The sequence below is a fragment of the Odocoileus virginianus genome, chromosome 28, assembly GCF_023699985.2.
Source record: "Odocoileus virginianus isolate 20LAN1187 ecotype Illinois chromosome 28, Ovbor_1.2, whole genome shotgun sequence".
In the NCBI taxonomy this organism is placed as follows: domain Eukaryota; kingdom Metazoa; phylum Chordata; class Mammalia; order Artiodactyla; family Cervidae; genus Odocoileus; species Odocoileus virginianus.
Genome location: NC_069701.1, coordinates 1145048 through 1217136, shown reverse-complemented (window position 1 = coordinate 1217136; position 72089 = coordinate 1145048). Strand labels below are relative to the sequence as shown.

Here is a 72089-nt window from a genome sequence, read left to right as displayed (position 1 = left end):
TATGATAAATATGATAAAAATCTTTGTTCATTTGATATCTCTCATCAGTTTTTGAAAATTATCCTTTGACATCACATTTAATTTTCACAAAATTTTAGTTAATTAGTAACTGTACTGAATTGTGGAATAGAAATGTGAACTTTTGCCATTTTGGTCAACACAGCAAGATGTCACAAAATATTTAAAACTTGGAAAACAATGAGATGCAGCCTAAAATTCAAGTAGAAACAAGTTCCTTTCATCCAAACGTCCAATTCATTTAGCAGTAATTCACATGGTCATTACTAAGACATTGGTTACAACAGTGATTGTTGCCGTATAGTCATTCAGTCATGTCCAACTCTGTGACTCCATGGACTATAGCCTGTCAGGCTCCTCTGTCCATGGGATTTCCCAGGCAAGAATATTGGAGTTAGTTGCCATTTCCTTCTCCATACAACAGTGATGGTAACAGCCAAAGCAGGCAGCAATTGTCATGGGGAACTAGAAAGTAGTTTCCAGGACAAAAAGATCCATTCAGAATGAGATTGGAATTTTGGTGAATAGCTAAATAAGTAGGACTTTGTGACAACCAAAACCAAAAACCAACTATAAAGTAAGATTTTTTACGGAACATTTAACAACAAATTTCAAGATGGCTTTCTAATACAGGAAGATTTATAGAACTTCAAAAAACAAAACTGAAAAAGACCAACTCGGTCCTCATCAGATTTGCAGGCTACACTCTGATAAGATGATGCTGGCCTGTGACAAGAAGAGATATTTCCTAGAGTGGAAAATGCTGGGCCAGCTGTCAAACAGGAATGTCCAGTGAAGAAATCTCTCCATAACGCAGCACTTCCCAGTATGTGAACCAGAGAAAAGGAACAGTAACACATTTCCTAGTATGTGGGCCAGAGAAAGGGAACAGTATTTGTTGAATGAATGAACAAATGAATGAACAAGTGACCCTCCTTAGAAGTCAGAGAGTTATGTCATGAGATCTGCAAACCATGGTATAAAACAAGTGTTGTTTGGAAGGTTGAAGAAATATTTCACACATATACCTGTGCTTATTAATGTCTAAGGTAATTGTGATAACACAATACAGATTTACTTTAAAAGCACCACTAAATTCACTGCAGCTTTTTGCTATTCATATTTTCTTATGGATACACATGAAAAGTATGATGACTATGATGGAAAATTTTCAGCAGTGGCCACAGGACTGGAAAAGGTCAGTTTTCACTCCAATCTCAAAGAAAGGCAATGCCAAAGAATGTTCAAGCTAAAGTACAATTGCTCTCATTTCACAAGCTAGCAAGGTAATGCTGAAAATCCTTCAAGCTAGACTTCAACAGTACATGAACTGACAACTTCCAGATGTACAAACTGGATTTAGAAAAGGCAGAGGAACCAGAGGTCAAATTGTCAACATCCACTGGATGATGGAGCAAGGGAATTTCAGAAAAATATCTACTTCTGCTTTATTGACTACACTAATGCCTTTGACTGTGTGAATCACAATAAAACTGTGGAAAAGTTTTAAAGAGATGAGAATACCAGACAACCTTACCTGCCTCCTGAGAAACCTGTATGCAGGCCAAGAAGCAACAGTTAGAAATGGACATGGAACAACAGGCTGGTTCCAAATTGAGAAAGGGGTATGTTAAGGCTGTATATTGTCATCCTGCTTATTTAACTTACATGCAGAGTACATCATGTGACATCCTGGGTGGGATGAATCACAAGCTGAAACCAAGATTTCTGGGGGAAATATCAATAACCTCAGATATGCAGATGATACCACTCTGATGGCAGAAAGTAAAGAGGAACTAAAGAACTTGATGGGGATGAAAGAGGAGAGTAAAGAAACTGACTTAGAACTCAGCATTCAGAAAACTACAATCATGGCATCCAGTCCCATCACTCCATGCAAATAGAAGGGGAAAAAGTGAAAACAGTAACATTTTATTTTCTTGGGCTCCAAAATCACTACAGATGGTGACTGCAGCCACAAAATTAAAAGACATTTTCTCCTTGGAAGAAAAACAATGACAATTCTAGACCGTGAATTAGAAAGCACAGACATCATTTTGCTGACAAAGGTCTGTATAGTCAAAGCTATGATTTTTCTGGTAGTCATCTATGAATGTGAGAGTTGGCCCATAAAGAAGGCTGAGAACCAAAGAACTGATGCTTTCAAATTGTGCTGGAAAAGACTCTTGAGAGTCTCTTGGACAGCAAGGAGATCAAACCAGTTCATCCTAAAGGAAATCAACTCTGAATGTTCATTGGAAGGACTGATGCTGAAGCTGAAGCAACAATACTTTGACCACCTGATGCAAAGAGTCGATTCATTGGAAAAGACCCTGATGCTGGGAAAGACTGAGGGCAGGAGGAGAAGAGGGTGACTTAGAATGATATGGTTGGATGATATCACCAACTATGGACATGAATTTGAGGACACTCGGAGATGGTAAAGGATAGGGAAGTCTGGTGTGCTGCAGTCCATGGGGTCTCAAATAGTCAGACATGACTTAGCGGCTCAACAACAACTCTGATAGGGAGGACTCTGAAAATTTTTACTGCTTTAACTCTACTCAAGAAACTTTAGTAACATATAGGAAAAGAATACGAAAAAGAATAGATATATGTATGTGTATAACTGAATTACTTTGCTGTACATCTGAAACTAACACAATATTATAATTCAACTAAACCCAATATAAAATGAAATTTTAAAAACCAAATATAAAAGAGGAATGTCTTGCTCAAAAAAGTCTGAATTATTATTATCTCCTTCAAATATTCTGAGTCCGACTCTTCCTCCTTTCCTTCTGGGTCTCTGATTATACAAATGTTAGATCTATTGCTACCGATTCATAGGTCCTTGGGGTTCTGTTCATACTGTTCATACTGTTAATGGGGTTCATTTTCTCTCTGTTTTTCAGACTGAGCCATTTTTCTTTCCTGTTTTCATGTTCACTGACTCTTTCCTCTGTCATATTCATTTTCTTATTGAGTCTGTCCAGTGAGTACTCATTTTTCATGTTTATTTATGGAGGACTTTAAAAAATGTCCATTATTATATATTTTTTTCCATTCTGAGACTTCCATTTTATTCTCCTCATATGTTTCATTTATTTGCTTAGATTTTCTATTTTATCTTTTGTTTCAAGAATGGTATTAGTTGCCCATTTTATGGTGGCTGCTTTAGAATCCTCGTCAGTTAATGCCAGCATTTGTGTCATCACAGCATCCATGGGTTGTGTTTTCTTATTTATGTTGAGATGATCCTTGTTATAAGTGATTTTTTGGTTGTATTCTATCATTTGAGTATTATGTTGTGAGATCCTGGATCCTATTTCTCTTCTTTTCTGCAGGCAGTCACTCAGTGGAGGTGTAGTGTACAGGTCGATATTAAAGTGGAAGTTCAGGTCCCTTTGGACCACATTGGTGTATCCTGGTAAAACTGGAGCATTTACTAACCGTGCCTCATTGCTGCTTAGTGAGGATATAAGTTCTGTTCACTTCTGGGCTTCCATGATGTGCAGCAAGGCACAACGGATCAAAAGTCCCAACTACATAAATCGCAGCAAGAGCTTTTTTGATCCACCTCCTAGAGTAATATAAAGAAAAAGAAGCAAACAGAACCTAATTAAACTTAAAAGCTTCTGCACAGCAAAGGAAACCATCAACAACAACAACAAAAAAAACAACCTCCAGGATGGGAGAAAATATTTGCAAATGGCATAACTGACAGGGATTAATCTCCAAAATATACAAACAGCTCATGCAGATCTATGCGAAAAAAACAAAAAACCCAATCAAAAAATATGCAGAAGATCTAAATAGTTTTCCAAAGGAGACGTAGAAATGGCCAAGGACACATGAAAAGATGCTGAACATCAGTAATTATTAGAGAAACACAAATCAAAACTGCAATGATGTATCACCACACAAGGGTCAGTATCAGTTCAGTTCTGTTCAGTCACTCAGTCGTGTCTGACTCTTCGTGAACCCATGGACTGCAGCACGCCAGGCCTCCCTGTGCATCACAAACTCCCAGAGTTTACTCAAACTCATGTCCATCGAGTTGGTGCTGCCATCCAACCATCTTATCCTCTGCCATCCCCTTCTTCTCCCGCCTTCAATCTTGCCCAGCATCAGGATTTTTTCAAGTGTGTCAGTTCTTCCAATCAGGTGGCCAAAGTGTTAGAGTTTCAGCTTCAGCATCAGTCCTTCCAATGAATATTCAGGACTGATCTCTTTTAGGATGGACTGAATTGATCTTGCTGTCCAAGGGACTCTCAAGAGTCTTCTCCAACACTACAGTACAAATGCATCAATTCTTCAACACTCAGCTTTCTTTATAGTCGAACTCTCACATCCATACATGACTACTAGAAAAACCATAGCTTTGACTCCATGGACTTTTGTTGGCAAAGTAATGTCTCTGCTTTTTAATATGCTGTCTAGGTTGGTCATAGCTTTTCTTCCAAGGAGCAAGCGTCTTTTAATTTCATGGCAGCAGTCACCATCTGCAGTGATTTTGGAGCCCCCCAAAATAAAGTTTACTATTGTTTCCATTGTTTCTCCATCTATTTGCCATGAAGTGATGGAACCAGATGCCATGATCTTTGCTTTCTGGATGTTAGTTTCAAGTCAGATTTTTCACTCTCCTCTTTCACTTTCATCAAGAGGCTCTTTAGTCTTTTTTTGCTTTCTGCCTTAAGGGTGGTGTCATCTGCATATCTGAGGTTATTGATATTTCTCCTGGCAATCTTGATTCCAGCTTGTGCTTCATCCAGCCCAGAGTTTCTCATGATGTACTCTGCATATAAGTTAAATAAGCAGGGTGACAATATACAGCCTTGACGTACTTCTTTCCCGATTTGGAACCAGTCTGTTGTTCTATGTCCAATACTAACTGGTGCTTTTTAACCTGCATACAGATTTCTCAAGAGGCAGGTCAGGTGGTCTGGTATTCCCATCTCTTGAAGAATTTTCCAGTTTGTTGTGATCCACACAGTCAAAGGCTTTGGCATAGTCAATAAAGCAGATATAAATGTTTTTTTCTGGAACTCTCTTGCTTTTTTGATGATCTAATGGATGTTGGCACTTTGATCTCTTGTTCCTCTGCCTTTTCTAAACCCAGCTTGAACATCTGGAAGTTCAGGTTCCATGTACTTTTGAAGCCTGACTTGAAGAATTTGGGGTATTTCTTTGCTATCAAGTGAAATGAGTGCATTGTTTGGCATTACCTTTCTTTGGGATTGGAATAAAACCTGATCTTTTCCAGTCCTGTGGCCACTGCTGAGTTTTCCAAATTTGCTGGCATGTTGAGTACAGCACTTTCACAGCATCATCTTTCAGGATTTGAAATAGCTCAACTGGAATTCCATCACCTCCACTAGCTTTGTTTGTAGTGATGCTTCCTGAGGCCCACTTGACTTCACATTCCAGGATGTCTGGCTCTAGGTGAGAGATCACAGCATCATGATTATCTGGGTCTTGAAGATCTTTTTTGTATAGTTCTTCTGTGTATTCTTGCCACCTCTTCTTAATATCTTCTGTTTCTGTTAGGTCCATACCACTTCTATCTTTTATTGTGTCCATCTTCGCATGAAAATTTCCCTTGGTATCTCTAATTTTCTTGATGAGATATTTAGTCTTTCCCATTCTATTGTTTTTCTCTAGTTCTTTGCACTTATCACTGAGGAAGACTTTCTTATCTCTCCTTGCTCTTCTTTGGAACTCTGCATTCATATGGGTATATCTTTCCCTTTCTCCTTTGCTTTTCACTTCTCTTCTTTTCACAGCTATTTGTAAGGCCTCCTCATACAGCCATTTTGCCTTTTTGCATTTCTTTTTCTTGGGTATGGGCTTGATCACTGCCTCCTGTACAATGTCAGGAACATCTGTCCTTAGTTCTTCAGGCACTCTGTCTATCAGATCTAATCCTTTGAATCTACTTGTCACTTCCTGTGTATAATTGAAAGGGATTTGATTTAGGTAATACCCAAATGGTCTAGTGGTTTTCCCCACTTTCTTCAATTTAAGTCTGAATTTGACAATAAGGAGTTCATGATCTGAGCCACAGTCAGCTCCTGGTCTTGTTTTTGCTGACTGTATAGAGCTTTCTCCATCTTTGGCTGCAAAGAATATAATCAGTCTGATTTCAGTAATGGTCAGTGTCAAAACATCTATGAAAGATAAATGCTACAGAGGGTGTGGAGAAACAGGAACCCTCTTACACTATTGATGGGAATGTATGGACAGGAGGGAGGTTCCTTAAAAAGCTAAGAACCACCATATGATCCAGCAATCCTACTCTTGGGCATGTATCTGGAGAATACAATAATCCAAAAGGATATATGCACCTCAGTGTTCATTGTAGCACTATTTACAATAGCCAAGACATGGAAGAAACTTAAATGTCCATTGATAGAGGAACAGATAAAGAAGATGTGGTATATATAAATATATATCAGATATGTGTATATTTATATATAGTGGAATAATCCTTAGCCCATATAAAATAATAAAATACCGCCATTTGCAGCAACATAGACGGGCCTTGAGATGATCATACTAAATGAAGTAAGTCACACAGAGAAAGACAAATATCACGTGTGTGTGTGTGTGTGTGTTAGTCACTCAGTCGTGTCTGACTCTTTGTGACCCCATGGACTGTAGCCCACCAGGCTCCTTTGTCCATGGGATTCTCCAGGCAAGAGTACTGGAGTGGGTTGACATTTCCTTCTCCACAAATATCATATAATATCATCCATATGTGGAATCTAATGTTAAAAATATACAAATGGACTTATTTACAAAGCAGAAGCAGGTTTACAAATATCAAAAACAAGCTTATGTTTACAAATGGAAAATATGGAAGGAGGGATAAATCAGGAACTTGGGATAAACACTTGTACACTAGTATATATAGTATAAATACTCAGGAAAGGCTTTCTGTATAGCACAGGGAAATCCATTCAGTATTCTATGATAACCTCTATGAGAAAAGAATCTAAAATAGAATGAATACACGTACATGTGTAACTGAATCACTTTGCTGTATACCTGAAGCTAACACAACATTGTTAATCAGTTATATTTCAACAAAATTAAGTATTTTAACAAACAGTGCCAACTAGCACCACATCACCTGGCTCGTTCAGCTTCCCCTGAGTGCGTGTTGGGTTGGATCCCACAGGCCTGCAAGGCCTGAAGTTGCTCAACTTCACGATCAAAGAAAGGAACCTAGAGTCCGCAACAGACATCAGTGGTTTAAGGATGGGGGATTTTACACATCTGAAGCAAGGTCTTGGAGTTCAAGAATCTTTCATTTGTTGATGACTCTCCTGCAATTCTCTTTACCACAAGCCTTTATTCCCTTTGTATCTCTTAACTGTTATTTCAAAGGGGTCTGATGGCAGAGGGCAGCCCAGTGTATGCTTGGTCCACCATCATGAAACGAAGTTCTTGTGCTTAACATAAGATCAACACTTGGGAGATGCTCCCTCAATGTCTGTGAAATTGAATTCAGTTAAATCCATAGTGTTGGGATTTCGGCAATTATAGCGTGTTGTTTATTGTACAACTTTTGAGGTTTCTTTGTATTTATAGTTGGGTGTCAGATGGTTTGCTTTTATATCTCTAAACATGTAACTTAAATAATACATTTATTCTTTAGAAGTTTTCATTTAATTTTTAAAATGAAATTTATTTAAATAAATTTTTCAGAATAATTTTATGACATGAGTAACACACATTCATCTGCAATCCATGTATGTATGGTGTGTGTGTGTGTGTCCAACATACTTAAGCTATATTAAGTTAACATTGCAATTCTCATTGCAAAGCCAAACTATTCTTTGGAGGTCTTAATCAGCAACATAATTTGAACTGTCAATATTTAAATTAATTTACTAAATTTATACCCAAATCTTAATTTTCTAAATAAACCTCAAATGCAGAGAGATTTGGAATTGTTTGGTCTTGCTTTATTAAAACCAAAGAGATTTTAGACATATGTTTCCAGGGATCTGAATTTTCATTCAGAATTTCCTTAATAATGAAAACTCTTGAAGACTTCCAAAGTAATTTAATCAATTTCTCTTGCTACAGGCTGAAATCTAAACCTTTTTGCAGATGTCTCAAGATAATGCACTCCATCTTTCAGTAAAACATTTCCATGCTTATTACACTCTTGGGAACATCTTTATATCTGACCTGCTCCAATTTGAGCTTGTCTCCTTTCTTGTATCTCTTGACATTTTTAAGAAGAGTGGAACAACCTGGAAGCATTCACATAATCACCTAAAGAAGTTACTGCTTCATTGTCTGACTTTTGAAAAATGCCAAAAGCTATTCCCATTAAAGCTGAATAATGTCATAGGATGATAATTAATTTGATCCCTAACTGTTCAGTGTCATTGCCCTCCACAAAGAAGTGATGGAATATAATACATCTAGTTGTCCCTTCTTATTCGTGAGGAATTGTTTCCAGATCTCCCCTAACTCCAGTACCCAAATTTGAAGATGCTCAAGGCCCTTACAAAAATGAGTTTGGTTAAACTCCGGGAGTTGGTGATGTACAGGGAGGCCTGGCGTTCATGGAGTCTCAAAGAGACTCAGAGTCTCAAAGAGTCAGACACGACTGGGTGACTGAACTGAACTGGAGGGAAGATGTAAGAGGGCGCTTTGTGCTAAGTGTGCAGATTGTGTACTTGTGTGCAGAGATCAGCTCTCTGATGCTGATCACCAAGATGAAAATGAAGAAATGTGGCTAGCTCAGTCTGAGGGCATTGCTACCAGTTTCTCAAACATCTTTACTGAGATAGCTCTTGTGTGTGTGATACATCTGTGTGTGAGTGTGTTTTCTCAGGGGTCCATAGAGACACTTCAGCTCAAAATTTCTTTGGAGTATTGTGCTTTATGTTTAAAATGGATATGCTTTTTGGATCTGAATAGCCTAATTATATTTGGTATAAAAGAGTATTTTTTATTACCATCTCCACCTAAGACTTCCTGTGTGATTGCCAATCCCATTCCCTCTTCCCGGGAGCACAGGACGACTCCTTCCCAGCCCCTTTTGGAACTGGTAACCCAGGCTGTAGGGTGAGGGTCCAGGCCCTGGGAGGCTGGTAGAGGTTTCGTAGTGCTCTTCCAGGTCTGGCCACAGAACGCCACAAAAGGTCTCCCGTGCCAGCTCTTTCTCTTCCATGGCAACCTTGGAGATGAATGTAGAAGTAAAACAAGATGCAGACAGTTGGCTATCACTGAATCCCCGCGTGGAAGAGGCAGCCTCAATGTATAGCATGTCGTGACCTGGTCAAGAAGGAAAATTTTGCTGTGATACATGACTAGTGAGGTAGGAGACAAATGGGCCCCTGGGCTGGACAGCTGGTATTTGTCAAGTTGAGTAAAATTGAAATTTGTTCTCATCCAGACACTCTAAGGACAAAGCTCATAACAAAAGCTGAGCTCAGCTGAGTTGAAGCGATAAAGTGCCCGCTCCAGCGGTCAAGGAAAACTTTCCAATCTGCACATGAGCAGGAAGGTTCCATGGGGGTCAAAAGAGAGAAAGAGAGGGGCTGCCAGCCCATAACACACGTGGGCATACCCCCACGGGCCTCAGGCTGGAAGCCGTCTTAGCAAAAATTGGTGCACACATCTTGAGGACAGTCATAGGACCAGTTGGTGGGAGGAAAGAAGCAAGGCCAAAAATAAACACAGACCTCAAAGAACTGTCCTGTGTGAGTGACTTAAGTCACCTCAGGCGCCCACACTCCTCATGGATGTGTATTTCTGCCTTGTTTCAATTTTAAATAAACAAACTGTTTCTCTGTGTATTCACCCACATGTTATGCTGTGTGTCTCTAAAGTCTAAAACTTTGTAGTTGTTTTCACAAACTTGGCCTCCTTGAAACATTCTTTCATGAATGTTCAGGGCCACTGTGCTTCTAGCCCTTAGCCGTTAACGGTTTAGTGGCTAGGATTCTTGGTTTTCATCCAGGTTCGGTTCAGCTCAGTTCAGTCTCTCAATCGTGTCTGACTCTTTGCGACCTCATGAATTGCAGCACGCCAGGCCTCCCTGTCCATCACCAACTGGAGTTTACTCAAACTCATGTCCATCGAGTCGGTGATGCCATCCAGCCAGCTCATCCTCTGTCGTCCCCTTCTCCTCCTGCCCCCAACCCCTCCCAGCATCAGGGTCTTTTCCAATGAGTCCCACGTTCAATTCCTGTGTAGAGAACTAAAATCTCTCTTCAGGACTGTTCAACTACTGTCTCCACAAGATTGCTAAGACTTTAGGGGTGATTTGTTACAGCAGCTATATTACTTGTCCTGACATCTTTAGAGCAATTTTTTCCTACCAGCTACACCTCTTATGATGTGATTTTATTGAGTTCATAAAATTTGAAAATGGGGCTAAATTGAAGGACGATAATGAGATTTAGGATCTAGGCAATTTCTCTCCTCTTTCTTCTTGCTGTGACAATGTTTCTAAACCTAAGATTAATACAATATGTGGATACCAGAAATATTTGTTCTTTTAACTTTCTTTGCCCCTAAAGCTCAACGAGCTTTATTGCGATAATCACTGAAAGAAGATGTCCAGAATACCACACAAGATGTAAGGGCCTATTCTATATCGCACAGAATACCGTACAAGGGGCTAATTGGGTTGAAATTTTGGCAAATGAATCTTCTTGTCAGGAGGAAAAATTGTTTGCGTCATTTGGTAGATTTAAAGGGTTTCTGATCTACTGTCATTCTATCAATGTATGTCAATTTTTATTGAAAAATGGTGACTAATGATGCAATCAGCTTACACAAATGTGATCATTTCCATCACTTGTATTTTAAGAATTTCAAAAGATTCCATTATCCCCATATTAACTGTCTTCATCAAACGCAAATTTCAGGATTTGCACCAGTTTTCAGCTGTGCTATGCTGTACTAAGTTGCTTCAGTTGTGTCCGACTCTGCGACCCCATGGACCACAGCCTGCCAGGCTCCTCTGTCCATGGGATTTTCTAGGCAAGAATACTGGAGTGGGTTGCCATTTCCTGCTGCACCAGTTTTCAGCACTTATTCTCTCTTTTTTTTTTTTCCATTTATTTTTATTAGTTGGAGGCTAATTACTTTACATCATTGCAGTGGTTTTTGTCATACATTGAAATGAATTAGCCATGGATTCAGCACTTATTCTCAATTTCCCATGGTCACAACCAGGACAAGTCACTTAGGGGTGTAATTTCATTACCGTCAGCTCTTGAGCAGCCTACAGAAATCCCTCAGCCATTCGTTCCATAGCTATCTCTCACCAGCATTTCTCAGGTGTTTGTTATTCCCAAACCACCCTGTGGTTTGCTCTTTGTTCTCAGGGACCATTATTTTAAGTGAATAGAAAGAGACACAATAAGTACTTAAGTTATAAAAAATGGAATAAAATAATGGCAAAAATAATTGTTTCATGTCTGTGGAAGAGACATGATCTCATTGCTAACCTTTTCACGTTTGTCTCAATAATTCAAGCATTAGGTTCTACAAGCATTATGCTTCTTTCCTGTCTCTTACTGTTACTAAATTAGAGGCTAAAATGCCAGTTATAGATGGTTGGGATTGTAAGTGCTTGATGACTCCATCTGATAAACCTGGATATTCAAGTCCAATATTGTTTGTTGTTTAGTCACTCAGTTGTGTCTGACTCTTTTGTGACCGCTAGGCTCCTCTCTCTCTGGGATTTCCCAGGCAAGAATACTGGAGTGGATTGCCATTTCCTTCTCTAGGGGATCTTCCCTACCCAGGGATAGAACCCGTGTCTCCTGAATTGGCAAGCGGATTCTTTACTGCTGAGCTGCTGGGGAAGCCCATTCAAGTCAAACATGGACCCGAAATTAATGGAAAGATTTAATAAGTAGTACCTTGAAAACTCTTAAGTCCACAATTAAATCGAAATGTGGCAGTTTGAATTTACTTGAGGATAGTGATAAATGAATTCTCAATCTACCCTGGCTAAATTTCATTCTGTCAAGCAATTGTTTCCTTTTTATTGCTGCATCTTGATGTGGCTTTTAAGCATAGCCAAGATTTCACTGTCTTGTTTTCTCTAATGAGAAAGAAAATCATCAAATATCGGGACTGAATCAATTTCCTAGTGACTGGAGCATTTTTACCCTAGCTTGTTTTGTTTTGCCTTGTTTTGTTTTAATTCTGACACCTTATCCTCACTGTGGGAAACTGGCAAAAGTTTATTTCTCCCGTGCTGAGTTCAGGATTGTTAAGATAACTGGAGATACTGCTGAGATGCACTGCGCATTTGAAATGATAGAAATGGTGTTATTGACATTATTAATTTCATGAAGGAATGTCAGATCCCTGACTTTACAGCTCCTAGGAGCACATTTCTCTCCGCCAGTCAGCATTCCTCACTGATGAAAAGCAGTGTTTTACATTCACTGCCCATTTCTTGGCAGAATGTGCTCGAAAAGTGGATATTCAATAGCTGCAATTTGATAGTAGTTATCATTTTCACTATTTCCTTGAACATAAAATTGCAATCAGGAGGCTCTGTTACCACAGATTGTTAATTAACCTCTGAAAACCAAGCAGTACATGGGTTTGCATTTAGGGATCAGTATTCTATTTTTGTGAGAATCTGGGCCCTTGTCAGAATTGAGCACAACACATCACCAGTCTCTATTTTGGCTCCAAAATAAACTTTAAATTAAAAGATCTCTTCTCCTGTGCTTTGGATTTTCTGTATTACGGTATCACTAAGTCATCAAGTACTTCCTTCATGTACATACTCCACTGCAGTGCCTGAAAAGTGAAATGCTGAGGCAGACCGTTTGATGAGCATCTTCTACCACTGACACTATGCCATTTCCAGCAGTGATCTTTTTGTAAATTTTTAAATTTGTAATTTTTATTGAAGTATAGTTGATGAACAATATTGTATATGTTAAAGATATACAATATAATGATTCACAATTTTTAGAACTTACACTCCATTTACAGTTGACTACAAAATATTGGCTATATTCCCCCACATTGTACACTATAGCCTTGTAGCGTATTTTATGCCTAATAGTTTGTACCTCTTACTCTCCTATCCCTATATTGCCCCTGACCCCTTCCCTCTCCCCATGGGGAACCACTAGTTTGGTCTCCAGTTGCTGCAAGTGGCAGGATTTCCTTCTTTTTTAAGGCTGAACAACATTCCATTGTATATATATACACCACGTCTTTTTCCATTCATCTGTTGATGGACACTTAGGTTCATAGCAACATTATAAATAATGATGCTATGAACAATGTGATACATGTGTCTTTTTGAATTAGTGTTTTCATTTTTTTCAGATATAGATCCAGGAGTGGAATTCCTGGCTCATAATGGTAGTTCAGTTTTAAGTTTTTGTGGAGAAACCTCAATACTGTTTTCCAGCAGTGTTTTTTGATATAGATTTTGACATTAACATTTGATTATTAACATTGGGTGGCCAGAGTTAGCAGTATATAGGGAAAAGATAACCCAGATCCATTTTTTTCCAAGAGGAGTATAATTTGATGTCTCTTGTATTTTTCCAGTGGCAAAATTCATATGTTTTATGCTGAAAGGTATGACTATGGTCACTCATTGCCACAGAGCACTCTCTGCTTTATGTGCTAATAATACACTTGGGCAAAGCCTCATTAAACAAAATGTACTGGAGCAAGTGATTTTTCAGTTAAACTAATTCCAACTTCCAGGTATAATTTCTATTCTTCTTAATTTCATTTTCATTTCTAGCTATTCTTACACAATAATCATCTAGGCAGTCACTTTTCCCACATGGATAGGTTTTCATTCTTCCCTGCACTGAGGTTCATTTCTGTCATATAGAGTGATGCACTTTGACAAGAGGTAGCTTCTCAGAAAGGACTTCCCAGGAGGTGCTAGTGGTAAAGAATCCACCTGCCAGTGCAGGAGATGCAAGAGCTGCGGGTTCTATCCCTGGATCGGGAAGATCCTCTAGAGTAGGAAGTGGCAATCCTCTCCAGTGTTCTTGCCTGAAAACTTCTATGAACAGAGGAGCCCGGCGGGCTACAATTCACTGGATCGCAAAGAGTCAGGTGTGACCGAGCGCAGAGCACAGACAGAGCTGCTCAGAACAGCCAGAGTATTCACCCCTGCGACAAGATTCCAAACATCTAGATGTGTGACTCTTACCAGCAGGGATCCCCTGAGCATCAAAAGTTCAGGAAAATACCCTCAGACATCATGACTAGACATTACACTTTAGACACATACTTCTTTTTAGGCAGAAACGGACATTTGCATTCTAGGTCATGTATATTTTTTATATGATAAATAAAAAGTATCATCAGTTCTAATGAGATGGATGAAACTGGAGCCCGTTATACGAAGTAAGCCAGAAAGACAAAGAACATTACAGCATACTAACACATGTATATGGAAATTACAAAGATGGTAACGATAACCCTATATGCAAAACAGAGAAAGAGACACAGATGTACAGAACAGACTTTTGGACTCTGTGGGAGAAGGCGAGGGTGGGATGTTTCAAGAGAACAGCATCGAACCATGTATATTATCTATGGTGAAACAGATCACCAGCCCAGGTTGGATGCATGAGACAAGTGCTCGGGCCTGGTGCACTGGGAAGACCCAGAGGGATCAGGTAGAGAGGGAGGTGTGAGGGGGGATCGGGATGGGGAATACATGTAAATCCATGGCTAATTCATGTCAATGTATGACAAAACCCACTACAACATTGTAAAGTAATTAGCCTCCAACAAATAAAAATAAACGAAAAAAAAAAAAAGCATAACCTTTGATTTTTTTTCTACAAAACAATTTGCTTATATAAAGCATGAAAACATAAATGTTTACAAAGGAGGATTTTCAGTCTTTTCCTTCTTAAGGACTTTACATTAATCACCAGAATTTCCTGAATATGTGTTTAAGGCCTGACTCATTCAGAGGATATTCTGTAAGATACCTGCTGAGCTCACATACAAAGTGAAAAAGAGAGTTGGCCACAGTCATTCAATAAATAGACACAGGGCTGGAAGTCAGTACAAAAATATGACTTGGCCCCCCTGCACTCAAAGATTTTATTAAATGCTAGAACTCTAATATGGGCTTTTCCTTTTTATTATGTTAAATGAATGATTTTCCTTATTATTTATTTAACAAATATTTTTTTAGCATCGCTGATGTGCCTGATGACAGGCTTCTAGTACTGAACACAGTTGACAAAATCGCCTACACACACACACACACACACGGCATGCTCATAGAACTCCTGATTTAATGGAGAGCCAGACCCAGAAGCTGAATTACCCCAGTGTGCCAAGTGGGATAGTAAACCTAAGATCGATTTCTAGTGTGAAGGAAAGAGTGCACAGCTCGTTCGGGGTGGAGGAGAGGATAAACGGGAAGCCTTCCTGGTAGAAGACACGCTTAAATTGAATCTTAAGAATAACCAGGTCTTGGCCAGCAAACAGTGGAGGAGGAAGAAGAAAGTATTTCAGCATGAAGACATGATGGTCATGCCGATGAAAACCAGCTGGTGTGTGACGTGGTGCTGGTGCTGCTGGAACCTGGAGGCTGAGATAGGGAGGGAGGCCTTGGTCTTCGCACAGCTGAGGTTGGGGAAGGAGAAAAGATTTACGACAGGGGAGTCACAAGCTCAGTGTTTCGAGCACCTACTCTGTGCCCGAGAGGAGTATTATGAGCTGCTGAAGCTATAAAAATATGTAAGGCGCCGTAGGCCTGTGATCCGAAGAAGCTTGCTTCTGCACTGCTCACTTTTTCCAGCACTTTCTTGTTCTACTCAAGACCTGCTCAGCCTTGACCCACACCCAGCACACTGTTCCTCTCCACACAGTTCTGGTTGGTTGGTCAGCATCCAGTCCTCGTCCTGTAGGCCAGATCTAGATCCAGGACGGAGGATGGGGAAGTTACTCCCAAATTCCTTGGCAAGATTAATACGTTAGGTCTCATTTGAGAAGCATTGTATTGTCTCCTGCCGTGTCAACCTGTACTTCACGGCTTCAGGAAATGGTGAAAGACCAAAGACCTCCATACCATTGCAAACAAATCCACCACCATGGGGAAACTTTGAACCAAACCCATACTTCAAAAACCAATGCACCTCTTCCAAGAATTCTTTCCCCTTGGGTCTGTGGACCCCTTGAAGTGCGAGCTCCATCCATCTGGACGTAAAATTTTGAGAGAATGTGCTTATCTGTTAAGAACAAACACTAAACTTTTATATTTAAAAAAAAAACCCTAGGATGGTTGCTATCCAAAAGTCTACAAGCAATAAATGCTGGAGAGGGTGTGGAGAAAAGGGAACCCTCTTACACTGTTGGTGGGAATGCAAATTAGTACAGCCACTATGGAAAACAGTGTGGAGATTTCTTAAAAAGCTGGAAATAGAACTGCCATATGACCCAGCAATCCCACTTCTGGGCATACACACCAAGGAAACCACATCTGAAAGAGACACGTGCACCCCAATGTTCATCGCAGCACTGTTTATAATAGCCAGGACATGGAAGCAACCCAGATGCCCATCAGCAGACGAATGGATGAGGAAGCTGTGGTACATATACACCATGGAATATTACTCAGCCATTAAAAAGAATTCATTTGAATCAGTTCTAATGAGATGGATGAAATTGGAGCCCATTATACAGAGAGAAGTAAGCCAGAAAGATAAAGACCATTACAGTATACTAACATATATATATATGGAATATAGAAAGATGGTAATGATAACCCTATATGCAAAACAGAAAAAGAGACTCAGATGTATAGAACAGTCTTGTGGACTCTGGGAGAAGGCGAGGGTGGGATGTTTCAAGAGAACAGCATTGAAACATGTATATTATCTAGGGTGAAACAGATCACCAGCCCAGGTTGGGTGCATGAGACAAGTACTCGGGCCTGGTGCACTGGGAAGACCCAGAGGGATCGGGTGGAGAGGGAGGTGGGAGGGGGGACCGGGATGGGGAATACATGTAAATCCATGGCTAATTCATTTCAATGTATGACAAAAACTACTGTAATGATGTAAAGTAATTAGCCTCCAACTAATAAAAATAAATGGAAAAAAAAAACCCTAAAGTTAATTTTACAAAGTGATCATAGCTTTTTTCCTTCAATAAGTATTCCATAGGGCTTTTCATTGAATTTAGATTTCTTTTATGTACTCACTCCTATCCACATCCTGTAATTTTTGTTTGGTTCATTTTTTTTCTTTTTTGGTCTTTATGTTCTGCCTATTTTCTTTTTTAACAAAAGCATATACTATCACTAAAGCTTATAAATTCCCTGTTCCTCTCTCAAAATCCTATTTCTCTCACTGCCTTCTTTTAACTACTCACTTAAAAGCAGTAAAATGTAAAACCCATCTCTTTCTCAGCACCATGGTTTACGTCCTGCTCATCTTCCTGTCTTGGTCCTAAAGCATGTTTTTATAGAGCTGCAGCTAAAAAATTAACTCTTTGTATTTATTCTTTACCAAATTACTAATCTTCAGTACAACGTTAGTAGAATAATGGGATCTCTATCGTACTGTAGGCTAAAACATCACAATTTATGATTTCCTTAGTGTTGAATACTTAGGTTGCTTTCAGCTGTTCACTATTATACATGAGGTTCCCAATGCACCTTTAGGTATAGAGTCTTTCTCATCTGATGAACTATGAGATGCCCTTTTCTTAAGTTCACAAGAGCAGAATTACTGCTGTCAAGGTATAAATACCTTTACGGTCTTTGATTTGAGATTGGCATACTGCAAGGAAAACATGTGACTGGTACAGCCTTGACCTTAAGAGAATGGTAAATGATGGCATGGCTGCAGCATTGGCAGACTGCCCTCCCAGCATTTACTCTGTAGGAAGTTCAGGTCACTGTTTTGAGCATGACCTTTCATTTTCAGTCAACTTCGGTTTTTATATCTCAGAGGGGCATAACAGCAACTCCCACTGTGGAAGGTCACATGACAAGGAATTAACCTCAAAGACTGATTAAAATGTTACAGTAGAATACACTAGTGCCCTTTGTAGTTTATGACATTTGTGTCATTTAACCTTCTAAAAGACAAATTTATTTTAAAAAGGCAATATTTTGCAAGCAAAATAATATTTTATTGAAAATTCAGAAGTTACAGTACTTTTTAAGACATTTTTTCATACTATAAAGAAAAATAAGTTAAAAGAAATAGAATTGACTCAAGTGCACTGATAGGTAGTTTTCACTCAAACAAACAACATCATTTTGAGAAACAAAACTCCACAGCTTAATTGATTCATGGTACAAGCGTGTGTTTTCCTATTTGTTATCAAGAAAACTCTAAAGGAATCATTTTCAGGGTGATCTTTCAACACACATCTTTCTGGATCCAATTTAAATGGCAAATTTATATTAGTATAAAACACAGACAACTGGAATGTATATATGTGGATACATCAGAACTAGGTAACCTTGATATATAATTTTAAGGATGAGAGTGATTTGTCATTTCATTTTATAACAGGGCAATAATAACATTTCTAAAGCATGTTTTCTTATCTCCTAGGTCAGAACCAACAACTTTGAGAACTGTGTTTAGCCTAGTGAGCACCAGTTGCGTGAATAAGATTAATTATGGTTAACCATACTGCCAAAGTGTTAATTATTACAGTCAGCCATTTAATGTAAGGAAGTATCTTGTTATACCTTTTAGATCAAAGTCTCTCAAACTGTTTTATGAAGGGGAGCTAACTGAGGCAAAAAGTTTAAAATACTCATTCTAAAAAACTCATTTTATAGCATTGCCTTTGTTTTTACCAAGTTATTTTCTCAACAGAAAATATTCATTGAGCCACTGGTATCAGTTAAATAATTTTACTTATTACTTCTATTAGCTCTGTCATGTATCTTCTCCCTTTCAAATGAAGAAATGAGTGGATACATATTATCAGTAAACAAATGCACTTCTCAGCTGCTGTTCTGACCTCTTTGGCATGCCAGCCCCAGAGGAGATGAACAGGTAAGCTAGAGTAAAGCATGCCCAACAGCTGGACATGTCACTGATGTAGAACTTCAATTAATATCCCAATTAGTATCTGTATAGCACTTTATAGTTGGAGAGCTTTTCTACGACTACTACAAAAATACTGAATGAAATCAGGCCACGTTAGGACATTTATAACATGCATATTGCATAAAACACTTTCAAAAATGTTAAGTGCATCACACAGGTAAGAGGCAGAAATCATTTCAACAGGAGAATCCAGAGGACAGAATTAAAACATAATGTGGCATTTGCTAACATAGTACATTTTTCATTTGGTAACACTATACAAACTGGTCTTTAAGAAAAACTAGGTCTTATTTCTTCACTTGTGGAGAAACCATGCCATTCGGGGAAAAGCAGATCCTTTGATAAAAAAGAAAGGTCTCAGAGCCAGTGTTTTGGTAAGCTGACTCTGAAACTGGAGAAACCCTTTTGGCTGGAAAGGAACAGAGGTGACTGGCTTAGCTCTGAGGTTTTCAGACGTGAATAAAGTTTTCCTTTCTCTTCCCCATTCCAGTAGTAAAGTTCATAAGACACCTGGTTGGCTTTCCAAAGGTGTTTTACTGTGGTGAGCAGATGAAACGCCAAAGCCATTTTACCCAGAATGCAATGGACCAAAGATACTGGATAAAAAATTTGATAGGTGCAATCACTCTCATTTTTCCAGGTCCCCAAATAAAATCAATAGCTGGTTTGATCAAAGTATCTTCTCTAATAACATTCAGAAAATGTTATGACTCATTAAAAATAATTTTCAAAGGAAAAATATTGCATGATTTTTTTTTGCAAATGAAATAAATCATCAAAAATCCTTATATAGAGTGCATTTACATCTACATAGTGTTTCTTGTTGGGAACTAAAACTATTCTCCTGCTCTTCCTTTCTGCATTTCAACTTTACTCTGAAAATATACTCAACATTTGTTCACTGAAACTAAAATTTATATATTGCTATGATCAACCATTTGATATTTCACTAAAATTGATAAATTTCATAAAGAAAATAAAAAAGGCAAAACTACAAAAATAAAATGTCACACAGACTAGAAATATTATCTGAGACAGCTGACAAAAAAATCTAATAGTGCTTTGAATTAAATAATAGTTTTCAAGTCACTTTATACCAAGTTACGTATCTTAAAAAAAATACCTAATTTACTCTTATGTTCAAGATTATATAACATTAGCTTCAATGGGAATTACTTTTCCTACAATTTCTTCCACATTTTCCCAACATGACTAAAGGTTCAACATAACAGACTTGACATAAAAGTGTCATAAACAATTATTGGTGATTCTTGATGCAAATTTTTTTTTAAAGTTTGATGCTGATGAATTTGTACCAAAACAAAGTTTCTGATATACCTTTAAGATTATGCTTGACTCTATGATGTAAGCAAAAAATACTTGAACTGACATTTACATACAAAAATAGAGAAAATACACACTGCAGTGATCTTGGTGATATCTTTCACCAACCTGACTAAAAAATTCAATGAGTTTTAAATTATGATTTAAAAAAAAAAAATCAAGATTCTCAATTTTAAATTTAACCATTTCATCTTCCATGCCCACTGAGATTCTTTGTTTTGGTTAATAACTGGCCTTGAAAAATATGGAGGAGTAGAAAAGAATGCATTTCTCTGGAGGAAGCCTGGAGCTGTCAGTATTTAACAGTTTATCACTGTCTCGATTTTTCCTAGGCTTGAAGCTTTCTTTTATTTTGCCCGTGCAGAGCAATAGAAGGCTCTGATGAGGAAGGCCACAGGGCCACAAAGAGGGCACAGGTCCTGTATCACGCCAAGTTATCTATTTTTTTGTCACTAGGAAAGATGGTACCTATAAACCTAGGAAGGAAGAAACAACGAGGAGAGCCAAAGCCCCACGCAGGACAGCTGGGCACTCTCTACCTGCCAGAAGCCAGCCAGCAGGGGGTTTCTGCTGGTTCATTAAAGCGCTGCTTCTGCCCCACGGCTGCGCTGCAGGCTTCTCAGAGCTCCGACTGTCTGCGCAGGTCACATGCGCTTGGCAAACAGCATACTAAACCGACTCAACACCAAAGCTGAACTGAACATAATTTATTCTTCTTCTAGGATGTGACGTGAAAGATAAAAAAATCCTGGACCAGGAATCTGAAGACTAGGTTCTCTTGATCTCAAGCTGAGTGGTCTTGACCAAGTTAACTTTAACCATCCTGGGTATCTATTTCCGCAGGTAAAAAAAAAACAAGCGAATTTGAACTCCACAACCTTTAAAGTCTCTTTCAAATCTGGTTGAAACACTAAGTCAGACTCTTGCACAGGCCCTCTTGATTTTCATTATGAAGATCAGCTAAAAATAATTGTTTGGGGGATTTTCTGATGCTTACATCATGGCTAATGAGGGTTTTCTAAACTTCAAAGGGGTAAACCTAAGTATCTGGCTCTCTAATAAAAACATAATTGAGATATTTCTATACTAACATGAAGTATACTTTGAAATTCATCAGGGTGGTCAGATTTTAGTTACCTATACCTTCTTCTTTAATTCTCTTAATGTTGAAATCCTGTTCTCTCCTCAACCAGGTGACAAGGGAGTAGCATGGAAGTAAAAGACAGAATCTTGGTTGAATCATTTCTGACTGAAAGACAAGTAATAGAGTATTCCTTTAATTCTTTAACATTTTAATTTTTTCAATTTTCAAAACTAAAACTTTTGAAATTGCTGCTAGTACTTAAAACCAAGCAATATGTTGTAGCTTATCAGTACTGCCAACGTGTCCTAGTGGTTCTTAAATCATTTCCAAACTGGAGACTCATATCTCTGCTCCTACTACTTCAAACCCGATATAAAACATGTCGAATTCAAATTTAAAGAGGGACCGTGTGGAGTGCTAGTGATAGCTTTGGGAGTAGGATAAATAATTTCTTCAACAGTTACATATGTCCCTAATAAGAAACCAACAACTCCAGTGAACACGATGGAAACGTTCTTCAGGACCATCCATATACTGTAGTGCTCCTTAGAGAAGGTGAGAATTTCAACCAGAGGCGGCAGGATCAGGGCCAGAGTGCTGCTGCTCACAGCTCCGACGAAGGAGATCACAATGTCCAAACGAGGAATGAGGATCGCGCCGGCACCTAGAAAATGGAAAATACAAATTTTCCTTGTGCAAATATCTAATACTTATGTAAATACTAACTGCAGATACTTTCAATACATTAAGATTAACTGATGCAAGTAGGCACTACGAGACTATTGCTTGTGGAAGCGTCTGTCACATTTTGTTCTCAGCTAAAAATGAAAACAAAGAAAGAAGCCAAAACACTGAGTGATGTTTCTCCAACTTTGACTTATCAACAGGGTTTCTTACATAAACAACTTTTAATTTTTGCTATGAAGTTTTGGGTAAAGAATGCATTTTCATTATTCTGCCATATAGCTCATTCTACAAAGCACAAAATCTTGGCTGGTATGTTATAAACAAATGCTTAAATCAAAGAAAAGAGATAAGTATTTCTTACATTAGAATTCCAGTTAACCAAAATAGAAGAAACCCTGGAAACATAAAATTATTAAGTAAATACCATAATAATAACTGTTGCAGGAAAAGTCAATGAAGGATCCTAAAATTAATGGGCAAAAGGTTCAGACGACAAAGAATCTGCCTGCAATGCTGGAGACCTGGGTTGGATCCCTGGGTCAGAAAATCCCCTGGAGAAGGAAATGGCAACTCACTCCAGTATTCTTGCCTGGAAAATCCAATGGATGGAGGAGTCTGGCAGGCTATAGTCTATGGGGTTGCAAAGAGTTGGACACGACTGAGTGACTAACACCTTACACTTTATAACACTAACTGTATAAGAACAGGAAATACCCCTATAAAAAAACTCATAAAGGGAAAAAAAAGAGTACCTTTATTGTGGAGACATCTGACAGACACCACCTTAACCAAGTGAGCAAAGTTAACATCACCAGTCCTAAGCCGTAATGTGATGGACTGAGAAGAGCAAACCATCACCTGTGGAGTTCTTGTTAAAGATGATTGACTTCACCCTAGTCATAAGAAAGCATCACACAAATCTACATGGAAGGAAATTCTACAAAATCACTGACACTTCAAAGATGTCAAGGTAAATGAAGATAGAAAAAGATAACTGTCAAGACTGGGGGAGACCAAGTAGACTTGACAACTAAATTCAAGTGGGACCTTGAATTGGTTCCTGGATCAGGAAAAGGGTAACAGTGGAAAAACTGGTGAAATAAAAATGAGGTCTATAAATGAGTTAGTAGCATTTTATCGATGTTAATTTCCTGGCTTTAACAGTTGTATTGTGGTGTGTAAGCTGTTAACATTAGAGGAAATAGTAAAGGGTTTATGGTAATTCTACTTTCTTGTACAGCTTCTCTAAGCTATTTCAAAATGAAAAGTTAAAAAAAAATTATGCACCATTATTGTCAGCAGGATTTTATGCCAAACTATTGACAAGTTTTCTGCAAGTTTTGATCCAGCACTTTTTTGATCTTATCTATATCTTACCAAAAGGTATCAACTGAAGGTTTGCAAAAATCAAGACATAGTCTTTGTCTGAATTGTCCTTAAGTAGTTCAGTGAATGATTTGTGAAGGGTTGGAGCTGCCACCAGAAATAACAGCTAAGTTTGCTGGCATGCACGCTGTGACAACTCTATCACCACCGCCTCCAGAGACGACTACGTAACCACAGTGCCGGCTCTGAGGACTCTGATTACGCATGTGTTGGTGTTCCTTTCCTTGTCTTCAAAAGCTATCAGTTGTCTCACTAATCTTCATCATCCTTCTATTTCTGAGGTTACCTTCCTTTGCTTTTCTTTCTCCTGCGTGTTTGTCTCTTACTGAACTTTCTGTGGGGGGTGTGTGCATAAATTTAACTCACGCTCTTTGTAATTAAGTTTCGAGTTTCTGGTCTACTGGTTTCTTTACTTCTTAATTGTTAGTTTATGGTTTGTTCCCTCCCTGTATTCTCTTTGCACTTCTCGATGTTTTCCAGGAGGATGTGGCATTAATTTGGAACCACTGCATTTCTCAGAACCACACACTACTATTTACCACTTTTTATTTTCATTATTATGAAAACCAAAATCCTAAAAAAATTATTCTGAAATCATAAACGGAGCTGCACTTCTACAAGACTGAAGTACGATAAATCTTCCTAAGTAAACTAACTGAATGTGAAGCTGGAACTCTAAACTAGAAATACTTTATCAAGTGAATCCTTGTTTAATGGATGTGTGCTATACCATTTTAACACTTCTCTCAAGGGAAGTATAAAGCATAACTCTCAATCACAACAGAATGTTTCAAAACCCATTGGCTTTTATCCATTTTGTGATAAAACACTTAACAGCAGATGGCAGTATTTAAAAGGACAACCAGACCAACATGACTACCACCTTGTCATCTAAAGAGCCTTTCATTTTGGAGTCTATTTTTTGTTATTAATGTTTTCCAATAGGTCAAGTTGTTATGAGTAAATCAAGTGAAGTATTGTTGGAAAAGCATCTGGAGAAGCACTATAGCATTTTAGAATTTATTCATTCAGACTAAAATTCCATCTACCAAATGCTTTTAAATCATGAAATTTATCAATTAGACAGTCATTCTTTACATGTTATATAACCAATATATATTTGCTAGTAAAAATGGCTTGAAATGTTATTTGATAATGTTAGTAGAGAAGAAAGTGAAACATATATACTTTAGGCAAATCTGACATAGAAGAACTCAAAAATCACAAAAATAGTAAGTCAAAGGATAGCTTAGATAAGGATAGTTCACTACAAATTACAAATATTCACTACAGGATTACTATAAATAGGCTGCCCTTTGTCATTTACAGACAGTTATTATGAATATATCTAGTAAGTACTAATTAATCTTATTCAGTATTTCCAAAAACTGTATTATAGAGGAAAAGAGTGTAGTCTTATGGTACAAAGTTGCCCCTGAAGTGGAAAAAAAAGCCATGGAAAAAAGGTCCATTTTCTTGCATCTTAATGGTAAAAGAGATACAGAGAAAAAATAAAATGCTTGATATTATAACATCAACAACACTCTAGCATGTAAATCTTTTTTAAAACTTATTTTAGTTTTGGTTGCACTGGGTCTTCATTGCTGCACCCAGGCTTTCACTAGTTGTAGCACACAAATTTAAATTGCACAAACAGTGAATGATCCTCTCCATATACCTACTGACTCTAAGATAGAATACTAGGGCACAGAATGGTACTTATTTTCAGCTACTGTGACAACTAACTTAAATGATTCTGGTATATCTTCTTAGTATTCTACAAACTACCAAAGATTTATGCTCTATGTACTCATAGTTTACTAAAGAAGAAAGCATACTCTCAAATCCAAGGGCTTTTCCAACTAGAAACAGTAAAAGGATCAATGAACCAAACAATAACAGAAATAAGTAGTATTTAACATATTTTGCAGGTTCAATTCAAACAGGGAATCAAAATACTGGTCTGAAATCAAAATCTAGCAGCTTTCTACAGGTTTGCCTTTAAAATAAAAGGCATTTATTGCCTGGCCTCTGGCCAGTTTCCAGTCACTCTTCTCTCTTACCTATGGAATGCCTACCTAGCAGGGAAGGGTCTACAGGGAACATGCAGGAAGAGCCTGACCCATCCTTTCAAGCTTTTGATTCCATGAAAAGATGCTGTGAAACGGCAATTCAATACTAAATGGAGACCTGGACATGACTAATACAACCCGAGCTGATGAGCCCCATACTTTGCAGATCTGTCCTGCAGATGTGGACTCCGCACCTGGAAAGGACGATGGGGCCTGAAACACGCAAACCCAGAGGGGCCTCCACTACCCCTGCTAGTGCCGCACAACCTGCTCTATGGACAGGACAAGGTCCCCCAGCTCTCCACATGCCCATCAGCAGAGTCCGCCCCAGGACATTTTCCAGTGCTTTGGATAACTGATACAAAACAGGCCTGTCATGAACATCGGTTGACTTTAACTGGGAAGGACCTGCCAAAGACTGAAATGAAGGTCAGTGTCCAGCGATGTGTCTCAGTGAAGTAGAAGGGAATATGACACAGTCTGTGTTCTCTGTGTCCAAAGCATGCTGTAAATATAGCCCTCACATATGGTTAAACAGGCTTCTCCATTTGTAACTAAAAGAAAGACGTGACAAAGAAAAGGCTGCAACTCTCGGTGCTACGTCCTCAGCCCTTGAGGAAAAGCCTTGGCTTGTGGGAATAAATTCCTGGTGGCAAAGGTGCAGACTGGTCTGGACCACAGCAGACATGACAGCACCCAGTGTGCAGAAATGGGTGAAGTTATTAAAATTCAGTAGCTAACCTTAAAAGGAGATATGCGTTCAGAATAGAACTGCGTTACATCTCCTGATAAAAGGACTTTGCCTGAAATAAGTCTTTTTATTTAGTACAGCTGTCAAAATGTCAATAAAAGTAATGTGTAAGGAATATTCTAAAACGTTTTAAAATAATTTTTTCCTCTTGGGTGTTTCATTAATCATTGGAGTATGGGTTTACTGACTTCATTCTTCAATGTGATTTCCCTTATATAGTTGACATATTTCATTTAAATAATTGCTTTGAAGAGTAAGTCTTATCTACTTTATCTACTTTGCTCAGCTTTGCTGTTTCTTTGAACAAAATATAATACACCCAATTCTTTAAATCTAGGCATAAGCTCCACCCCAAGGTGCTCAATGCAATTTACAGAGTTGCCCAGAATTTCTAGTTCTACCATCCTCTAACCTCAAATGGGCTAAGACAGTTACTTAAATCTTCTCTAGAATTTCCAAAGCTGCTTGTCCCCCAGTCACCAGTCCTCTCGTCCTTGGTATCATCCTAGGCAATGCCATTAGATAGGTCAATGTGGCAATCGTCTTTCTGTTTGCAATTATAATAAAAGTGGTGACAATAATGATAGTATTAACAGCAACTTCAAACCACTTTGTTCATTTTTTTAAATGTCTTATCTTCATTTCATAGTTGAGGAAAGAAGGACTCAAAGATGGTTTGTAACTTAACTAAAGACCCAGCAAGGAAGTGGGAGGCCTGAGTTTTGAACCGTCGGGTCACCGTGACAGTGCTACGCCAAACTAAAGGCCCCTCTCCATGAGTCTCCATGATTAATTCTACCTTGTGGGGGCATTCTATAATATGAAATGATAAGAAGAGATTATACACACTCCTTCAAATAACAAGTAAAATAAACCACTGAAATTGTTAAAGACCAAAAGAGAACAAAACCCATTTGTACAGGTAGTCATGGAGAGTTGAACTGTTGAACACACAAGTTAGCAGATATAAAAAACCTCAGGAAAACTAGAAAGCCAAAGCAAAATGCTGTCAATGATATACGGATCACTTACGCATCTGATTTAAATATACTTATATTTCAATCATGAGTGATATTATTTTGAAAATAAAAATTTGGTTACTTGTTGTAAGTGTGATAGGATCTGATTTATGATTTTCTTCTATATCAGTAGAATAACAGAATTTTAAACCAAAATGTATCCAGTTAGGTGAACAAAATTATTTCAAAAATATAAAAAATATACTTTAAGTAGCTTCATTAGAAGAAATTCAACAATAAAAATCATTATAAGTATGCAGTGATACTTACAAGTAATAGTAACCAAGAAGGACCTTATTACAAATTCATAGATTTGCTTCCATTTAGGATGAAATCTGGATGTGATCACAGGGATAATTATCTCTGCTGGAACATAGAACTGAATTGAATATGTCACAAAGATGCCGAAGGAATACAGAATTTTCACTGATTGATATAACCTGTTAAAAATTTTCAAAATTTAGTCAATCTTTTATTTCCAGCTTTACCGACAATTAACTAACCAATGAAATTAAAAGACATTTAAAGTCTACAACATGATGATATGATATACATATACACTGTGAAAGAATTCCCACATATGGAATTAATTAACAAACACATCCATCACCTCATGTATTTGCCTATTTTTTTCTGTTTTGGTGAGAACACTGATTCTACTCTCTCAGCATATTTCAATCATGCAATACAGTAATATCAACTCCAGTCACCACATTATACATTAGATGCTTAGACCTTATTCATCTTTTAACTGAAAGCTTGTATCCTTTTACCAAAACTCTTCTCTTTTCCCCCATCTACCAGCCCCTGGCAAACACCAATCTATTCTCTGTTTATCTAAGTCATAATAAAAATAAAAGAAATAAAATGAAAATAACCAAAATAAAAGAAAGTTAGATTTATATTAAGGCAACGTGCATGAGCAAAAACAAGACAGCATGCATGAACGTGGCAGGCATTATGCTAAGTGAATAAGCCAGGCAGAAAAAGACAAATACTGTAGGATATCACTGATATGTCAAGATTATAAAGTTTTCCTAAACAGCTGCCAAGCAAGAAGGAATTCGATTAAGTCTCCTTCTATAATGTATTCATCCTAGGAGTGAAGCAGGAAGGAAGAAAACTGAGTGGAAACAGATTTGAAAATACTACAAACAGCAAAATTAAGGAAATAAGGAAGACCTTAGGGCTAGGAACAATGCAAACTTACTATTAAAAAGATCTCAAGATATATTTCTCACCTTAATGTTTAAAGTTTAGACATAGTCAAGCTATTTGAATGTACAAAATAACAAAAGACTCCTGCTTCATATACTTTGATACATAATTGTGGAAAATTGAATATTCTTATCAGTTTATTACTACAGTCCTTTTTCTAATTATCTTTTAACTTACATGTTTTTAAAATATGATTAACAATATATCTAAAAATATATCATTACACATATAGGTATAATAACTTTTCTAATTGGTATAAAACAAATTATATAGGTTAAGAATCTGGTTATTATTAACACCACTCAGTAATATTAATTATATGTAAGTACTATCATTTGATGTTACCCAGAGTAAAAATGGGAAATAAAATGGTCAGTATCTTTTTATTATTTTTTTTTTTTATTTATTTTTTTTTTTAAGGGATTAGATCTTTTTTTTTTTTTTTTTTTTTTTTAATTTTTATTAGTTGGAGGCTAATTACTTTACATCATTATGGTCAGTATCTTTTTAGAAGCTGGTATATTTGCTAAGAATCCACCAGAGAGTAATACAGAAATCAGAGTGTTAAAGAGAAGCACTACATACAGTCTTTTTAAAAAATTTTTTCTCATACAGTCATATTTTTGTTTCATAGTCATATTTTTGTTTCAAGAACCCCCTAATTTCTATGTTTCATATCTATAATTTCAAGCACTCTATTTTTCTATACTCAAATTTCCTACATGTTTATCAACCTTTGTTCTCATTTTGGTTTTACGCATGTATCTGTGGTAATTGTACTAATATTGTATTACATATGTAATATGTAATATTACATATGTAATATGTACTAATATTGGCCATATATACTAATAGTTTTAGAAATGAAGAATAAACTGTCTCTCAAAAGGATAAAAAAACTTGCTTAAAGTGCCAGGGATTTGTCTTGAGGATATACAACAACATAAAACTTTTATTTTTCATTTATTGTTTTAATTGAAGGATAATTGCTTTACAGATTTTTTTTTGCTTTCTGTTAAATAGCAACATGAATCAGCCATAGGTGTACATGTGTCCCCTCCCTCTTGAATCTCCATCCCATCTCCCTTCCCATCACACCCCTCTAGGTTAATACAGAGCCCGTTTGAGTTCCCTGAGACACACAGCAAATTCCCATAGGCTATCTATTTTGCAGACGATAATGTAAGTTTCCATGTTACTCTCCACACATCTCACCCTCTCCTCCCCTCTCCCCACATCCATAGTCTGTTTTCTATGTTTGTTTCTCCACTGCTGCCTTGCAAAAAAATTCATTGGTACCATCGTTCTAGATTCCATATATATGTGTTAGTATACGATATTTATCTTTCTCTTTCTGACTTACTCCACTCTATATAATAGGCTCTAGGTTCATCCACCTCATTAGAACTGACTCAAATATGTTCCTCTTTGGGGGTGAGTAATATTCCATTGTGTATGCATACCACAACTTCTTTATCTATTCATCTGTTGATGGACATCTAGGTTGCTTCCACGTTCTAACTACTGTACATAGTGCTGCAATGAACATCGGAGTACATGTGTGTCTTTCAATTTTGGTTTCCTCAGGGTTTATGCCTAGGAGTGGGAACGCTGGGTTATATGGTGGTTTTATTCCTAGTTTTTTAAGGAATCTCCATACCATCTCCCACATTGACTGTCTCAATTTACATTCCCACCAACAGTGCAACAGAGTTCCCTTTCCTCCCCACCTTCTCCAGCATTTATTGTTTGTAGACTTTTTGATGAGGGCCATTCTGACTGGTGTGAGGTGATATCTCATTGTAGTTTTGATTTGCATTTCTCTAATAATGAGTGATATTGAGCAGCTTTTCACATGTTTGTTAGCCATCTGTACGTCTTCTTTGGAGAAATGTCTGTTTAGGTCTTTTCCCCACTTTTTGATTGGGTTGTTTGTTTTTCTGGTATTGAGTTGTATGAGCCACTTGTATATTTTGGAAATTAATCCTTTGTCAGTTGTTTCATTTGCTATTATTTTCTCCCATTCTGAGGGCTGTCTTTTCACCTTGTTTATACTTTCCTTTGCTGTGAAAAAGCTTTTAAGTTTAATCAGCTCCCACTTGTTTACTTTTGTTTTTATTTCCATTACTCTAGGAGGTGGGTCATAGGCGATCTTGCATTGATTTATGTCATCAAGTGTTCTACCTATGTTTGCTTCTAAGGGTTTTCTAGTTTCTGGTCTTACATTTAGGTCTTTAATCCATTTTGAGTTTATCTTTGTGTATGGTGTTAGGAAGTGTTCTAATTTTATCCTTTTACATCCAGTTTTCCCAGCACCATTTATTGAAGAGGCTATCTTTGCCCCATTGTATATTCTTGCCTCCTTTGTCAAATATAAGGTACCCAGAGGTGCATGGTTTTTTTCTGGGCTTTCTATCCTGTTCCATTGGTCTATATTTCTGTTTTTGTGCCAGCACCACACTGTCTTGATGACTGTGGCTTCGTAGTGTAACCTGAGGTCAGGAAGGCTGATTCCTCCAGCTCCATTCCTCTTTCTCAAGACTGCTTTGGCTCTTCAGGGCCTTTTGTGTTTCCATATGAATTGTGAAATTTTTTGTTCTAGTTCTTTGAAAAATGCCATTGGTAATTTAATAGGTATTGCATTGAATCTGTAGATTGCATTTGGCAGTATAGTCATTTTCACAATATTGATTCTTCCTACCCAGGAACATGGAATATCTGTTTATGTCATCTTTAATGTCTTTCATTCGTGTCTTATAATTCTCTGTGTACAGTTCTTTTGTCTTCTTAGGTAAGTTTATTCCTAGATATTTTATTCTTTTTATTGCAGTGGTGAATGAAGGGACTGACTCCTTAATTTCTCTGATTTTTCATTGGTAGTATATAGAAATTCAAGCAATTTCTGTGTACTGATTTTATATCCTGAAACTTTGCTAAATTCACTGATTAGCTCTAGAAATTTTCTGATACTATCTTTAGGGTTTTCTATGTATGTATCATGTCATCTGCAAACAGTGAGAGCTTTACTTCTTTTCTGATCTGGATTCCTTTTATTTCTTTTTCTTTTCTGATTGCTATAGCGAGGACTTCAGAACTATGTTGAATAACAGTGGTGAAAGTGGACACCTTTGTCTTGTTCCTGATCTAACGGGGAATGATTTCAGCTTTTCACCACTGAGAATGTTTGCTGTGGGCTTATCATATATGGCCTTTACTATGTTGAGGTATGTTCCTTCCATGCCCATTTTTTAAAGAGTTTTAATCATAAATGGGTGCTGAATTTTGTCAAAGGATTTTTCTGCATCTATTGAGATTATCATATGGTTTTTATCTTTCAATTTGTTAATATGGTGTATCACACTGATTGATTTGCATATATTGAAGAATCCTTGCATCCCTGAAATAAACCCAGCTTGTATGAGCTTTTTAATATGTTTTCAACAACATAAAACAACTTTTAAATAACATATAGAACAACTTAAAAGGTATTTAAAACTCAGTGTCAAAGTTCTTGAAAGTCAGAACATAGATTCTATTCTCTGTATAACCATTCACGTACTTAGGAGGGGATAGACACTTATTAAACATTAGTTAAATTAATATTAATGATCAAAAATGGGTGTGAATAGTAATTCTTTGAAACTACATTTAATCAATATCACAAATACAAACATTTCAAAAATAAGATGACTCTCGCTTGAAAACAAAGTCGGTTATACTGATAGCTAAGAAATGTAATACCTTAGTAAAGACCAGTTTTATATATATATATATATATATATATATACACACACATATTTATTTTAATATCTACTTTGCAGTAAATATATAGAATCAGATGATGGGGGAGAAAAATGACTAAATGTTCCAGTGAAAATATAAGTTATGAAAATATGAGAGTTCAAAAATTACAAGGTTTCTCTTCTTTTCCCCATATTGGCTAACAAATCAATACTTAACCTAAATTTACAAATATGAATACCTCAATTTTTTAAAGTTAATCTGGGAAATAAGAGGCTGACTCATTCTCTCAAGGTTGAAAACAGAAGCTACTCTCAGAAATAATTTAACAATTCACTTTCTCTCTTGGACTTTTCATGATCCTCAAGAATCTCGAGGGTTAAGCTCTGTCAAGAAGTCTTTTTGAGAAATAGCTACAGTCCTTACCAAGAACCTCACCTCATTCTAAACTAAAAATAAATAAATAGAACAACTATTTATTTATTTAGTGATGCAATGGTTGGCTTTGGCATCACCGACTCAATGGACATGAGTTTGTGCAAGCTCCAGGAGACAGTGAAGGACCGGGAAGCCTGGCGCGCTGCAGTCCACGGTGTCATGAAGAGTCAGACATGACTGAGAAACTCAACAACAGCAACAAAGACACCTAACAAGTGTCATCTAGTATTCATCACTACACTGACTGCTGTAAACAGCTTGGCGTTTGAGGAACGTCCCCTAGAATGCAAGCATCATGAGGAGGACATCGTTATCTGTTCGCTGCTGTATCTCTCGTGCTTGGGAGTAGTTCCAAGTATATAAAACACATACAGTAAATATCTGTTAGATGACAGATGAATTTGATAGATGCCCTTCATTTTTAACTTAGTCATATTTACTGTGATGAAAAAAGAAGGCACGCAGAGGAAAGGAAAGGCAGAGGTCATTTCAGCCAGGATTCCTAGATATAGGCAACTTTAATATTGGAAGAATATCACTAAGAATTTCTGAGGGTGAGAATGGAAGAAATAGTTCAGAATATACAAATCTTTATCCTGTTTCCTCATATTTCTCTACATCTTTATTTACTGTGCCTCGTGGTGAGTCCATTCTTGCCTAAATATTTTCATCTTAGGTAACAAATTCCTCAGAGGTCAACTCCCAGATTTCCTGGTAGGATCAATTAAGACAGCTTGATTATCTGCTACTATCTGTCAGCAATATTTCCAGAATATTCAATCTCCTAGTTCCTATATGCTACAAACAGGAGCTCAGACTTAAGATTTCTTCTGTTTTGTGGGGAACATGAAGTCCCTGTTCACTTATCTAAATAAATAATCTACTCCACATCTTCCCTGTTATTACAGGCTTCTCTCCTGTTTGAATTTTCCCCATCCAATGGGTGCTTCAAAAGGATTCCATGTGTGAGATGGAAGAAGTCACTTTACTGCTTCTCAATGTCTGTTTATCTGAAAACTTAATATACCCTTGATATCTCTCAGGACAAGAATGTCTGCTATTTGGGTTACTCTACTGGAAATCCTGGAAAAACACTGCCAAAACATCATTCAATTAAGATTAGCAGTTACAAGGGAAATGCTTTTATACCTAGAATACTAATTAATGAACATTTACTAAGTGCTGAGTAATGTGCTATATTATGGAGATGCACCAAAAACCCAGAGGTGCAGGGTCTCTGCCTCAAGGTGCTCATGTTCTAGCTCAGAACCATGAATTTATTTGATTGCTTAGTCGCTCGGTCATGTCCAACTCTGTGAGGCTCCATGGACTGTAGCCTGCCAGGCTCCAAGAACACTGGAGTTGGTTGCCATTTCCTCCTCCAAGGGATCTTGCCAACCCAAGGATCGAACCCCTGTCTCCTGTGTCTTCTGCATTGCAGGAGGTTCTTTAACCCCTGAGTCATGGGGGAAGCCCAATTTACTTTATTATCATCTTTAAAATATATCCTTTACTTCAAAAGGTAAATGCACTACATTGAACAATAGTACTCATAACTAGTTTTAAAAGATGATGCCTCACTAAGACCGAAAGTAGTAAGTAATTAATAACTTGGAGCCTCTCTAATCCATACTTGCTTTATTCTGGGGCTGCTCTCTGATTCAACCTTTTCTTGTAGGAATACCCCACATAAACTCTGAGACTTTAAGTCAACGTGGCATCAAAAGCCCTTTAGAGCTTCTCATGGCTGGTAGTTGGGTTCCCTAGGCTCCTGTGACAGTCACTGGCTTTCATAGCTGAGGCAGGAATTAGGTGGGCTCCTGCTTACATTTCTTGGGATCAAAAAAATGGGCTTCAGGCTGGACACGCTACAGCTAGCCTCCCATTTGTATTTCCTGAGATAGGAGATGGGGGGCTCCAGATCATGTGTTTACAACCAGCTTCCTCTTTGCACTCTGAAATAGAAATGACAACAGAAACAGGGAAAAGAGCCAGGCCATGTCTTCTGTGGACACCTTAAGGTAACAGGCATGGCAGAAACAGAAGGGGCTACACCCTGTTTGAGTAAAGGATCAGGAGGTCTCATGTTTCCTGTCCTTGGGGCGAGGGAGACACTGAACATGTGCACAAAAGCTCCTGGGGTCAAAGGAGGTGGCACCCCCACAGTATGTGATGCCAAGGCTGCCTTATAGTAATCTGAGCTGGAATGAACACTGGAAAATGGATTCCAGCCCAGGATAGGCGGGCTACAGTCCATGGTGTTGCACAAGCATATGGGGAGGGTCCTAGGGTAGGTCAGATGTGGAAAAAGAAACCAGACAATTGGCCCAAAGTATACAAAGACCCAGAAGAACTGCTCTGTATGAATGCCTTAACGGCCTCTTTGCAGGGCTCCTCCTCGCTAAGGGGGACACCTCACCCCTTCCCTCCGGGTGTGCATCTCTGCCTCACTTCTATCTCAGCTACACAGACTTTCTCCACTGGGCTCTCACACTGGTGATTGCGCTGTGTGTCTAATAATAAACTTTGTATCTCTTGTCACAGCTCTTGCCTCCTTGAGAAATGCACTTCAATGGGGGCAAGAGCTTCTAGCCTCTAACCCTTGCTGATCTAGTGGCTAGTTTCATCCAGGCTACCCAGGTTCAATTTCTGGGCAGAGAACTAAGAGTCTTCACTCACTGCTGCCTCTCCAAGATCAATATTCAGACAATAAAGAGTACATTACACATTCTCTAAACTGCTCGGCCTATTGCCTGAAGCACAGGGAGGGGAGGGAAGAAGGGACTCATACATAGCAATTCAAGAAAGTAATCTCTGAGATAACCCCATGATTATCCTAGTCTAAACTTCTCATTTTGGAAGATTATCATTATAAAAGACAAGCGTCTTCTCTCCAGTATCGCTCACAGAGAACTTGCTTCCCAATGCAGGAGATGTAAGAGACTGGGGTTTGATCACTAGGTTGGGAAGATACCCTGGAGAAGGGTATGACAACACACTCCAGTCAGTATTCTTTCCTGGAGAATTCCACGGACAGAGAAGCCTGGTGAACTATAGTCCATGGGGTCACTAAGAGTCGGACAAGACTGAAGCAACTGAGCACGCACACACAGTTGCAGACCATAAAGAAACAGACTGTAGGTCACAAAAGGCATGCCTCCACCAGAATGTGTTACTCAACAGCAGTTCTCTAAAGGGGAGTATCCTGACTTGCTTTCCTGTTTTGAACAGATTTTTATTTCCAAGGATACAAGGCTCCCCTCTTCTAAATAAAAAGCAGGTGTCTAACAAGGCTTTCCCGAATAGAAACTATGATCTTGTAGACTAAAAAAAAGTCACAACCTGAAAGTGGAGAGTTGTTTTATTTGATAGCCTGTTTTTAATTAAGGCTTATAATGAGTTCCATTCTAACTGGGGAGCCATAGCAATTAGGGAACAAGGCAAAGGTGGGAAGTGGACGCAGAAAAAGGGAAGGATTGATTAGAGCTGCTGCAGGGACAGTATCACCCCCCTGAGGTTTAGCTGTGAAAACCAGAAGCATTCCTTCCTGTCAGGAAGCATTTAACAGGAGGCTTCCCGGGTGCTGTTATGGATCTTCAGAAAACCGTTGGCCCTTATTAAATCCTGAATATTCAGGAATTAAGAAGAGAGGCATGCCTTTCCCAGGGCTGAGGAATCCAGGCATTTCCTTTGTTAGTTTCTCATTATGGTGATAAGTACACTCTTCTCTCTTTAATAGGGATCGCCCTGTGTTTGTAAGTCTGGAATTTTAATCTTTATCTTTGCAGAGAATAACTACAGTATCTATGCTCACACCATGCTGATTAAAACACCTTTGCTCCATCAGAGCTTGGGTCCCCATGTCTTTCTTTCTTTCTTTTTTTCTCTATCTCTCTCTCTCTATTTCTGGCTGATTCCCTGGAGCGCGGAAGCCGGCTGCGTAACCCAGGGAATATTAGCCTCTTTCCTTCTTTCGCTCTCTCATCCTCGACTCCGGACCAGCAGGTTCTGGTCCATTAAAGGACCAACACCTCCACCTCTGTGTCCACGGCTACTTCACCAGGTCCCTGGCTCCCCGGGGAGAGGAGCGTCTCAGCTTGACACGCAGGCACTGCCACCTCGGTATCGTCCCCCTCAAGACTTTCTTTAGATACGTTCATGAATAAGGGTAGGGGAGAATTCTGATGCTGTTTCCCCACCTACCTCTTATAGTACTTGTCAAATTTACTTATAAATTTGCTTTGAGGATTTAGTCTAACTATTACTCCAAGTGGAGAAATGTATCATTCTGTATTCTAGACACTGTACTTACTATCTTTGAAAGAGAAACTAAACTACCATAATTCTTAGCCTTGATCCTCTTATATTAAGCTGTTTGTCTATACTCTATATTAAACTATTACAAAAAAGAAAAAAGGAGCACTTTTGAAGGAAACAAAACTATATTATCAACTATAAAATAGGTTAATGAAATAAAGGCCAAACAATCACATGTCTTGTTTGTACTCAGGTCTCCAGCTTGAAACAAATGTATATCATTGAAAGGGTTCCACCTTGGAATGCCTTCCTAAATATATCACAGCTAAAGGAAAACTGTAATTTTTAAAAAAAGATAAACACACTGCATATATGAGACTTGTGCAACCTGGAAACCACTCTACGTAATTCCTCCCTATCATAAGTGGTTCCCTGCACACATTTACTCTAATAACATTCTGGACTCCATTGAGGACCCAGGATTCAAATGAATAGCAATCAAACTCTCATCAGGAAACCAGTCAAAATATTTAAATTTAAGGTTTCACAGACTTCCATACCAACAGCTAAATACCAACAGCATGGTATTAGGTCAGCATTTATTCTTTGCATTTATCAAAACTAAGAAGTTACTTTTCCATTTCATAAATAAGGGAGCGAGTCTACATCATAATCACTGCCAATATCTTTATTAAATCTCCAAAGATCAATCTGTGGAAGAAGATAAAGACTCTATATATTGCTTCATTTAGCAGAATATGGTTCTAATAATAAAGAGAATATTAAGATGCACCATACTATTTACAGTTGACCCTTGATCAGTGCAGGTTGGGGTCTGACCCTGCATATTACTTCTGATTCCCCCCAAACTTAGCTACTAATAGCCTACTACTGACTAGAAGCCTTACTGACAGTCAATTAACTCATATCTTGCATGTTACAGGTACAGCTACATATATTTTATAGATTCATGACATACCTTTTTTATATTTCTAGGCTATGTAGTTTGTGAGTTTTTTCAAATTGTCATGAATCTCAAAAATTTTTCTAACATGTTAATTGAAAAAAATCCATATAAGTGGACCCATGCAGTTCAAACCCCTGTTGTTCAACGGTCAACTGTATAATGTGTCCTGTGTGCAGAAAGGACTGAGACACGTACAGTATTAAAGCTGACCACTAAAACCTTGAGGGCCATAAGTGATGGGTTATATGATTTTATCAGAAACCCAGAATGTTAGATTTTGGGCAGCAAGGATAAGTATTAAATTTTTTTATTAAAGTGAGTCTATATTAAAAGAGTTCATGTTTCACCTGTTATCCAAATTTGGAACAACCTGTAATTTTTAATCTTTAAAAAACATACTGCAAAAATCTGCAAAATCAGATGACCTCCTCTGAAGATCATGAAAAAATTTAGATTACACAAATAAGAAACCACAGTAAAGATTTTAAATGTTTAAATCATAAAACTAAAAATACACTTTTATCATAAAACACTAGTAAATTATATTTATAAAATATACAAATTCGGTTAACAAACTCTTGTCTACCTACCACACATCTTGGGGAAGATTTAAAGTTATGCTGCCTTTGATATCATCGTGGAAACACATATATCCTAAAGTAGCTAATGTTACATATAGCGCTGTGACAATCCCCATGCCAATATTCAATGCTTGGGGGAAGCGTTTTGATTCTTTCATTTGATTTTCCAGTGGAAGGACCTAAGAAGAGAATGCAAATAAATGAAAACAATATAGCACCCCATCTGATAGGTGCCCAAATTAATATTTCTATAGTATATGAAACACATAATCCTTGATGTATTTTTCTAAATATTACATATTTTTTCACACTACAGATTTTTTAAATTCCTAAAATAAAAAGATTTGAAATCAGTTCTTAATGTGCAAAACTGTCAGGTTTTTTAAAAAATAAACTTTCTACTTTGAAATAATTTTAGATTTACAGAAAAGATGCAGAGATAAACAGAAGACTCCCATATACTCCTGACCAGTTTCTCCTTTTAGTAACATTTTAGACAATGAAAGTACATGTGTTACAACTAAGAACCAATACTGGGACACTATAATTAAACTCCAAACTTCTACCTGGATTTCACCAGTTTTCCCACAAGCGTCCTTGTTCTGCTCCAGGGTCCTGGCCAGGACAGCGCCTTGCATTTTGCCATCGTGTGCCCTTAGCCTCCTCTGGTCTGGGGCAGTTTGTTGATCCTTCCTTGTTGTTTATCACCTTGACAGCTTTGAGGAGCCTGGTTATGTATTTGGCACACTGCCCCTCTATTAATTGTCTGATGTTTTCCTCCTGACTAGATTGGGATTATAGGTTTCATAAAAGTACACCATGGAAGTGTGATGCCCTTCCTGTCACACACGCCATCAACATGATTTAGCGCTGGTGGAGTTCATTTTGATCACCTGGCTAAGGCAGTGTTTGCCCGGAAAGTTCTGCTTATAAAGCTCTTTCCTTCCTGCCCCTATTTGGAAGTAATCACGACAGGCAGCCCGCGCTCCAGGGACTGGGGGTTAGTGACAGGTCCTCGAGGATAGTATCTACATAAGCTATTTGGAAATCTGCCCTATGTGCTTATCTATTTAATCACATACTGGTATTCATAAGGATTCATATATATTTGTTTTACAGCTTTGTGTACGGAACCAAAACAGTACTGCTTATTTTGCTACTACTATCATTCCAGTTCCAGTCGTCATGAATTCCATCAGGTGAGCTCCTTTGTCCTTTTGACGTACACCTATTTTTTTGCTTTTTGAGCACTTTCATACTTTCTGGCAGGGCTTCCCAGCTGGCACTAGTGGGTAAAGAACCTGTCTGCCAATGCAGTAGACGTAAGAGACGCAGGTTCAATCTCTGGGCCAGGAAGATCCCCTGGAGAAGGAAATGGCAACCCACTCCAATATTCTTGCCTGGAAAACTCCGTGGACACATGAGCCTGGCAGGCTACAGTCCATGGGGTTGCAAAGAGTCAGACACAACTGAACACTCACACACACACACACACACACACTCTCTGGCACTACAATATGCTCCAGACACAACCTGAATTTCCTTGCTTCTCTATCCTGTAACCAGTCATTTCTCCAAAGAACTTTGTTTCCTTTGCTGGAAAATCAGATTTAGAACTCAAGATCTGGCACTAAGGGCTCAGTGCTCCTGGGTGCCATTGCTTTCAGCTCTCTCCGTAGATAGAGTTAGTAGATACATGTACGCATACTGACCCACGTACACACCTGTCTACAACTGTTTCTCTATCTATCCGTCTGTATCTGTGGTCTGTCAATAATGAGATGAACGTGTGAAGTGTGAAAGTCACACAGACACATCCGACTCTTTGCAACCCTGTGGAGTCCTCTGTCCATGGAATACTCCAGGCCAGAATACTGGAGTGGGTAGCCTTTCCCTTCTCCGGGGGATCTTCCCAAGCCAGGGATGGAACCCAGATCTCCTGTATTGCAGGTGGATTCCTTACCATCTGAGCCACCAGGGAAGCCCCAGTGAGACGAATAAGTACTTACATTATGAGGGTGGGGGGGGGACCCCTTTTAAAAAAAGGCCAATTTAAAAGTTAAATCTGTAGGCAAATATTTGGAGGTTTGGGGCATACAAATTTGACCATACAGTAAAAGACACTAAGTAATAATAACAAGTATTTACTGAGTGCTTACAATGTGCCAGGTACTTTTTAAAAAAGCTTTCATGTAGTATCTCACAATAACCTCATGAGATAATAACTAATGTTATCTCCACTTCTGAGGTGAGGGAGGTAGGTCCATGTAAAAACTGTGAGTGATTAGCAGAAAAGAGAAGAGTACCCATGTGGTGTGCTCCAGAGAAAACCCAGACTGAGAGGAGAAGCTAAAGTCAGGGATGCCAGTGCAGCTGGGAAAGGAGGAAGGGATGGAAACGGACACTACGGAGGCCCCACGTGCGTCCAGCAGCGTTGCCTGTTTCACACATAACCTCACTTACAGAGCTGATCTGGGGAAGCACAAAGAGAAGGCTCAACACAGCCTAACTGCTGACTGGGACGAGGAAACTAGGGACACAGTGAAAAGAAATACTCCAGTGATGAAGTTTGAGCAACCAAAAGTCAAACTAAAAGAAATAGAGAAATGAGAAAAATGAAACTGGTTTTATATAAAAAAGGATGTATCAGACTTCAGAGTTGTTGAATCTGAGATATCAGAGGAACAACACTTAAGTGGAAATGTCCAATAGCTTAACTACAGCTTACTAGCTAAAGCAGAAATGAAAATCTACAATTGTCTCTAACAGGGATAAATGGAACCTCTAAGAACTAGGAAGAATTCTGTAAAGGAGAATCAGAGAGCAGAAAGCCAACTAAAATCGCAGAAAACTGTCTCAGTTCTGTTTTGTCTGCGGTTCATACAAACAGATGTTTATCAGCGGTTCTGCTCCCACACCCAACCATCAGACGATGAAACATAAGCTATGGCCTTTTGCTGTTCAGTTGCTAAGTCGTGTCTGACTCTTTGTGACCCCCATGGGCTATAGCATGCCAGGCTTCTCTGTCCTTCACTATCTCCCTGAGTTTGCTCAAACTCACATCCATTGAGTCAGTGATGCCATCCAACCATCTCATCCCCTGTTACCCCCTTCTCCTCCTGCCCTCAATCTTTCCCAGCATCAGGGCCTGGGTCACTGGAGAAGGACCCAGTGGTCCAGGGAAAAGGGAATGGCAGACCACTTCAGTATTCTTGCCCTGAGAACCCCATGAACAGCATCAAAAGACAAAAAGACATGGTCTTTTGACCAAGATCAAATGTAGTATGGGGCTTCCTAGGTGGCACAGTGTCAAAGAATCCACCTGCCAACGCAGCAAACACAAGAGATTCAGGTTTGATCTCTGGGTCGAGAAGATCCCCTGGAGTAGGAAATGGCAACCCAGTCCAGTATTCTTGACTGAAAAATTCCATGGACAGAGGAGCCTGGCAGGTTACAGTCCATGGGGTCACAAAGAGTTGAACATGACTGACTGACTGAGCACACAAACAGCAATATTCTATTTTGCCCAAATCTACATATACATTCTGGGCTTTCAATGAATGGGAAGCATCTTTTTCTTGCTTAATTTTTTAGCCACACCGCACGGCATTTGGCATCTTATCTCCCCAACCAGGGACTGAATCCACAGCCCCTGAACTGGAAGTTCAGCGTCTTAACCACTAGGCCACAAGTTCAGTTCCCTGAACTGGAAGCATCTTGAATGGAAATATTTAGGATCTCAGAATCTGCACAATGTTTGTATCTCTTGGTATTAGCTTCATGATAACATCATTTCACAAAACAAATATGATATGCATAAATCTAAAAAGAATTTATATTTGACTCTTCTTATGTAATAGTAAACTTTATAACAATTTCAATTCATTTCTAACCATCTAGTCTATAAGATATGATGTTTGGGATCTGTCTAAATATAACCCAGACTTGACAGAGTAGAGAGAATATAGATCAGACAAAATTAACAACGAGTTAATGGTTTTTGAAGCTGGGTGACGCTTACAGAGGAGTTCATCACACTATATAGGTTTGAAAATTTTCACAACAAAATATTAAAAATCACCTATTCTAATGCTCTCATTTTACACATTAAGAAAACAATCTAATATAGAACATGGATGAAACTGCTGGTTAGTAGAGGAACTAAACCGTAATTCAAGATTATCATGCCAAAATGCAAATCATTTTCTAGGAATAAAAAAATAGAAACAAACAAAAATAAACAGAAACAGGAAAGAAAACCATGTATTTTTAAATGTAACTAAGTCTCTGTGTTGACTTAAGATTTTAAAAAATAATAATAAAGAATTAAATCCTTACCACTCCAATGCCTTCAAAAGCAAATACAGCAGTACCAAAAAAGAGGGGGTATTTTTTCCAACCAGCCACTATTGGAAGGTTGTGGGGATCTGGCATATTCTGGAGAAAGAAAGAAAAAATAAGATAAGTTACGTACTTGTTTGAAACAATTTAAAGCAGAAGAGTGAAATCATATACTTATGAGCTTCACACTAGCAAATGTGGATTATAAATGTGAATAATTGTTTCACTAAAAAGTTTAAGCATCCTATGTTAAATGTAGCCAAGCTGTTAGGATTTTACTGCCAGAAGCAACTGTCTCCCTCGAGCCCACATGTTCCAGCTGAGCTAAACGCTCCTGATTACCTGCTCCCACCTGTAAGTCCCAGGCTGTTCTCACTGGGCATGGCTCCTGCCACAACGGGAAACACGCAAGCATATCAGCATCTGAGCTGAGAGCCACACAGTCACTATCAGCCACTGCTGACAGTGTCCAGTGGAACTCATCCCCACGCCACTCCCACTGCGCTTCTGGCTTCTGAGACCTCCCCAGCTCTGGCTTCCCACTGCACGGCCCTGCGCGGCTCCCCAGCTCCTGCTCAGGGTTCCACTCTGCGACCTGACAATTGCCATCGCCCTTACTATTCGTGCACAAGCCTCGACTCTGGCTCACACGGCCTTGTTCCAACCCTCACTACCTGGAAACTCACAATCTGCACATCTTGTTCAAGATGTCTGGGCCCAAAGTGGCTACTTCTTCCAGCTGCCCCAAGTCTCCTCACCCCCCTGTGTTCTCTGACTGGAAGTGGAATCCGAGGCTGATGAAAGGGATGAACAAAGACACTGAAGTGTGACATAAGAGAGGTCTAGAAAACCTTTATCTTCTGAGCTCCAAAATCACTGCAAATGGTGACAGTAGCCATGAAATAAAAGATGCTCGCTCCTTGGAAGAAAAGCTATGACCAACCTAGACAGCATATTACAAAGCAGAGACATACTTTGCCAACAAAGGTCCGCCACCTAGTCAAAGCTATGGTTTTTCCAGTAGTCATGTGTGGATGTGAGAGTTGGATCATAAACAAATCTGAGTGCTGAAGAAATGATGCTTTTGAACTGTGGTGTTGGAGAAGACACTCTTGAGAGTCCCTTGGACTGCAAGGAGATCATACCAGTCCATCCTAAAGGAGATCAGTCCTGAATATTCATTGGAAGGACTGATGCTGAAGCTGAAACTCCAATACTTTGGCCATCTGATGGGAAGAGCGGACTCATTTGAGAAGATCCTGATGCTGGGAAAGATTGAGGAGAAGGGGACAACAAAGCACAAGATGGTTTGATGGCATCACTGATGCAATGGACATGAGTTTGAGTAAACTCTGGGAGTCGGTGATGGACAGCGAGGCCTGACGTGTTGCAGTTCATGGGGTCGCAAAGAGTCAGACATGACTGAGCAACTGAACTGAGTCAGAGATTTATGATAATTTATTCTCCACCTTTTTTGAGTCACTGGCCCCAGTGAGAGATGAAAGTTATACAGCTGATCAGTGGAAAATGCATATATATAAACAGAAACACTAAATCTTATAAATAATTTTAAGGGATTTGCAGATCCCCTGGATCTTCTCAACAGATTATTTTAAGGAAACTGAGTTAAGTATCTCCAGACTACTGATGATGAACTCAGTTGCAGTTACTGCAGAAAGAGATTACAACCCAGGGTAGTGGCAGTGAGCTGAAGCGGTGGCGGCAAGTAAAGCTTCAGGCGTGAAAGAAAATCATAACATCACATCTAGACTCCCATCTCCTGTGACTGGTTTAAGTCTTAAAGGACTAAACAAGACACTGTTGCATTCTTTGTTTCTTTGAGGCAGTGTACTAAGGCAGGCTCCTGCATCTCACAACTCTAGCAGGGCAGACATTACTACATTCTGAAGCAATGCCATACAGCTCGGGAGCATACTGACCAAGATTCAAAACCAGATCTGACTACAAGCCTACGCTTTCATCCTCTATGCCATATACTTCTTCAGCTAAGCAGTACCCCCAAAAGGAAACCTGTTTATCTCCTAGGTGACACAGATAAAGTAGGGTCTTTACTTATCTTCACTTTTACCTCTAAAGTAAAAAAAAAAAAAAAAAAGTTTACTTGTTAAAAAACATACAACACAGTTAAAACACATTATACTTACCCTAACAACGTACTGATAAATTATCACAAGACTGACAGCCATGGATATGTTGGCAAGGAATGAAAGCACAAACAGATTCTTGAGCTCACGAATGAAGACCAAAAGAATTAAAAATGGAAGAAAGCAAAGCATGTATATCCTTAGGTCAATACTTCTTCTCTCACATGGACTTGATGAATTGGTACTATTCAAAACAAACACTTTACTCTCCAGGAACCCTTCATGAACCTATACAGGATTACCAGGAGGATAAGGAAGAGGGGAGACAAAAACTTCCATTAACTTATAAGCATGAAGGATAAATATTAAAAAAACATATACATATATGTATGTATATATATATATATGTATATATAAACAAAGAATAATTAAAATAGAATAGTCTTCTTTGCAAAATAATTTTATCATACTGTGAAAACAAATTCACTAGAAACTTATGAGGACAGACTTGCTAATCCATTTTGAAGGTTTGTGACCGTGATGCTTGTGCTGCCTGCAAAGGCTCAATCTGCTTCTGAGATAATCAAAAACAGAAGTATGCTTGTCTAAAATGGCCACTGGCCATGGGATAGTTTTGAAAAAACAGTTTTTTCAAAGCAGAAAACAATCTCCAAGTGCCTTTTAGAAATATACAGTAGTCCAAATGAAACACAGAAATCAGGGCCCAATTTTAAAGGTATTCTATAAAGCAACTGTTGATGAATTAGTATCACTGTCAATATATATTTATTAAAAATCAGTTATCTTCTGCATGCTAGACAATAAAGTTTTGTCAGAGCAACAAGATTCTATAAGATAAACCAACTTTACCTCAAAATTTATTCAGCTACTTCTATAAACCAATATTTAGTTTCCAAAAGAGATTTCATAATTATAGGCTCCATATATTAAAAATTATCCCTGATTCAATTAATCAAATAGTCCAACTTACAAAAATAGAATTGAAATTATAGAGGACTTTAAAAATAATCTTAAAAACTCACAGCAAAGGCAGATCATACTAAAATAAAAATATCAGTGAAAATCTATTTGTCCCAAACACTGTACCCTCCTTTGAACATAATGACATCATCACGTCTCTGGATATATAAATTAAGAACCAAAACTTATAATAATAACAGCAAGTATTTTCTGAGTACTTTCTATGTGTCAAGTACTGAACTTTACTCTCCAGGAACCCTTCATGAACCTATTACCAGGAGATTACCAGAATAAGGAAGAGTGGAGGAAAAAACTTCCATCAACTTATACTCATGAAGGAGAAACATAAAAAAATTATGATTTATATACACTGTGTCAAGTACTGAACTAAATACTATATGCAACATCTCATTTAATCCTCAAAACAACTCTCTGAGGTGGGTGGTAATATTAATTTCCATTTTACAGTTGAGAAAGTGAGGTTTAGGGAAAGTAAGAAAGAAAAATCTATGTAATATCAAGCCAGTAAGTGGTGGTTCTAGGATTCAAACCCAGGTCTGAGACCCAAGAATCTGGTGTGTGACAGGTACACGTTCACCTCATCAAAACGCTGCAAGCCTCAAAGAAGGCCTGCCCAAGGAGCCCCTGGTCCCTTCCATGACATCGCTCTTTCTCCCCCGAAATACAGGACTAGGAGGCCAACAAGTCAGAAGTACAGAACAAAATCCTGACATGATTAATAATCCAGGGGGTTAATTCTACCCTTATCCACAGTAAGTAATGTTTAGTGTCACTACAAATGTACATATCATCTTAAATTGCAGGGAATATACCTACTAGTTTTAAGTTATATTGGCAACTTATAACTCATACTGAACTAACAGACTCTCAGGTTATGCCATGTGCCATTTAAGAAACGCACAGCTCTCATTTATTTTATAATTGGCCATTAAAACTTTCTATTTTATCTTCTATAACTTGAAATAAAAGCAAAATTGACCATTTACATCACTTGGCTTTTAAGAAGATATTTTATTTGTTGACCTGATTTTCTCTGTCATCAAATTATTTACAGCCAAATACTTTTGAAGTACAGGTATTCAAAGAAGTACTTCCCATAATCAAGATGAGGCCATGATCAGAGTTAAGCTCTATCAGGGATTCCTGGCAATAGAAAAGTAGTCATATAACCAATTTTACAAAGGGCTGCTTGAGTTGTTAGGTGCTTGGGAATTTCACATCAATTCTACCACAAACCTCTCATAATAATTTAGTATTCTTTGGCAGAAAGACTGTTATAGGAAATTCTCGAGATTGAAAAATAAAGTATAATAAAAGTATCGATACATACCCAGAGCAAGATTCAGGTAAACATTTGAGTCCTTCGGTGCCCTCTAGAGACAGAGACTGGCTATCTAATAGGGCTTCCTACGCTCTCACAAGTTTACCAAAATGCAAAACACTGAAATAAATATTATAAGATAAAATTACTAAATTCAGTTGCTTCCATGTAGAGCTCAAATTTACTAAATTCTACAATTTATTAACTTTTCAATTCAGTGATTTAATGGTTAAAATTCCAAAGGCAGATGATGTTCTTCAGCAAAGCTAAAATGCAGAATTAAAGCTATAATATGCTACATTTGCATACTGCATATAAAATGCATAATGCATTGTATAAAGGCTTTCACAAACCTTTCATCAGCTGAGCCTCACAATAAGGTTATGAGCAACATGGGGAGATTTTGCTATTGTTCCTATTTTACAAATAAGGAAATCGAAGCTTGACCAGGAATAAGAGGGTCTTATCCAAAGTGTAAGTTAAAACTGAGAGCATGCATCTGAATTCAGATCTTCTGACTCTGAAGTCCATGGTCTTTGGTTATCACAACATTTTTTCCCCCTGAATATAACAGCCCTTCCCTATTCTTCATACCCACATACACTATTTTGCCTATCTGACATTTTCTTGAGCATTTTAACGTGAGATCAGCAAGAAGCTTCTATAACCACAATGGGCCAACATCACTGGAAGCATCGCAGCACCTCACCCCTGCCAACTGTCCACAGTGGCTTAACAGGACCACAGCCATGCAGCAGCTACAGAGCAAGAGACGCACACTCCGCATGGGAACTGAACTCTTTAATTCTGTGGTTCGATGTAGCACTGAACCTTCAGTTTTAGGCAGATAAAGGTGGTAATAACCTTACAGGTTTTAACTGTAAAAGTAGTAGCAATTAGTACAGTTTAATCAACCTGTGTGTCTTTTATTGGAGACTGCTCTCAAATGTGAGGACACTTTTGCAGAGAGGGGCAATCTCTGATAATGCTGTTTCAGTGATCATTTGTCTGCACTGCTAAGGTGAGGTGCTTAACATTGCTTTCAACTTTTCTCACATCTGCCTCAATGTCTTTTTTCCATATTGCTTTTTGGCTGCAAAAGAACTTTCATCTTTCTATCAACTGCAAGCTTCTCCTTACCTTCCAGAGAGTCACTTTTTTAACCTGGCCTTGTGATATGTGCAAATGAGTTAAATTCTTCCATTCACCTTTGGAGGCAACTGATAACATTTGATAGGAGAAAGTCACCAACCCTGCGCGTACAGATACGTATTTTATGTACTTATATAGTCTGTGTCATACACACACTCACAAGTAAAGTCAATGTCCTACCCTAGGAAGATCAGTAGTGTGGCAGTTGTATGAGGCATTTAGGTCTCTGCCTAGTTCACATGACCTGGGGCACACTGCTTATGCTCTGTGAGACTCTGTATCCTCATTCATAAAATGAGCATAATACTTATAGTGCAGCTGCAAAAATTAGAGGATAGGTATCACGGTTTATAGGATCATAAAGCATTATGAGCATTATCTATAACTTTAAGTCAAGCTTGTTGGTAGCTCTCTTAAGGGATGATAGAAAAGATACAATACTACCATGTTGCACAATCCTAGAAAGGCACCATTTCCATTATATTCTATGTAAATGACTGGTAAAATGGGATACCTTATCTTGACATAAAATAGCCTCTTAACTGAGTCAGTAATCCTAAAACTATATGACTTGAAGAATTAAATACTTGTAAAATCAAAAGCACATCATCAATGATGAATAATGCTGATAAAAGCATCAACTCTGTTATTTATAAAAGAAAGACTCAGTGACCCTTTCCACCATTAAAAATCTAAGAGGAGGGCTTTATCAAACTATGGCCCCCAGACCAAAACCTACCATCTATTTTTGCAAATAAAATTTTATAGGAATACAGCCACATATAATGTATTATTGTCTACAGCTGAGTTGAGACAGATATCACAGGCCTGCAAAACTGAAAATACTTACTATCTAGACCTTTACAAAAAATGGTTGCCAAATCTTGGTCTAAATATAAAATGAAGTTATCTTATACTTAGAAAAGTGAGTCAAATATATACTTGAAAGTGAAAATGAAAGTCACTCAGTCATGTCTGACTCTTTGCAACCCCATGGACTATAAGTCCATGGAATTCTCCAGGCCAGAATACTGGAGTGGGTAGCCATTCCCTTCTCCAGGGGATCTTCCCAACCCAGGGATCGAACCTGGGTCTCCTGCATTGCAGACAGATTCTTTATCAGCTGAGCCACAAGGGAAGACCAAATATATACTAGATATATACATACAGATTCTGTAGAACACATATTCACATGACTTTGCATTAAAATACCTACAAGAGAAGTACTCTAGATTACTGAGTAATGCCTGCTATTGTACCATGCACATGTGGATAATTAATAAAAGTTATGATTAAAATAACTAAATAAAAACAGAGGGTAAAGTAAGAATAATACAGGCCAACTATCAGTTAAAGCACATAAAGAAATGTACTTTGGCATTGTGCTAAAAGGAGAGCTTTTTTTTATTTCAGTGCTTTGCATGTTTGTTCAAACTGACAGTCTCTACCAAGACTGCAAACCATCTATGTTTGATGCCATATCTAAATATGATGCCATAACTATGGCATCAGAAGAAAATGATTTCAAAAACTGGAGAAAAACACTTACTTGTTTCACATTTTCAGCTAAGAAGACAATATACACACTACAGAATCCCAGCTGTGTTATCACCAGAAAAAAGTCAACCACATTCCTAAAAAGGGATACCCACAAATAAGTATTAGTAAGAGCTGAAGAAATGTCAATGTATTTTTTCCCTTTTAACTATTTTAAAACATTTCATAATGTTGTTATTGTTCAATTGCTAAGTCACATCCAATGCTTTGCAACCCCATGGACTGCAGCACACTAGGCTCCCCTGACCTTCACTATCTTCCTGAGTTTGCTCAAATTTATGTCCACTGAGTTAGTGAGCTATCTAACCATCTCATCCTCTGCCACCCCCTTCTCCTTTTGCCTTCAATCTTTCCCAGTATCAGGGTTTTTTCCAAAGAATCGGCTCTTCACAGCAGGTGGTCAAAGTATTGGAGCTTTAGCATCAGTCCTTCCAATGAACATTCAGGACTGATTTCCTTTAGGATTGACTGGTTTGATATCCCTGCAGTCCAAGGGACTCTCAAGAGTCTTCTCCAACACCACAATTCGAAAGCATCGATTCTTTGGTGCTCAGCTTCCTTTATGATCCAACTCACATCCAGACACAACTACTAGAAAAACCACAGCTTTGACTATATGGACTTTGTCAGCAAAGTGATGTCTCTGCATTTTAATATGCTGTCTAGATTTGTCATAGCTTTTCTTCCAAGGAGCAACTATCATTTAATTTCATGGCTGCAGTCACCATCTGCAGTGATTTTGGAGCACAAGAAAATAAAATCTGTCACTGCTTCCACTTTTTTCTATTTGTTTAAAATATTTATTTTCTACAAAGAGCACATATTTATGATCTGCATATCACTAGACATATTATTGAGCAAAAAAAGTTATAATACTTAAAAGTTCCCAGTTTTCCCATTATTTACTTCTGAAATTCAACAGATTAATAAGAGTATCTATCTATAAAGTGATTTCATGAAAACATTTCATCAATTAGATTAAGCCTATCTCTCCTATTTCTCAAGATCTTTTTTCAGACCAACCTAGTGTATTTCCCAGGAAACAGGATAAGCATATTACCTACCATCCAAATCACTAATAAAAATAGGAAATGGGAAAGGACTGGGGGCATGGCCCTTATCATTCTACCAGAGACCTCTCCAGGTGCTTAGCTCTGTGCAGTTTTTTAGATACTCTAAACAATTCAAGCCACATAACACAGCGGGTACGGAAGTGGGGAAGGGAAGTCACTGGCCAAATTAGCGTTATTTGGGTATGATTATAATCAAGTTAAAAGTCTGCCTACATATTGTTAGTATACAGTCCACATGTCTGCCTATTGCTCTGGGAACAATGAGCTTGCACTTACTAACTCATTATAGTCTCTTGTTTGACCATTAGTGTCAAGCTATCAGGCAGTCTAGTCTAAAAGTTAACAAACCCTCCTCCTCCCGTGTGAAGCTGGAAGGGCCCTTGCCTGCTTTCATTCTTGCCATAACTCTCTTTCTTCACGGTTCTTCAGGGATCTCATGTGCAAGTAATCTTGGTACCTTGAAATGAATTCAAATTTCTTCTCTCTGGTGAATTACATTTAAGTATTTCTTTAAGATCTCTTCACTCACCTTTAATTTTAGTACCCTTTACCAACAATTATCCCAGTTGCTTCTGTCTGAAAGCTGTTCTTTTAGACTATTTAGACTGGGAGGAGGAGAAGGAAGATGGGGTCCTGCAGGCAATCCCCAGGGCACTGGGCTTGCTTCCTCCCTTCTCCCGAACAGTCTATCAGGCCAGAAACTCTGAGCAGCTCACAGACACATCTAACTTCCTGAAAATCAAACCATAAACCACTCTACTAATACCATCCTTTTCCTTCTTTTAACTTCCACCACGTACATTATTTGTATCCTGGTTAGCATGCTGTAAACTGCCTATGCTTATTTTCCAGTCCTGTATTCACCTGATTTTGATTAGCCATGTCTGCCAACAATAAAGTTACATTTAAACTATACAATAATAAAAACATTATATTAAAATACATACTTCAGCTGTCTTATGAGTATGGGCTAAACACTACAATTTTATTTGAAATAGAGATTGCAACATTTTTCTTGCTTTTTGTCCTTTACTTAAAAATTATCGAACATGATTATATCATAGGTTAGCTAGGTGCTTTATAAATATAATTTTATTTCAACTATCATTATAATCCTGTGAAGTATGATTGTAAACTCACTTGATAGTGAAAAAACTCAAATAAAATAAAAATTCTTTGACCCAGATCATAAATTTGTAAAATGATAGAGCTGATATTTGAACCCAAGTCCATTTAACTCTAAAACTTATGTCTCCCCCCAACTTTATTATTCTTTATTAATGTACTTTATCAGACTAAAATACCTATATTGATAACTAGATATTAATAACATAACAAGTACTTACCGTCCCCATGTTGTTTGCTTCTGCAGACAACTCCAAGGACTTACTTCCATAGCAAAACTCACAGTGTCACTATACCCTAATGTTGACTTTTTAAACCTGAAATTTAATGACATACATGCATATGAAAAAGAAAAATTTTTAATTGTTCCATAAATCCATTTCTTGAAAAGTCCATAAATGGACTATACACTGACAGAGGAGTTTTTTAAATTTGGAGATTTGCATATTTCTAAAGTCACCTCATGAAATTTAAAGTTTTTATATATCTTTTTAACCAATATATTAGTTTTGAACCCACTGTTAAAGTTTATATATTTGTTGAATTCATATAACATAATATTTGTGTTTCACTGATTTAAATACTTCAATTATCTAAAAACATCAACTACACTGTTCATGCCTAAATTATTCCATTCTTATAACAGCATTATTTCAAAAAACCCATACAGGGCTTTATAATATATTGTCACATAAATTACCCTATTTAGTCATCATAATAGCCACATTCTCTCTTCTATTTTTTCAAGTATACAGTGTTATTTAAAGATCATAAATGACCTGCCTAAAGTTTTAAGAACATTTAGCAACAACAAAAGTGAGTTCAAGTTAGAATATTAGTTTGCCGGAATAGACAATGTTTGGTTAAAAGTTGGCTCACTATCCAATAGAAACATTTTGACACAAAAATAAAACAGAATATTATTTTACTATCTACCAACCCATATATCAGCAAAGAGCATAAAAGGTCTTACACCAAAAATGAAATTAGTAACAAAATGACCATTATTTTTTAACTAAAAGTAGCCCTGCTGCCTTCTTTTGCCCCATGTATCTTCCCTGATTTTTTTCATTTACACTATATTAAAAAAAATTTGATTTCACTACTTTTAAAAGACGTATGTGTATGCTGACCAGATTTCAGCCATACGAAATGCTACCTTTTCCCATAATCATTCTCTTAGAATTGTCTATGTAACAGACTATAGGCAATACAATGTCTAGTTGCAAAGCACAACAGAAATATAAGACTATCTTATCCTTTAAAAACTATATAGTTTTAAAATAAATTAAATAGACTTAACAAATCCACATTTACCTCTGACATAGAAAGTGACTGCAACGTACCAAAATGTGCATACAGTGAACAGAAATAATTCCTATAAATACAAGGCTGATTGGTCCAAGCTGTGGGGAAAACATAAGTTTTAAATATTTAAGTTTAATGAAAATTAAATTACCTTATAAACAATGAAATAACAGACTATTAATTATCCCTGACAAATTTTCAGTAATAAATATTTGTTAGACAAAATGATTAAAGAATCATTTGCATAATAGAAATTAATGGACTTGATACAGAAAGAATTCAGTAATATTCAAGACAACCATATATGATTACCTCTTATCAACTTGACTATCCAAACCTATGAATGTAGACTATAGACATGCAACACAATAGAATAGAATACAGCATGATATTTAACATCAGATGGCAAGTCTGTGACAACTGGTATCCCACCAGTAAAAGTATACGGAACCATAAAACATTATCTAAGTTACTAAAAAACAGTGTATCATCTGGGATTGTAGGCAATCTACTTCTTCTGTACATTGCTTGTTGATAATCACACCTGAAAAACTGTGCCTAGAAAATAACTATTTGAAAAAGTGGCACATAAAAATTTCAAGTACTCATTTACTAAAATTAAAGTGATGTATAGATTATTGACAGACAAAATATCACCAAAGTTATTTTTATAATCAGAAAATTTTCAGTTTCTCTAAATTAGGATGGACAAAGTCCAATATGATAGTTAAAACTCTTCTTAATCGGGCGGAGAGGGAGGTGGGAGGGGGGATCGGGATGGGGAATACATGTATATCCATGGCTGATTCGTGTCAATGTATGACAAAAACCACTACAATATTGTAAAGTAATTAGCCTCAAACTAATAAAAAATTAAAAAAAAAAAAATAAAAGTTAAGAAAATTCATCAGTTAAAAAATGTTAAATATAATTTAATTAGTCCATAACTGAATTCTCCCCTATCAGGATTCTCTATAATTACAATAATTGGTTGCAGCAAACTCTTGAATATTTGTTTTCAAAAGATATTGTTATTCTTTTTTTTTAAATATTATTCTTAAAACCTGAAAACTTGCATTTTATTTGGAATCTAAAAAACTATAAAATTTCACCAATAGTAATACTCTATAAATACATCTGTTGCTATGAATGTATTACTTAAATTCCTGAAAATCCAAAAGACTAATAAGATCTAACCATACCTGGAAAAATCAGATATTGATTTAGGATCTGTCAAATATTGTAAACAAGTAATTCGGTAGAAATGAAGAGAGTAATTAATTCTCGTTTTTAGTTAGATATTATCATGTTCATATAATTTTAACAACAATAGCTAAACAATTATCTAGTTGTCACCTGACCCGGTTATATTTGACTAGGCTAGATGTTAACTTGCTCTAATTTTTGCTGTAAATTAAAACTGGTAACTGTATTTTAACTAGAGATTACGAAGATGAGTCTTACCACAATGCCTGCATTTTTTATTGCCAGTGGAAGTCCTAAAAGACCAGTTCCAATATTTCCTTTAAGAAGATGAATAAGAGTTTGTAAAAACCTGAAAAGTAGAAGTTGTAACAAACATTTTAGAACAAAAGCTATTAAAATTACATGACCACGGTTTTAGAATCAGAAGAGAACTAAAAATTAATCTAGGCAAGGAATCAAACTAACATTTCCATTCAACCAGAAGGTGAAGGAACCAAAAGTTATATTTGGTTCAAGTCCTTCCTTTGTGCTTTAAAAGTAGAATACAGAGGGTTATTATGGAGATTAAATGAGTTAAATGAAAGTATTTTTGTACATATTAAAGTAATAAAGGCAATTTTCTCATAAGATTCTTTGCTGCTATGATATTCAGAACAATGCTGAATACTATATACAACTAAGCTGGTAAGACAGCAATTTATTGCACTATGCAATCATGACATTAAACATAGTTTATCTATGATTATCAACCTCAGAGAAAGTTAATTAAAAACAAAAATACAATTTCTAAAACTGTGTATATCATCAAGTAAGATAAATACTAATCAGCTTTTAAAATCATGAACTCCCAAGGGATTTCACCTAAGAAAGCATTCCAAGAGGCATTTGGAGTCTCTTGGCCAAGAAAACACAAATTAAACTAGGAAGAAGGGTACAAATTTTTAATTTTGAAAAAAAAATGCTTATTAAAATTTTTATTAGTTTATACTATTCTTCTGTGGTCAATAAAAATGTTACTTTGCTTAACTGTCAAATTATCATTAGAATAATAACTTACTCAAATCTATTAATGATAAAAAAATAACAAAAATGATTTTAAAAATATTCCACTGCTTTCCTGAGACCATGACTTTGTTTCACACCATTCACTCAACATAAAGAACTGTTTACTGCCTACTTCCCAGAGTCTAATTCCTAAACATTTGCAGAAGCCCCTTCTCTGAAAATCCTATTCCTCCCAATCCAATCCCCCTTCTTTCAAGATTCACATCATTTATATGCATTATCATGTAGTGAGGAGGCTTCTCTGATAGCTCAGTTGGTAAAGAATCTGCCTGCAATGCAGGAGACCCCGGTTTCATTCCTGGGTCAGGAAGATCCCCTGGAGAAGGGATAAGCTACCCACTGCAGTATTCTTGGGATTCCCTTGTAGCTCAGCTGGTAAAGAATCCACCTGCAATGCAGAAGACCTGAGTTGGATCCCTGGGTTGGATCCCTGGGTTGGGAAGATCCCCTGGAGAAGGGAAAGGCTACCCACTTCAGTATTCTGGCCTGGAGAATCCCAAAGACTGTATAGTCCATGGGGTCGCGAAAAGCCAGACACCACTGAGAGACTTTCACTTTCATCATGTAGTGATTCCTATACACTGCTCTGTAATTTAGACGTTTTTCTTCTTTCCCAAATAAACCATACATGTCTTGTGGGTGGGGAATATGTCTTACTCATCTTTGTGACTTCTGCAGTATCCAGTACCTGGTCTATAGAAGATGATTACAAAATATACAATGAATGAAAAGAGAAAAAGACATTTAAACCCTAATTACTCACGAAATACCATCTTGATCATCAAGCTGGTGATGCTTCTGAACAGGCAGAAGCTCCTGTTCCTGTTCTTCATCCGATGTCCCATCAAAATTCTGCTCATTTATTAAGGGCCTCATTACATCCATATCTTAAAAAAGAAAAAAAAGTACTTCACCATCATTTTAAAAATTGAGTTAAAAGTGAAAAGCGTAAGTATTCACTGCAACATGTTTTCTAGTTTGTCTCCATAAGGTTTATAGTAAATGATAATAGAATTATGGTATGGAAAATGTGAAGAAATAATCCAATGAATTTTTATCTCTTGTTAGCATCAGATCATACTGAGTACATAAATGGCAATCATATTTTTATCTTTTAATTTAAAAGCTTTTAAATATTGTTATACAATATTACATAAGTGCAGTTCAGTTCAGTCGCTCAGTCTTGTCCGACTCTTTGCAACCCCATGAATTGCAGCACGCCAGGCCTCCCTGTCCATCACCAACTCCCTAAGTTGACTCAAACTCATGCCCATCGAGTCAGTGATGCCATCCAGCCATCTCATCCTCTGTCATCCCCTTCTTCTCCTGCCCCCAATCCCTCCCAGCATCAGGGTCTTTTCCAATGAGTCAACTCTTCACATGAGGTGGCCAAAGTATTGGGAGTTTCAGCCTCAGCATCAGTCCTTCCAATGAACACCCAGGACTGATCTCCTTCAGGATGGACTGGTTGGCTCTCCTTGCAGTCCAAGGGACTCTCAAGAGTCTTCTCCAACACCACAGTTCAAAAGCATCAATTTTTCGGCACTCAGCTTTCTTCAGAGTCCAACTCTCACATCCATACATGACTACTGGAAAAACCATAGCCTTGACCAGACAGACCTTTGTTGGCAAAGTAATGTCTCTGCTCTTTAATAGGCTATCTAGGTTGGTCATAAATTTCCTTCCAAGGAGTAAGTATCTTTTAATTTCATGGCTGCAGTCACCATCTGCAGTGATTTTGGAGCCCAAAAAAATAAAGTCTTGCATAAGTTACAGGTATACATATAGTGGTTCACAATTTTTAGAGGTTATACTCCATTTATAGTTACTATAAAATATTGGCTATATTCCCTATGTTGCATTTGTACACATAGCTTTTACATCTAATAATTTGTACCTCTTAATCCTCTGACCCTATATTGCTCCTCCCTGCTTCCCTTTCCCCACTGGTATCTACTATTTTGTCCTCTGTGAGTAGGCCTTTTTGTTATATTCACTAGTTTGGTATATTTTTTAGATTCCACATATAAAGTGATATCATACAGTATTTGTCTGACTTATTTCACTTAGCATAATGTCCTCCAAGTCCATTCTTTTTATGGCTGAGTAGTACTCCAATATAAATATATACCAAGCTTTACACTTTCCCTTTCTGAAGGAGATTTTCACTGCACTTCTTCCAAGCCTCCTGCTCCCTCTCCTCTTTTCCACAGAGACCCCTCCACTCTCCATGTTTGCAGCAGCAAAAGGATCTCTGCTGGAAATTCTGTTTATTTTTCTATCTACAGATTATTTGAAGTTTGTGGTATCCTTGGTCTCCTATGCTAAAAGAATAATTTCATAAATGTGTTTTCTTGTGATCTTGTTGAATTAACAGTTTTCAGGTGAGGATAGGTGGAGAGATTAAGATTAAGGCAGCTGCCATTATCCCAGTGCTAACTGGAACTCAGCACAACAGGTCTTCATAAGAGTAAAGCTATGCTTTAAGGTACTGGAAGATTCTTTAGCTTTGTTTTTATGCTCTTTTCAATCTCAATTTCCTAACCTAAAATCAACCTGAAATTTCCAGTTATCATCAAAATAAAGAACAATCACATTCATTCAGCAATATGAATTGAAATCTTTAAAATATTTATCCTTTTCACTGAGTAATCCCATGTCTGCAAATGTAGTATATGAAGAAAAGGACTTCTGCACAAAGATGTTAATCAAAACAAAATTTTTGCTGAAAATTTGGAAACAACCTAAATGTGTAACAATCAGGAAATCGATCAATTCACTAGAGTACATCCACTTTGTAAACTATGACACTGACATTAAATTATGGCTTTCAAAGTCTGAACAAAACAGAGATAATATATCAACTGCTGAGGAAGAAAAAACTAGATAATCACAGCATGAGTGCAATGATGTTTTGAAAGTTAAATAAAAATTAAAGTAAGGAAATAATACAAAATGTGAATAAGTTAACAAGGATATATACAGACAACAAAAGCATGAATACCTTTTTCTTTCTTTGGAAAATGTAAAAAATAACAAGAAAGTAATAAACTTGCCTTACTTTGATAATAGCAAAAGAAGCCACTTATATTTTGACAATAGATAAACTAAAATAAAGTAAAAAGCTTCCTTTTTAAAAATAACATAATGTTGCCACCTAAATCTATATACTACCATATATAACATAGGAACAGTAACTATTTTATCCATTTCTGAGGCAGAGAACACATGTACAGCACAAAATCTTCCAGAGGTTCCTATTTGCTCTGAAATAAAATGTGGACCTTAAGCTCAAGGAAACCTGTATCTTAACAACTCTACTAGTGCTTTTCACATAGCCACCCAATTTTTAAAATTCTTTTTTAAATCAAATAATATTTGGTCACTGTAGAAAATTAGAAAATATAAAGATAAGCAAAATTTTAAATTAAAATGACCTCATTGCCTAGAAACTACCACTGGCAACATTTTAGAGTATAAACAAACATGTTAATTCACTTCAGTTTATTTTTATTCAGCCCTACGGCTTTAAATACTATCTACATGTTGATGACTTCCAAATATTTATCTCCAGATCGGGCTTCTCACTAACTCCAGACATAAATCCCATTGCCTACTCAACATCTGCACTTTCATGTCTAACAGACATCACAAACTTAGCAAGCCTCAAACTAAACTCCTGATCTTCACCACCAAGCCTGCTCCGCCCAGCTTTAACCATCCATACTTGCTATCTATGTCAGGGGGCCTCGGTTCCATGAAACATGGGCCCTTTACGGCTTGAGTACCCTCACAACATGGCAGCTGGCTTCCCTGCAAGGAACTGATCCAAAAGACAGAGCACGGCACAATGCCTTTCAGGACCCAGCTTTGGGGTCACTGCCACCAATTCCACGATTCCATCATCATTTCCACCATAATCTATTCATTAGAAACAAGTCACTAAACACAGCCCGCATTCAAAGGGAAGGAAATTAAGTTCTTCCTCTTGAAGAGAGAAGCATCAAAGAATTTGTAGACATACTATAAAACCACCACCACGTCTCAGATGATGGAAGTTCATTCTTCCAGACACGCAGGTCCCTAGAGTTATCCTTGCCTTCTCAGTTGCACCATCACTCCACATCTAACTTGTCAGGAAATCATTCTGGTTCTGCTTTATATATCCAGAGTCTGACCATGACTCTCCATTCTCCACGCTGCTACCAAACTGCTGTGAAGAACAAGTCCATCTGTTTCCTGAACTGCTGAAATAACCTGCTTCTACTTTTGCCCCCTTAAGTCTATTCTTCACACAGCAGCCAGAGTGATCCTTTAGAATTAAAGTCAAATCATGTCTCTCCTCCCCTGAAACCTTGTGTTGGCTCCCTATTCTCTCAGAGGAAAAGCCAAAGGCTTTACATGGATGTCCACACCACTACAAAATCTGGCTTTATCACCACCTTGACCCTTCTGCTTCAGCTTCCAGGCCCTTCTTGCTATTTCTGTCATTACTCCAGCTGTTCTTTCTGCCTGTAATAGTCTGTCTTCAGATATCCACTTGACTAATCCCCTCTGTCAAGTCTTTGTTCAAATCCCACTGTTTCAATAAAGCCCATTTAGGCCACTTCATAAAATACTATAAACTGCCGAGCCTGACTCTCATTCCTGATTTCTCTTACTCTATTCTTTTTTTCCATAGCACTTTTAGCCTAATGTAATCATTATGGCTCAGTGGTAAAGAATCTGCCTGCCAATGCTGGAGATGCAAGAGACTCAGGTTCGATCCCCAGGTTGGGAAGATCCCCCGGGATATTGACAACCCACTCCAGGACTCTTGCCTGGAAAATTTCATGGACGGAGAAGCCTAGTGGGCTAAAGTCCATGGAGTCGCAAAGAGTCCGACACAACTGAGCAACTGAGCATACACATACACATTAACTGATGATAGTCTTACTGTTTACTGTCTGCTTCCTCTTACTAGAATGTAAGTTCCATGAGAGTAAGAATCTTGATCTGATCTGTGTTGTTCAAAGATGTATCCCAAATGCCTAAAGCAGTGCCTAGCACGTGGGAGAAGATCAACGAATATGTGCTGAATTAATGAACAGACATAACTTAAAAAAAATTTAGAAAATTTTTTCAGTTAGTAAAAATACATCTGGCAAATATCTTCCCGTGTGACTTTAAATGGCTACTCAGCATATGACCATATAGCTATATCACAATTAACCTAAACAATTTCCTTTAACTGAACATTTAAATAGTCACCAGCTTTTCTCTTTTATAAATGATGTATTGAACATCGGTTGATATGTTTCATGACATTTCCTGGAGACATATTTCTAGAAGTAGAAATGCTGGGTCAAACAATATGTGCATTTTTAAGGATAAATATGTTACACGGCTTTTACCAGTAATGCATGAGAACACACATTTCCCAACATCCTCACTGGGTTGGGTTATTAACGAATTTAGAACAGATAAACCTGGGTTCCTATCTGGGTACTAACATTGATGAGCTTAAAACTACTGAATCTATAAAATAGGGATAATAATTACACCTACTTCACCCATCATTGTGAGAATTAAAGGAGAGAAAACGTAGGAAAAACACTTACACTACTTGCCACACAGTAAACATTCAATACCGCAATGTTTATTTCTACCATTACTGGGACTTGAAGAAACCAACTGCAAAGTGCACAGTATTAGAGGACGTCTACTTCTTACTATAATAAAGTATTTCTTTAAAGGCGCAGGCAGGATTTTAGCTCCCGGACCCAAGGTTGGAACCCATGCCCTCTGCAATGGAAGGGAGGAGCCCTAACCACTCAACCTCCAGGGAATTCCCTCAACTTCTTTTTTTATCATTTAATGATTTAACAACGAATTACAAATCTTCTTAATACGATGCTTACAACTGGGAGGAACAATATTACTACTCCGATCTCTACTTTTGTTTTCCTTTTGACAGCGGGAAACCATAAACAATGTTGTGTATTCCCTGCGGCCAAAATAAGACACCAAAGGAAAGTAGGGAAACAAAAGTTTGCCAAGTCAGTCAACTGCTAGTATGCATCTGATCAGAGAGCGTTGGCCACACCCAGCGGGGCGGAGAGTAAATTAAGGATTCAACAGTGTTCCTGATCCTGGCGCCTCCTCCGAAGAGCCCATCTGTGACAACTTCCTTAAAGCACCGCTGGAAAAACACAGTGCGAGTCACAGCGCAGGCCGTGGTTTGCCTTTGACACGTACACTCAGTGCACGCCAGCGACCTCACACACACTCACACTGATTCAGACACACACTCTCTCACACACTGACTCACACAGTCACACTCGCCGTCACACACATTCACAATGTCTCACACACACACCCTCTCACAGTCTCACAGTCTCACACACGGACACACACACTCTCACGCTGTCTCACACTCACACAATCACACACTGTCACACTGTCACTCACACAGTCACAGACTCTGTCTCACACACACACTGTCACTCACACACACGCACACTGTCACACACGCGGACACACACGCACACACACACTCTGACACCCTCTGCAGGCCTGGCTCCCCGCCTGACCGCGCTCGCCTGCGCAGGTGCGGACCCCAAAGTCAGTCCCCTCGGCGGCCTCGGTCCGCCCCGGTGTCCGGAGACTTGGCTGCTCTCACGTTCGAACCCACGCCAGCCCCACGCCCCCAGGAGCCTCGCCCCGCAAGAAGCCCACTGACGACCCCGCCGAGGCTCGAGCACCGCGCACCCCGACCCGCGGGCAGCGCGGCGGGGCGCCGCACCCCCGGGCTGAGGCCGAAGGCGCGCCCCGGGCCTCCGCGCCCACGCCGCACTCACCGAGCTCCTCGCGCCCAGCCGCCTCGGCAGCCGCCGGCGCCGCCGCTTCCATCGCTCGGGGGTCTCCAGGACGCCGCCGCCCCGGGGCGCGCTCTCCCGCCGCTGCGTGGCCGGCTGCAGGCCGAGGGCGCCGGCGGAACGAGCCCGCCCGCCTCCCGCCTCCCGCCTCCCGGCCGCCGAGCATGCGCACTGGGCAGTGGGCCGGCCGAGCCCGGGCTGGGAGCCCGAGGGAGAGGAGCCCGAGCTGAGGACGGGCGGGGACACCGGGACGGAGCCGCTTCGGGGACAACTGGGGACCCTCTCAGAGCGAGCGGAGTCCTGGGCCTTACGGCGCGGGGGCGGGGAAGGGAGAGGCGCTCAGTCGTATCCGATTCTGCGACCCCCTGCACTGTACAGTCCACGGAACTCTCCAGGCCAGAATACTGAAGTGGGGGGCCCTTCCCTTCTCCAGGGGATCTTCCCAGGGCAGGGATCGAACCCACGTCTCCCGCACTGCAGACGGATTCTTTACGAGCTGGGCCACCAGGCGGGGTCGGCGAGGGTGCCTTTAAACATAACTAGGAACTTAAATTTGAGGAGCCCGTGTGTTTGCAAGGCTTTAGCATTCTGAATTCTTGTCTGGAAAATTCCATGGACAGAAGAGCCTGGGATCTCAGTCAGTCAGTCAGACACGACTCAGCCCCCCCCCCACCCCCACACACACACACTCTCTCTCTCTCTCTCTCTCTCTCTCTCTCTCTCTCTCTCTCTCTCTCTCACACACACACACACACACACACACACACACACACCATTCTGAATTCTGTGGCTCCATGATAAGCAATACACCTGCCAAGACAGGTTTGATCCCTGCGTGGGGAAGATCCCCTGGAGGAGGAAATGGCAACCGACTCCATATTCTTGCCACGAAAATCGCATGGACAGAAGAGCCTGATGGGCTAAAGCCTATATGGTCGCAGAGATTTGGACAGGACAGGACTGAGCAAGAACGCAAGCAAGCATTCTATAACGTACCTTAAAGAATGCGAAGTAGGAGGGCATTTGCCCCATCCGTGTTGAGGTTCTGACCACTCCTTGGCTGTTGATCTCTCTGTGCCTCTGTTTAGAGCTATAGTGTTCCCTCAAAAAGCACTTCCTTTAGTCAATCTCATTTTAAGAACTTTTTTTCAGTGCCCTTCACAGATGCTTACCCTTACCACAGTGCTGAAAGGAAATTAAGGTTAAGACTAATACTGATGTAGTGTCAAATATTCTTAAGCAGTATACATGGATCGTCTTCTTTTACTCAGATGGTCGGCCTCTGCAGTAATCTAATGCGCTTGTCCATTTCCCACAGGAACTAAGCACACACAGCTAAGTGACTCGTGTCGGCGATCAGTAAGTTCAGGCGCCAAGTCCTGTCCGACTCTCTGCGACCTCAGGAACCGCAGCACACCAGGCCTCTGTCCACCACCAGCTCCCGGAGTCCACCCAAACCCATGTCCATCGAGGCGGTGATGCCATCTAGCCATCTCATCCTCTGTCATCCGCTTCTCCTCCTGCCAGCAATCCTTCCCAACATTACAGTCTTTTCCAATGAGTCAGCTCTTCGCATCAGGTGGCCAAAGTATTGGAGTTTCAGCTTCAACATCAGTCCTTCCAATGAACACCCAGGACTGATCTCCTTTAGGATGGACTGGTTGGATCTCCTTGCAGTCCAAGGGGCTCTCAAGAGCCTTTTCCAACACCACAGTTCAAAACCGTCCTTTAAATTCATGGCTGCAATCACCATCTGCAGTTATACTGGAGCCCCCAAAAATAAAGTTTCTCATTATTTCCACTGTTTCCCCATCTATTTCCCATGAAGTGATGGGACCAGACGCCATGATCTTAGTTTTCTGAATGTTGAATTTTAAGGCAACTTTTTCACTCTCCTCTTTCACTTTCATCAAGAGGCTCTTTAGTTCTGCTTCACTTTCTGACATAAGGGTGGAGTTGTCTGCATATCTGAGGTTATTGATATTGCTCCCGGCAATCTTGATTCCAGCTGGTGCTTCCTCCAGCCCAGTGATTCTCATGATGCACTCTGCATATAAGTTAAATAAGCAGGGTGACAATATACAGCCTTGATGTACTCGTTTCCCAATTTGGAACCAGTCTGTTGTTCCATGTCCAGTTCTAACTGTTGCTTCCTGACCTGCATACAGGTTTCTCAAGAGACAGGTCAGAAGCTATGGTATTCCCATCTCTTTCAGAATTTTCCATAGTTTATTGTGATCCACAAAGTCAGAGGCTTTGGCATAGTCAATAAAGCAGAAATAGATGTTTTTCTGGAACTCTCTTGCTTTCTCGATGATCCAGCAGATGTTAGCAATTTGATATCTGGTTCCTCTGCCTTTTCTAAAACCAGCTTGAACATCTGGAAGTTCATGGTTAACATATTGCTGAAGTCTGGTTTGGAGAATTTTGAGCATTACTTTACTAGCATGTGAGATGAGTGCAATTGTGCAGTAGTTTGAGCATTCTTTGGCATTGCCTTTCTTTGGGATTGGAGTGAAAACTGACCTTTTCCAGTCCTGTGGCCACTGCATTTGCTGGCATATTGAGTGCAGCACTTTCACAGCATCATCTTTCAGGATTTGAAATAGCTCAACCGGAATTCCATCACCTCCACTAGCTTTGTTTGTAGTGATGCTTTCTAAGGCCCACCTGACTTCACATTCCAGGATGTCTGGCTCTAGGTGAGTGATCACACCCTCATGATTATCTGGGTCATGAAGATCTTTTTTGTATAGTTCTTCTGTGTATTCTTGCCACCTCTTCTTAATCTCTTCTGTTTCTGTTAGGTCCATACCATTTCTGTCCTTTATTGTGCCTATCTTTGCATGAAATGTTCCCTTGGTATCTCTCATTTTCTTGAAGAGATCTCTAGTCTTTCCCATTCTGTTGTTTTCCTCTATTTCTTTGCAGTGATCCCTGAGGAAGGCTTTTTTATCTCTCCTTGCTCTTCTTTGGAACTCTGCATTCAGATGGGAATATCTTTCCTTTTTTCCTTTGCTTTTTGCTTCTCTTCTTTTCACAGCTATTTGTAAGGCCTCCTCAGACAGCCATTTTGCTTTTTTGCATTTCTTTTCCATGGGGATGGTCTTAATCCCTGTCTCCTGTACAATGTCACAAACCTCTGTCCATAGTTCATCAGGCACTCTATCAGATCTAGTCCCTTAAATCTTCTCACTTCCACTGTATAATCATAAGGGATTTGATTTAGGTCATACCTGAATAGTCTAGTGGTTTTCCCTACTTTCTTCAACTTAAGTCTGAATTTGGCAATAAGGAGTTTATGATCTGAGTCACAGTCAGCTTGTTTTTGCTGACTGTATAGAGCTTCTCCATCTTTGGCTGCAAAAAATATAATCAGTCTGATTTTGGTGTTGACCATCTGGTGATATCCATGTGTAGGGTCTTCTCTTGTGTTGTTGAAAGAGGGTGTTTGCTATGACCAGTGCGTTCTCTTGGCAAAACTCTATTAGCCTTTGCCCTGCTTCATTCTGTACTCCAAGGCCAAATTTGCCTGTTACTCCAGGTGTTTCCTGACTTCCTGCTTTTGCATCCCAGTCCCCTATAATGAAAAGGACATCTTTTGGGGTGTTAGTTCTAAAAGGACTTGTAGGTTATCATAGAACCATTCAACTTCAGCTTCTTCACCATTACTGGTTGGGGCGTAGGCTTGGATTACCGTGATATTGAATGGTTTCCCTTGGAAATGAACAGAGATCATTCTGTCATTTTTGAGATTGCATCTAAGTACTGCATTTCGGACTCTTTTGTTGACCATGATGGCTACTCCATTTCTTCTAAGGGATTCCTGCCCACAGTAGTAGATATAATGGTCATCTGAGTTAAATTCACCCATTCCAGTCCATCTTAGTCCACTGATTCCTAGAATGTCAACATTCATTCTTGCCATCTCCTGTTCAACCACTTCCAATTTGCCTTGATTCATGGACCTAACATTCCAGGTTCCTATGCAATATTGCTCTTTACAGCATCAGACCTTGCTTCTATCACCAGTCACATCCACAGCTGGGTATTGTTTTTGCTTTGGCGCCATCCCTTCATTCTTTCTGGAGTTATTTCTCCACTGATCTCCAGTAGCATATTGGGCACCTACCAACCTGGGGAGTTCATCTTTTAGTGTCCTATCTTTTTGCTTGTTCATACTGTTCATGGGGTTCTCAAGGCAAGAATACTGAAGTGGTTTGCCATTCCCTTCTCCAGTGGACCACATTCTGTCAGACCTCTCCACCATGACCTGTCCATCCTGGGTGGCCCCACACAGCGTGGCTTAGTTTCATTGAGTTAGACAAGGCTGTGGTCCTGTGATCAGATTGGCTAGTTTTCTGTGATTATGGCTTTAGTGTGTCTGCTCTCTGATGCCCTCTCGCAACATCTACCGTCTTACTTGGGTTTCTCTTGCCTTGGACATAGGGTATCTCTTCACGGCTGCTACAGCAAAGTGCAGCTGCTGGTCCTTACCTTGGCCGAGGAGTAGCTCCTTTCGGCCACTGCCCTTGACCTTGGACGTGGGGTAGCGCCTCTATTTCAATATTCTATTGAAAACAATATTCTGTTGTTTTCCTCCATTTCTTTGCATTGATCCCAGAGGAAACAATTATATAACAATAGACTCTTGTCCAAGGATAGTAAAGTAGTAAATGGCAAATATGTATTTCTAACTGCAGCTAGAGCTAGGGCTTTCAGTATGCAAAGCTGACCCCTCTCGCTACTACATCACTGGATGGGTAAGGTTTTTGGATTAAATAAAATAATTTTGAAGTTGTTCTCTTTGTTTTGTTTGTTTTGCATGTTTTTTTGCATGGTTTTTTCTTTTTGTCCATTTTATTTCCCTAGGATCTTCTGAGGAAAATTGATTTGTTGTCATTGTTTTGGTTGGGGTGGGGGAAGTGTCTAATTTCTAGGATCACTGAGCCAGTGAACTCTAAGGGAACTCAGGAAGGAGAAGAATACCTGCTATCTAGCAACCATCAGCCACCCATAGCCTGAACCCTGAGGGAAGGACACTCAGGATGTGAAAGCAAAGGAAATTGGCCCCCAGTAGGTAAGAGGCATATCAAAGCAATGATTTTAGTGAGCCCAGACTCTTGTATCTTCCCATACACAGAAAAGCGCTAAAAGTACTAAATTTGGCCTTGGAGTACAGAATGAAGCAGGGCAAAGTCTAACAGAGTATTGCCAAGAGAACTCACTGGTCATAGCAAACACCCTCTTCCAACAACAAGAGAAGACTCTACACATGGACATCACTAGATGGTCAACACTGAAATCAGACTGATTATATTCTTTGCAGCCAAAGATGGAGAAACTCTATAAAGTCAGCAAAAAAAAATACCTTGAGCTGACTGTGGCTTAGATTGTGAACTCCTTATTGCCAAATTCAGATTTAAATTCAAGAAAGTAGGGAAAATCACGAGACCATTCAGGTATGACCTAAATTAAATTCCTTGCGACTATATAGTGGAAGTAAGCGTCTTTTAATTTCATGGCTGCAATCACCATCTGCAGTGATTTTGGAGCTCCCAAAAAAATAAAGTCTGACACTGCTTTCACTGTTTCCCCATCTATTTCCCATGAAGTGATGGGACCAGATGCCATGATCTTAGTTTTCTGAATGTTGAGCTTTAAGCCAACTTTTTCACTCTCCTCTTTCACTTTCATCAAGAGGCTTTTTAGTTCCTCTTCACTTTCGGCCAAAAGGGTGGTGTCATCTGCATATCTGAGGTTATTGGTATTTCTCCCGGCAATCTTGATTCCAGCTTGTGCTTCTTCCAGCCCAGTGTTTCTCATGATGTACTCTGCATATAAGTTAAATAAGCAGGATGACAATATATAGCCTTGACGTACTCCTTTTCCTATTTGGAACCGGCGTGCTGCGATTCATAGGGTTGCAAAGAGTCGGACAGGACTGAGCGACTGAACTGAACAGATATAGTGGAATTGACAAATAGATTGAAGAGATTAGATATGATAGACAGAGTGCCTGAAGAACTATGGACAGAGGTTCCTGACATTGTACAGGAGGCAGTGATCAAGACCATCCCCAAGAAAAAAGAAATGCAATAAGGCAAAATGGTTGTCTGAGAAGGCCTTACAAACAGCTATGAAAAGAAGAGAAAGGCAAAGGAGAAATGGAATAGTATACCCATTTGAATGCAGAGTTCCAAAGAATAGTAAGGAGAGTTAAGAAAGCTTTCCTCCAGGATCAATGCAAAGAAATAGAGGAAACGATAGAATGGGGAAGAATAGAGATCTCATCAAGAAAATGAGAGATACCAAGGGAACATTTCATGCAAAGATGGACACAACAAAGGACAAGAATGGTGTGGACCTAACAGAAGCAGAAGATATTAAGAAGAGATTCTCAAGAATACACAGAACTATACAGAAAAGATCTTCACAACACAGACAATCACAATGGTGTGTGATCACTCACCTAGAGTCAGACATCCTGGAATGTGAAGTCAAGTAGGGCTTAGGAAGCATCACTACAAACAAAGCTAGTGGAGGTGATGGAATTCCAGCTGAGCTATTCCAAATCCTAAAAGATGATGCTGTGAAAGTGCTGCACTCAATATGCCAGCAAATTTGGAAAACTCAGCAGTGGCCATAGGACTGGAAAAGGTCAGTTTTCACTCCAATCCCAAAGAAAGGCAATGCCAAAGAATGCTCAAACTACCACACAATTGCATTCATCTCACATGCTAGCAAAGTAATATTCAAAATTCTGCAAGCCAGGCTTCAAATGAACTGTGAACTTCCAGATGTTCAAACTGGATTTAGAAATGACAGAGGAACCAGAGATCAAAGTGCCAACATTTGTAGGATCATTGAAAAAGGAAGATAGTTCTAGAAAAATATCTGTATCTGCTTTATTGACTATGTCAACGCCTTTGGCTGTGTGGATCACAACAAACTGAGGAAATTTCTTCAAGAGATAGGAATACCAGACCACCTGACCTGTCTCCTGAGAAATCTGTATGCAGGTCAAGAAGCAACAGTTAGAACCGGACATGGAACAACAGACTGGATCCAAGTCAGGAACGGAGTATGTCAAGGCTGTATATTGTCACCCTGCTTATTTAACTTACATGCAGAGTGCATCATGAGAAGTGCTGGACTGAATGAAGCAGAAGCTGAAATCAAGATTGCCGGGGGAAATATCAATAACCTCAGATATATAGATGACACCACCCTTATGTCAGAAAGTGAAGCAGAACCAAAGAGCCTCTTGATGAAAGTGAAAGAGGAGAGTGAAAAAGTTGGCTTAAAACTCAGCATTCAGAAAACTAAGATCATGGCATCGGGTTCCATCATTTCATGGCAAATAGATGAGGAAACAATGGAAACAGTGAGAAACTTTATTTTTGGGGGCTCCAGAATCACTGCAGATGGTGACTGCAGCCATGAAATTAAAAGATGCTTGCAGCTTGGAAGAATAGTTATGTCCAAACTAGACAGAATATTAAAAAGCAGAGACATTACTTTGCCAACAAAGGTCCATCTACATTACTTTGCCAAGAAAGGTCTGTCTAGTCAAAGCTATGGTTTTTCCAGTAGTCATGAATGAATGTGAGAGTTGGACTATAAAGAAAGCTGAGCACTGAAAAATTAATGCTTTTGAACTGTGATGTTGGAGAAGACTGTTGAGAGTCCCTTGGACTGCAAGGAGATCCAGCCAGTCCATCCTAAAGGAGATCAGTCCTAAGTGTTCATTGGAAGGACTGATGTTGAAGCTGAAACTCCAATGCTTTGGTCACCTCATGCAAAGAGCTGACTCATTGGAAATACCCCTGATGCTGGAAAAGATTTAAGTCGGGAGGAGAAGGGGAGGACAGAGGATGAGATGGATGGATGGCACCACTGACTTGATGGACATGAGTTTGAGTAAACTCCGGGAGTTGGTGATGGACAGGAAGGCCTGGCATGTCATTGTCCATGGGGTCGTAAAGCATTGGAGTGAACTGAACTGAACAACCATCAGTCACTCCCTACCCTGAGCCCTGAGGGAAGGAAAGTCAGGCCGTGAAAGCAAAGGAAACTGGCCCCAGTAGGCGAGGGGCGTATCAAAGGAATGATTTTAGTGAGCCCAGACTCTTGCATCTTCCCTTACACAGAAAAGCTCTAAACTCCTAAACTTGGGTTATCTGCTTTTCTTTAATTAACAATAACCATTTGATGCTCATACTGCCTGCCCTTTGTTGCAGACACCTGGCTCCCCACCACCACCGCCACTGCCTATTGGAGCAGCTCTCTCAGGGTTACTTGAGATGCTGTCTCCAGGACTTGAAGGCCTAAAAATTTCTGCTGATTAAAACATGAATCTCAACTTTTAGGTTGTGAATATTTTTTAAATTGACAGTGACAAGTACTTTAAATGCTAATATTTTAAGTGTACACAGTTAAGTGATATCTATGTTTCCTTCTGTTTTATCCTTTTGTGAGTTTTACTGTGGTTTGCCAACGCCATTTTTTTTCCTGCAGATCGACCCCAATCACTCTGAAACATACACATGCAAACACCAAAGAAAGGCTTTCTGTGAAATGTTCTAGACACATAACAAAGACATAGGGAAGATAGAGAAGAAAGAGCTCTATCATGGATCATAAGCTGTGTTGCAGTGGGGTACCTATTACAGATCAGTGGGAGAGAAGACACTCATCAGACAGATAATTGTCCAAGAAACCACCCACTGTAATGAGAACACTTGGGACAATGTCTTGAAAGAGCAACATTATCCTTTGAGAGTTGTTGTTCAGTCGCTCAGTCCTGTCCCACTCTGTGACCCCACGGACTGCAACACGCCAGGATACCTTGTCCTTCACCATCTCTCACAGCTTGCTGAAACTCATGCCCATCGAGTCGGTGATGCCATCCAGCCATCTCATCCTCTGTCGTCCCCTTCTCCTCCTGCCCCCAATTCCTCCCAGCATCAGGGTCTTTTCCAATGAGTCAACTCTTCACATGAGGTGGCCAAAGTACTGGAGTTTCAGCTTCAGCATTAGTCCTTCCAATAAACATCCAGAACTGATCTGCTTTAGGATGGACTGGTTGGATCTCCTTGAAGTCCAAGGGACTCTCAAGAGTCTTCTCCAACACCACAGTTCAAAAGCATCAATTCTTTGGTGCTCAGCTTTCTTTATGGTCCAACTCTCACATCCATACATGACCACTGGAAAAAACATAAGTGAGTATACAGACCTTTGTTGGCAAAGTAATATCTCTGCTTTTTAATATGCTGACTAAGTTTCTCATAGCTTTTCTTCCAAGGTGCAAGCGTCTTTTAATTTTATGG

The 72089-nt window shown here is 38.8% G+C and overlaps 1 protein-coding gene across 3 annotated transcripts; it reads right to left on the bottom strand.

The window, feature by feature from the left end:
* Positions 1-18140: 18140 nt before the first annotated feature.
* On the bottom strand, positions 18141-62906 carry SLC36A4 (solute carrier family 36 member 4). Of its 3 annotated transcripts, XM_070457135.1 has the most exons (11): positions 62740-62905; positions 56664-56787; positions 55094-55184; positions 53639-53727; positions 52543-52638; positions 50116-50200; positions 45152-45379; positions 42984-43082; positions 38655-38824; positions 27714-27883; positions 18141-22192 (listed from the first exon to the last, which is right to left on the bottom strand). In XM_070457135.1, exons 1-11 carry the CDS (start codon positions 62789-62791, stop codon positions 21885-21887), a joined length of 1512 nt encoding a protein of 503 aa, XP_070313236.1. In that variant the 5' UTR covers positions 62792-62905; the 3' UTR covers positions 18141-21884. The 3 variants fall into 3 exon arrangements, with proteins under 3 accessions (XP_070313236.1, XP_070313237.1, XP_070313238.1); XM_070457136.1 differs by lacking the exon at positions 45152-45379 and having other exon boundaries at positions 62740-62906; XM_070457137.1 differs by lacking the exons at positions 55094-55184; positions 56664-56787; positions 62740-62905 and having other exon boundaries at positions 53668-53727.
* Positions 62907-72089: the final 9183 nt, after the last annotated feature.

Coding starts and splice junctions, on each gene's coding strand:
- SLC36A4 (XM_070457135.1), bottom strand. CDS start 62,791: ATGGAAGCGGCGGCGCCGGCGGCTGCCGAGGCGGCTGGGCGCGAGGAG. Junction 38,825..42,983: donor CTTTTGAAGGCATTGGAGTG/GTAAGGATTTAA, acceptor TTCTCTTCTTAG/GTCCTTCCACTGGAAAATCA. Junction 22,193..27,713: donor CTTCTTGGTTACTATTACTT/GTAAGTATCACT, acceptor TCCATTTTCTAG/GTGCCGGCGCGATCCTCATT.